The sequence below is a fragment of the Archocentrus centrarchus genome, chromosome 24, assembly GCF_007364275.1.
Source record: "Archocentrus centrarchus isolate MPI-CPG fArcCen1 chromosome 24, fArcCen1, whole genome shotgun sequence".
Lineage (NCBI taxonomy): Eukaryota > Metazoa > Chordata > Actinopteri > Cichliformes > Cichlidae > Archocentrus > Archocentrus centrarchus.
In genome coordinates, this window is record NC_044369.1 from 18,238,108 (window position 1) to 18,309,559 (window position 71,452).

General features: G+C 41.2%; 4 protein-coding genes across 6 annotated transcripts in view; 3 read left to right on the forward strand and 1 right to left on the reverse strand.

The window, feature by feature from the left end:
- ppp1r14c (protein phosphatase 1, regulatory (inhibitor) subunit 14C) overlaps positions 1-4,584 on the reverse strand; it is a 23,351-nt gene extending 18,767 nt beyond the window's left edge. The window contains exon 1 of the mRNA XM_030721778.1: positions 4,254-4,584. Within this exon, the coding sequence (XP_030577638.1) occupies positions 4,254-4,487 (234 nt within the window). The 5' untranslated portion in view covers positions 4,488-4,584. The remainder of the gene's footprint in view (positions 1-4,253) is intronic.
- A 1,093-nt stretch (positions 4,585-5,677) lies between these two features.
- iyd (iodotyrosine deiodinase) lies at positions 5,678-9,027 on the forward strand. The gene is made up of 5 exons (XM_030721768.1): positions 5,678-5,940; positions 7,052-7,255; positions 7,362-7,521; positions 7,706-7,862; positions 7,974-9,027. Exons 1-5 carry the CDS (start codon positions 5,742-5,744, stop codon positions 8,154-8,156), a joined length of 903 nt encoding a protein of 300 aa, XP_030577628.1. The 5' UTR covers positions 5,678-5,741; the 3' UTR covers positions 8,157-9,027.
- Positions 9,028-10,467: 1,440 nt separating this feature from the next.
- On the forward strand, positions 10,468-26,811 carry sec63 (SEC63 homolog, protein translocation regulator). 2 transcript variants are annotated; one of them, XM_030721744.1, is made up of 20 exons: positions 10,468-10,591; positions 11,294-11,393; positions 12,906-13,020; positions 13,196-13,308; positions 13,414-13,475; positions 14,719-14,777; positions 14,941-14,991; positions 15,086-15,194; positions 15,435-15,529; positions 16,693-16,825; positions 18,516-18,605; positions 18,735-18,880; positions 19,001-19,148; positions 20,621-20,703; positions 21,112-21,180; positions 21,297-21,452; positions 21,597-21,782; positions 21,940-22,140; positions 23,408-23,512; positions 24,426-26,811. In XM_030721744.1, exons 1-20 carry the CDS (start codon positions 10,468-10,470, stop codon positions 24,561-24,563), a joined length of 2,283 nt encoding a protein of 760 aa, XP_030577604.1. In that variant the 3' UTR covers positions 24,564-26,811. The 2 variants fall into 2 exon arrangements, with proteins under 2 accessions (XP_030577604.1, XP_030577606.1); XM_030721746.1 differs by having other exon boundaries at positions 23,408-23,428; positions 24,716-26,811.
- Positions 26,812-38,470: 11,659 nt separating this feature from the next.
- scml4 (Scm polycomb group protein like 4) lies at positions 38,471-48,412 on the forward strand. 2 transcript variants are annotated; one of them, XM_030721769.1, is made up of 6 exons: positions 38,471-38,647; positions 39,457-39,659; positions 41,777-41,906; positions 44,460-44,669; positions 46,168-46,313; positions 46,686-48,412. In XM_030721769.1, exons 2-6 carry the CDS (start codon positions 39,462-39,464, stop codon positions 46,809-46,811), a joined length of 810 nt encoding a protein of 269 aa, XP_030577629.1. In that variant the 5' UTR covers positions 38,471-38,647; positions 39,457-39,461; the 3' UTR covers positions 46,812-48,412. The 2 variants fall into 2 exon arrangements, with proteins under 2 accessions (XP_030577629.1, XP_030577630.1); XM_030721770.1 differs by having other exon boundaries at positions 44,463-44,669.
- Positions 48,413-71,452: the final 23,040 nt, after the last annotated feature.

Consider the following 71,452-nt stretch of genomic DNA (forward strand, 5'->3'; position numbering starts at 1 on the left):
TTACTGCACAAAAGATTTTCTATCTCCTCGTGCACTTATTTTTCCAAAGTCACAATAACTACGCTGTAAATGTAGAGGGTCTCACAGCTGTTGAGTACTTTGCTTCGAGTTTTATTAACGTCTATTATCGTTCACTCCATTCAGGTACACTGAATGGAGTGAACGACTTTATATTTTGCTTAATGGAGATGCACTTAGGTGAGGTGAGCAAGCACCTTATTTGTCTGCAAAGATGTTTTAATTAACAGGAAAGCAACACAATTAAGAAGTAAAAGCAGTGCCCTATTGATTTAATTTTGCATCAAGTTTTGGTTAATTTTCTTCTTCTTCTAAGAGGTTCACTGAATTTATGTGAATTTTATTTTGATGCATTTGTAAATTTGCAGGAATGTCGCACATGGATGTGAAAGCAGGGTCAGGTTTTCATGACAGTGCGATAAAAACATTTTTGTCACTAAAATCAATGAATAACTTTGACAAATAATTGTAATATCATGTTGGTCATAATCGTGCAGCCCCTTGGAAGGCTGTGAGATAGTGTTAGTGTCTTTATTTAAAGAGGTAGTGAGCAATATGCTGCAGCTTATTGAATTATAGGGTGAATTTACATGTATTCCCATTAAGACTTCAAGAGACAAAATGTTGTTTACTACCACTTGTAAATACAGTGCGGACCGGTATAGAGGAAAAGCAACACAAGCCATTTTCTTTGACACCACAAGGAGGTAATAATATAGTCAAGGCTTTCACTGTATTAAGAGCTGCAGTGGGAGCACTTAGGACCTTGGCTTTATAGCACCCCTTTCTCCCTCTCTCTATTTATTTGCCTCCTTGCTTTTTTCTGCTTTCTCTCGTCCCTGTCCTTTGAACACCAAAATGAACAGAGGCAACATGTCCCGAGAGAGCAGAGGGGAATCCATCTCTGACAGAACTCACCTTCTGTTATCCTCTCACCCCGAGAGAGAGAGAGGAGGGTGGAGAAAGACAGGGAGTAAGGCTGTGAGACAAAGCTAATTTAAGAGAAGAAAATACAAAGAAGAAAAAAATACCCTAAAAATTACTAATTTGATATTTTACTGTCTTGTTCACTTTAAGATTAAAGGTCGGTTTTGACATAAAGAGAAATAATTTGCCTTTTTACTTAGAAGTCCAATAATACAGCCACTAGCAACCTTAGCATGAAGACTAGAAAAGAACAGAAACTAGCTGTCAACAAACCAGCCTCTCTTTGCCTTCCAGCACCGCTAAACACACACCTTTTTAATTTAATCTATACAAAACCCAAGCATTCCCATGAATGCTTAAGTTTTTTTCTTTTATTTTTTCTTTTATTATTTAAACAAATGACATCTTAATATGTTAATTCCTGGAGGTGTTGGTAGCTGGATTTTGGACTTTGGACCAGGCTAGAGGACCAGATCATCACTTCTCAGCCTGGTTCTGTTGAGAAGTAGTGACGTTTGGACAGCAAAGGTTTCCTTTTCTTTCACTTTTACTCTGCACCTAAACCAGTTTTTACACACATTGAATTTCCTTACGTTATTGTGTGCTACGCAGTTTGTCTTCCAGTTATTCCAGTTATTAACAATTATTGAAAAACGAGTAAAATTCGCACCCACAAAATCCTGTTTTGTCTCTGTTAACCTTTTCTCCGGTCCATTACTTCTCAGTATTGCCACACAAGCACCCTGCCTACACACACACACACACACACACACACACACACACACACACACACACACACCTCTGCGATGCTTGCTAGTATCAGGTTTTCTTATGAAACTGATACAGTGGCTGACCTTTAAGCCTGGCCAGCGTGCTCAAATCAGTAGCCTCCCCTTCGATTTATCATGTGTGCACACACAAACACAAAATACACACTTTGGTCTTTCTTAGGTCCTATTCTGGAGGCGTTAACAGACATGAAGTGGGTGTGACTTCCTGCTGACAGTCATTTGAGTGAACATCAGCAGCAATGCAATAGGCTCCACAGGATCCACCTGCTTAAACACTGCTATTCACAAATGAACAGGCACGCACGTGGGTGAAGGAAAGCATCGAACAATGCAGCAAAGTGATAATGTGTCACAATAATGAACAATAATGATGGGTTGGTTTCATTTCATTAGCTCCTGTCCCATGAAATTCTAACAGCCCCCATGCCTTTCTAAAACTAGTCAGTATTCCAGCATCCAGCGTGACATCAGACTGGCAACAACACCAGCGAGCCAAGGGATTACCATGTGATATTATCCCATTTGCCGTGTGAAAGACATAATATGAGGAGGTGTCAGGCTGCTGGGAATATCTTTGCTGGGGGTGGGGGGGTGGGGGTGGAGAGTTGGGGGGAGGGGGAGGGGGGGGATCAACAAACATCAAATCTTTCAGACACCTCTGTGTAGACTGAGCACAACTGCTGATGACAGACCGATACATAGACAAGAACTGAGATGCCGTTGAAATTTAAACTAATCTGCTCTCAGGCAGACTCTTCAACTTGAGTGAGAAGAATTACAGCAGAACCATAAAAAAAGAAAGAAAAGAGGAGAAAGCTTGCAAACAAAATAACAGCTATATAAATCACACCCGGGCAGTTCAACATGCAGACGGCATGCGGGATGTCTATATGCCTTAAATATGGAGAAAGAAATACTGGCCTTACAGTGCTCTGTCAGCAGAAAAACAAACTACTGAAAAAAGACAGCGATGCTTGAGTGGTCACATTTATATCAGTGTCCTGGTATAATTTCAGCAAGTTTCCCTTCTGCACGCGCACGCGCGCACACACACACACACACACACACACACACACACACACACACACACACACACACACACGACTCAGTTTTACTGTTAGGGTCTACATGTTGCATAAATTAATTAATAACCATGTGCACATTAACAAATACAGCCATAACACATACTTAAGTTCACACCTATAATTTATGTTTAAGTAACATGAACCTCCTTTGTATGCTCCACGCTCACAGACCCCTGTTGAGTCTCTGATTGTCCGAGTCTGCGCGCATACGGTAAGGCCATGTATGTGTGCATGTTTGTGGAGACCTTCAGTTTGGAAGGGGGATCAGAGTCAGAGGAGGTGATTGGCTGCTAGCGAAAGTCACAGCATCAGCACGTCCTTAACCCACTGCCCTTCTTTTTTCTCTTCTTCCAACCCCTTCCCCCCACTGGCACTGTGTGGCAGAGTGTGGCTGCAGCCTTTCAAACACGTTCACTTACACATGACTTATGACTTATAGACCCCCTCTCTATCTGCACCCCTTTCATGTTCTCTCTCCACACACACGCGCACACACGCGCGCGCGCGCGCACACACACACACACACACAACCCCCGTGGCGCCCTCCTCTCTCTTCAAATGTTAAAGAATGCGACTTGAGGACGTGAGGGCGCAGAATTATCGGCCTGTCGATATCGTCCTTCACCCTGAAAGGTAAAAGTGGTTTTAAAAGGTCAGAAATTTGTTACACGACTTGTTTCCAGCACACGGCGTCTCCGCACGCAGCTCCGGAGAAAACTGAACTCTGCCCTAAACCACTGAGTTCTCGCTTTGGTGGATGGTGAGGTAAATACACTCGAGATGGATGTCTGTTACAGGGACTGATCTCTGAGTTTCTCGTTCGAGACACACTGAATAAGACAAAGCGCATCCTGTTCGTTAATGGCTCGGAGAAAGGCCAACGCGACTGGTGCGTAAAAAGCGCAACCGTGCGGTTTCTCTCGCGCTCCCCTACTCTCCCTTTCTCTGTCTCTCAGCCTCGTGGAGCCAGCCATCCCTGTTTCTCATTAACTACGGTGAAAATTGCATGGGACATAATACATCAGAACCACACAGCTTTGTATCGCTAAACCAGCTGGTATGAGTGTTGCAGAGGACAGAAAGACACAAATAAACATACGGAGACAGGCTATTTAGTGCAAAATGTTAGGGTCCAAATGAAATAAGGACGCACTTTATTCAGGTGCCCTTCTTGTAAATGCAGTGGGTTGGAGCACCTAAAATGACAGAGTAGTCGGGCTGCTGCAGCTCTGCCTAATCCATAATGTAACTGAAGACATACAGCAAGCGCAAAGTCAGCCAAACAGGATAAATGTATATATCATTGTCGGTTAAACATGTCTAAAGGTAACGAGGTTAGGTTTTGAATCACCCCAGCCTTCTCTGTGGTTTTGAATCGGTGACTACAGCGCACCACCAACCTTGTGCGGCTTTGGAGTTTTGCTCGACTTACCTCACAGTCATATAACTCGCTGAGCTGCTCGATGATCCACTCCTCCAGGACAAGTCTTTTCCGCAGCTCTTTCCTGTCGTACTTCACGGTCACTTTGCCCTGCTTCTTCTGGACCGGGTCGTCCCCATTGATGGGTCCGGACCCCACACAGCCCACTCCGGGTGCACCTTGGAAGAACACGCGGCTGCCGGCAGTGGGCAGAGGGGCACTGGTTTCGGTGCTGGCGGCCGACATAGCGGGATGTGGAGGCGTATTGTTAATAAATGTGTGGATGAGGGGGAGGACTGCGGTGCCGAGTGGGAATGTGTGCTGCACGGCAGAAGAGAGAATGGTGAGGAGCTTTTAAACAGCTGCTATTTAAAGCGCTGCGCCGGAGACAGACGAGAAGGCGGAGCGAACACTGCAAGAAATGGGAGACTGTCAAATAAGCCCATGACTGTAAAACAAACTGCCTATCCTGCTGTTGGTAAGGTGGCAGGGATGGGTGAAGAGCTGCAAAATCAGTTAGCAAATGTGACATTGGCTAGTTTTTTGTTTTGTTTTATAAATATACCTAAAATATTCATATTGGATGAAAATAATTTGGTTATTTTTTGCAGCGTACAAGCCGAAGCCCCTCAATGGTGCTTTATCCTTGCACCAGCGCACAACGGAGAGTTAGCGCATGCTGAGGGGCTTTCCTCTGCTGTACAATTATTTCTTTATTTTTATAATATATAAATGCTATTTGTACATTTGTGTGAAGAAGAAGTAGAAAGGGAACACTGAGTCCGGCATGGGAAAACTCTTGCGCCACCTGTTGGACATAGTGATATAATATAATATAATATAATATAATATAATATAATATAATATAATATAATATAATATAATATAATATAATATAATATAATATAATATAATATAATATAATATAGTATAATGTAATATAATATAATATAATATAGTATAATGTAATATAATGTAATATAATATAATATAACATAATATAATATAAATTATATTATATTATATTATATTACATTATACTATATAATATAATATAATATAATATAATATAATATAATATAATATAATATAATATAATATAATATAATATAATATAATATAATAAACTAATTTACAAAACCAGTAGAGGAGTGAACCTTCACTGTCCTTAGACTTGGATATGCAACAGACTGAAATCAGCACATGTGAAGTGGAATATTAACCTCACAGTGGTAGGACTTCACACTGACCTAAATCTCTCTTATGTTGGTCCTTATCTTGATGACCTAGTAGACAGCCTATGGTGCATCTGTGCTTTATTTCATTTTATAGCCGAGCCTGAAGCCAGTGGGCTATTTCTCAATAAGGCTGCTCTGACTCAGCCTATAGGCCCTCCCTGAATAACTGTAACAGTGTTTCACAATATCAAGTCTGTGTTCAGCTGAGGTAAGCTACACAAAGAGCGAGTGCCCTTGGCCTGTTCTCTGCACTCCAGCGATCATGGCACTCCTGTCCGTGTTCACGCCCTTTCTGGCGGTAGTTTTGTGCCTGGTGATAGGCTTTATGCTGGTGAAATCACGGGAAACGGAGACCTCATCCACGTCTCCAAGCAAAACTAAAGGGGGGACAAAAGGGGGGAAAAGGCCATGGGTGGACCAGGATTTACAGGATGATACAGACACCACAGCAAAAGACGGAGGTGAGATCTGACCTGAAGTGTTTTGTTTTCTATGGCTGAACTCTGTTTGTTTGCTTGGCTGGTTGCATTCCTTGGAGTCAGCTGCATACTGTTCCAAACGACCACAACTATTTACATGCAATATAAATTGAACATTGTTTAAAAAAGAATTTAGAATATAGTTTATAGATTAATAAAAATGTTTCTAAAAGGTTTTGGCAAAGGTTCTACATAATAAAAGGGACTTCTGAAAAAACATTTTTTTTGATTGGTTGTAGGCCTATTACATAACATTCCTCCCTTTTTTTAATGACACTCCACAACTTGGCAAAGCCAGCACTTAGTCCTAGCAGATAAGACCCTCTGAGGCTCTTTTAAACATTTTTGTTTCCTATTTTAATGCTATATTCACACTTATTAAATATAGAAAAAATGGCTTAAAATAATACTGATTTGCAGTGTACAGTGCTCTTTTATGATTGATCATGAAGGTGACAGTGTGCACAAATAAGTTACCTTTCATCTCTCTGGCACATTAGAGCCCTGTCTTTCACGGTGTAGTGTGCATGCCAGGCTGTTCCATTTGTATTTATTTTGGCCACTAGTTTTAAAGTTTAACCCCAGTTACCAAAAAAAATTGTAAAATTGTGTAAAATGTAAAAGGCAGCGTTTCTCAGATGGGCAGAGGTTCACCAATCTGCAAAAAACAGCATCTACAATTTGTGGAACAATTTCAGAATAATGTTATTTAATGTAAAACTGTGAACACTGAAAATCTCATGATCTACAGCACATGAGATTCAGAGAATCTGGAGAAATCTCTGTGTGCAAGGGACAAGGCGGAAAATCAGCATTGGAAGTCTGTGATATTCGGGCCTTTACCTGACACTGCATTAAAAGCTGCCATGATTCTGTCATGGAAATCCCAAGATCATGGGCTCAGGAACACTTCCAAAAAGCATTATCTGCATTATCTGTGAACACAGGTCACTGTGACATCCACAAATGCAGGTTAAAACTCAATAATGCAAAGGAGAAACTGTATTTGAATGTGATCCAGAAATACTGAAATACTTTTTTGGAATTTGGGTTGTATTTTACGGGCATCTCTCTCTGTCGGTCATCCTTTTAGATGATGATGATGGTGACTGGGGGGACAGCACTGAAGAGGAGAGCCTTGCACATGTGCCCTATTCACCACTGCGTTACCCTGAGGAGACAATGCTGCAGAGATCCGAGGAGTTTTACACTTTGATGAACCAGCGGAGGTCTGTCCGATTCATCAGCCCAGAGCCGGTCCCACGGGAAATCATCGATAATGTCATTCGCACTGCAGGCATGAAATGTCATCAAAACATAATCAATTAGGATTCACTGTAGGATGTTAGTTTTAGCTTGATTTTGAAGAGTTTTCTCTGTCTTTCTGTTCTTCCTGTGAGCAGGTACAGCACCTAGTGGAGCACATACAGAACCCTGGACGTTCGTCGTGGTGTCAGATCCAGATATGAAGCATCAGATTAGACTGATAGTGGAGGAGGAGGAGGAGATGAACTACCGCCAGAGGATGGGGGAAAAATGGGTCCAGGATTTGGCCAGATTGAGGTGAACATACTCTTACTGCAGGCAAACACACATTTCTGTCATTAGACTTGTTAAATGTACTAACTTGGATAACATTCAGTTCTCCACTCATTTTCAGTTATTATCTTCCAAAGTAAAATAACCTCATTGTCTAATTTGATAGGACGCTGCTTTTTTTTTTTTAACCACTTACCTCCTCTTGCAGAACAAACTGGATTAAGGAGTACTTGGATGTTGCTCCATATCTGATCCTCATCTTTAAACAAACCTATGGGATTCTACCAAATGGCAAGAAAAAGACACACTACTACAATGAAATCAGCGTGTCCATATCCTGTGGGATCCTTCTGGCAGCATTACAGGTCAAAACTGAAATCTTTTGAACCACTAAGGAATACAGTTTTTGTCTTTCCTGTGAAATCCAAAAATAAAGCACATGAATCTGACTGTTTCCTCTCCATCTGCTTTATCAGAACGTGGGTCTTGTTACAGTCACGTCGACGCCCCTCAACTGCGGCCCCAAGCTCAGGCCCCTTCTTAAACGCCCAGCAAATGAGAAGCTGCTGATGCTACTTCCTGTTGGTTATCCCGCCTCTGACGCTACTGTGCCTGACTTGAAACGCAAGCATCTGGATGATATTATGTTGCACATGTGAGAGAATCCGTTTGCAAAGAGCAAAATATTTTGTATTACTTCATCAAATTCTTTGCCCGTAGCTGAGAAATCAAGCAGACACGTGCCTGATATGACTTAGAAATGCTTTCACTGTAGAAAGAAGCAGAGAGTGAGGGCCCTTTAAAGCAGTCTTCAAGTGTGTAACTAATCAGATAGACAACCAAGAGTGGGTGACATTAATCATTTCATAGCCTTCAAAACAAATTACTAATTGACAAACCTAGCTCTTTTTTTTTATTTTGAAGGCAAAATAAGTCCAATTTTGGTGTATATCTAAATAAGAAAGGTATTCTTTCTGATTTTAATAACATAATTAAAGTCAGATTTAGTTTGAATATTCCTAGCGTGGCACTACTTGAAATCTATAGAGCTGATAATATGTGGATATTATATGTGACCACTGTGTGCCTCAACAGCTCGACAAGAAAGGGGAATGATTTGACATATCGCTTTTTAGCATATTTCAGTTATACAAAAATCAAATTGAATTGACATTACCCAAATACAGTATACAAATAAAATACTATCATTTACTTAAATTGTTTATAAGTGTTCTATTTGGGGTGGCTGTGGCTCATGAAGTTGAACGGGTCATCTACCAATGAAGATGACCTAAATAAAGACTTTGAGTGCTCGAGCAGAAAAATGCTATATGATCCATTTATTATTTAGTTGGAACAAATAGCTTACAATAAAGTGATATACTTCATTATTAGCTTCTGAGATCACTAGGACAGTGATCCCAGGAGCCAGCTGAGGTGGTTTGGGCATCTGACGAGGATGCCTCCTGGGTGCCTCTTGGGCAAAGTGTTCCGGGCATGTCCTTCTAGGAGGAGGCCCCGGAGCAGACCCAGGACAACCTGGAGAGATTATATTATCTCTGGCCTGAGAACGCCTTGGGGTCCCCCTCAGACGAGCTGGAGGAGGTGACTGGGGAGAGGGAGGTCTGGGCTTCTCTGCTTAGGCTGCTGACCCATGACCAGGCCCCGGATAAGCAGAAGAAAATGGATGGATGGATGGATGGATGGACTTTGTTATTATTATTATTAAATAACAGTATTTTTTTCATTCAAGTATAAATCAAGCAAATGAACCCAATATGTTTAAAATGTATGGAAATAACTGGCCCAATAAATAACTTGTTTTTAAAATAGCTTACATAGTAACTGGTGATCATTTCGTATATGGAAACTGTCACTGTGAAAACGTGCCCACCACTCTTCTCTATCTCTCTCTGTCCTCCACACCTCTCTGGGGTTCCACCAGGTTACTAGAGAACCTACAGTCTGATATGATGGAACCAAAGCAGTTGAAAGTCTTCTGTGTCCAGCCTTCTTCTTCTGATTTTAATCTCAGAGTTGATGCCTTTGGAATTGCTGCTCGTGAGCTTGATCTTTTTGTTTCAGATTACCAGACGAAAAGCTGAGGCTGTCTTCGACTGTCTTGCTTAACCCTAATACATTTAGTAAGTGATGTTTTGGTCCAAGGAGATCGTGACTTGTTACTGAGGCAGAGAGAGAGTTTCTGGATATTTACAGACTTTGCCACCAAAGGGACTGAATGATAAACTTTCACTCAGTGTAATGTTACAGTTTCTTTTTGAATGAAATGCTTCATCAAAAAAGAACGAGAATCATTATAATAAGTGTTCTACTGAAGGTAATACAGTCAATATCATTGATGCTTCTTAGAAAATTATTTAGTCGTTATATTTTGTACTATTAAGTAACGATTTAAATGTAACTCCAGCATAGTCTCTACATCGTTACGTAATTAAATAAAAAATGAAAAAAATCTAATGGCCTAGATCAAAATATTTCTCTAAGTGACACTCAAATACTGCTGTCCCTGGATTTTGGAATTGTGCTGAAATAATTCTCTGAAATTACTGAATCTGATCATGTAATCCTTCGGCTAAAGTCATGTCATATATGTGATGTTTGCAAAAAACAAAAACAAACAAAACAAAACAAACAAACAAACAAAAAACCGCATTTAAATATCTCGTGTTAAATACTTCGAACTGAATACTTCCAGCTCAGCTATCTCCTCCGCCACCTCTAGGGGTCAGTAAACACGCGGGAAAGGTAGGTAAAAAAAAAAAACTAACAGAAGAAGAAGGCAAACCACACTGCGCAGGCGTACACCACGTACACTGATGCACCCATACCACCGAGCGCTCTTGCCTGGGCTGTGGCTAGGTAGCTAACGGTCTGTCAGGTATCACACATTGGGCTTGAAGGGGGAAGCGCAGCGGTGGAGAAGAAGGGCGACCCAAGCGCCGCTACGAAATGGCCGGGCAACAGTTCCAGTACGATGACAGCGGCAATACCTTTTTCTATTTCCTAACGTCCTTCGTCGGACTTATTGTGATCCCGGCCACATATTACCTCTGGCCCCGGGATCAAAATGCTGGTAAGGCCTGATGTGTGGCTCAGGGCTAACTGAGCTAACTAACTAACATGAGCTAGTGTAACGTGAAGTCTTTTGGCGGTAGTTTGGCTTGTAGATGACTACCCAGTTGTCCTTTTGTTCGCCTGCATTTGGATCTCCCTTCAGAAGCAACCCAGTGAAACAGGCGCTTGGAAACAGGAGCTAACAGTACAGCTACAACACCAAAAGCCAGCGTCAATCTTGGCAGGCGCTTAAGTTCGCCTTTGCACCTTTATTGACTCCCCTCCTCCTCCTCCTCCTCCTCCTTCTCCTTGATAGCTTCTTATCAGCGCATTATCTTAGTACGTTTTTTTTGTTTGTCAACAGTGTGTATCAAGTGCAAGCTATTATGTAACTTATGGTCTCAAACTTCATGCAGCTGGTCTGTTGGGAGTAGCTGAGTGGCAGGTCACCGGTTATCATGGTGACAGCAGATATTTTATTATGATTTTAAGTTAGATTAATTAACTCTCAGCCATTAAACTCATTAAATCTTAATTTTTCCACCTTCTACAAAAAGGATAAAGTAATACAAATTTCGAGCTGATTGAAGCAAACATCATCAAACCCTCTTCGTGCCACAAGATTTCACTCTGTCTAGTCAGTTAAGCGTCAGTCATCTTATGTGAATTGTTGTGGTGTTATTATGCATCCTCACTGCGACTGTGTTTCCTCTTTTCTCAGAACAACTCCGTCTGAAGAGCCTGCGGAGGGTGCACGGCAGATGTCTGTGGTATCGGCTCAGGCTGATGAAGTCGCAGCAGAGCATCGTTCCAACACTAAAGTGAGTCTGCTGAGTTGGATTTGGGTTTGTACTTTTAGCAGCTTGCCTCGCACACAGTTTTCTTGTTGATTGGAGTATTTCCTCGGCTTTCCTTTCCCAGGAATATATCTGGAGGTAACATCTATGAAAGATGATCTCTCATTTATTGCTGGCTTGAGACTACTTTAGCTGATTGCTCTCCTGAATTATTCATTGTTTTCAGTTATGTATGGGACTTTTGTTATGTGTTTCTCTTAAGCTGGTTGCAGTTTTAATTTGATTACTTTCATGGAAATATCTTTATCACAGAGAAGATTCGTAGATGTAGTGAAAGAGGACATGCAGAGGGTTGGTGTGACAGAGGAGGATGCTAAGGATGGGGGTAAGATGGAGGCAGATGAGCTGCCTTGGTGACCCTCAAAGGGACCAGCTGAAAGAAAATGACGATGTGCATATAATTATGCTGACTTATATTTGGACAGGACTTCCTGGGCTGTATAATAACAAGCTTGTGTGCTTTGTTGTTTGCCTTCTTGTTGAATGTCACATCACTGCTTTTGTTTGGGAGGGACTTGCCCAAGCTGATAACACTGTGAATGCTCAGTCATCATCTCAGCACTGTACTTGTTTCTGACAGCATAAAGATTCACTCTGTGTGTTCCCAGCTGGACAGAGAGAATATGTTGCGGTGCATGTTTGGCTTGTGTGTGTGTGTGTGCTTGTGTGTGCTTGCTTTGATGAATTTTTGGCACAAGTCCAGCTTGTGTTGGTTACATGTGATGTGTGCTGTGGCTGTAAATATTTAGCGTTCTTGCTTAACATTTATCTTAACATCGTCCTGGTTATTCTCAATGCTGTTTATTCACTCTGAGCAGTTTAACAGCTTTTTACGCCCACTTACTCCTCTCTTGCTCCATCACTAGACCCACATCCTGTGTTTACACTCAGTATTTAACAACCGGCATTTATAATCCTTCCCTTGAATGGCTGCTCTTGGTACAGAAGCCGGTGGAAGCACACAGCATGTTTACTGAGCTAGAAGAAAGTCATAGTGATCGTCTCAGCCTTCCTCTCAAAATCTCCGTATCTGTTTCCCTCTTACAACTGTATCATAGCGATAGTGTTTATTATAGGAATCCATCATGTATTTTTCTAGTTGAGCAACTCAAACAACTCTGGCTAGTGAGCTGTTGTCAAGGCAACAGATGCTGCAGAGCAGGCCACAGGTTTTTTTTTTTTGCCATTGTCATGGAAACAAGTTCAACTTTGATGCATAAATACTAAACAACAACAGTGGCAGAGCCTGGCATGTCCTTCTGTTTGTCTGTGTTTTTTTTTTGTTTTTTTTTTCCCAGTGTTTCCTATTAAGATTTAATGTTTGTGGTTTGTAATGGTAAAGGTCATTTCAATTGCAGGATTATATTATTGTGATTATAGTCATTGCAAGAATCTCAGAAAATGACACATGCCTTATACGGGCTCTACAGCGCAGATGTTTATTCGTGTTCCCTGTTTGTGTGTTAACATTTTCAGGAAAGCAGCCTTGTTATTTGGGTGGCTTGTGTTCCTGCTGCTAGCCTACAAGGTGTCCAAGCTGGACAGGGAGTACCAGGAGTATAATCCATATGAAATCCTCAACTTGGAACCGGTAAACACACACATTACAAACAGTTACATCTTTTATTTTATTGTATTAGAGACACCTCTTATTTCTAATCAAAACGTATGTTTCTGGACTTCTGGGACTTTTCAGTATACTTTAAATTATGGCTGATTGTCTCTGTTATCTACAGTATATGTGATGTGGTGCATTTATGTTTCAGGGTGCATCGCTGACAGAAATTAAGAAGCAGTATCGTGTACTGTCACTCAAGTATCACCCTGACAAAGGGGGCGATGAGGCCACATTCATGAGAATTGCCAAAGCCTACGCTGCGTAAGTGACATTTTGGTTTTGACTTTATTCCTCCCTGCAAAAAGGGTAATCAGCTTCTTCTAGTCCAGCATTTTGGGATGATTAATTAATCTGCTTTTTCTGTAGTCTGACCAATGAACAGTCACGGCTGAACTGGGACCTGTATGGAAACCCAGATGGTCCAGGAGGTATGTAAAGCTAATCTCATGTACACCTGCTTAATGCACTGCTGCACCTTCCCTGCTAATGTTAGTGAAACAGTTTCTTGTTAACTGGTAGTAAATAATTTGAAACAGATTGTATGAAACAATAAAATGCACACACACACACACACACACACACACACACACACACACACACACACACACACACACACACACACACACACACACACACACACACACACACACTCTCTGTGTCTGTGGGGCTCTATAACGCACATTTACTGAGTATAAAATTAGCACATATTTGGATTTTCCAGCTTCTTGAAATGTAATTGTTTAAACTCAGATTATTAAATATGTACATTTCAAGCAGTGTAATAGTTTTACATAAATTACTTTGTTTGTGACTAGAAACAAAGCCAATTTAAAAATGGTATGTTCATCAGAATCTGTTTGAGGCTGCTTGCCTCTGATATGGAGCAGAATCTGTAAGCAAAGGAAGTTTTTAGTACTGTAAGTTTTCTGGTTTGTGTTTGTAGTTTGCTTGTAGTTAAAGTTCTACTGACCTTGTTGACACTTTTGAGCAGGCATCGGTTGCATGCAGGCGAACAGAGTAGAGAGCAAAGAGATTGCGTGCACTCTTTTAACAGTCGTGCCATCTGACAACAATTTAGCTTTTTAAAAATCTGCATTGACTGGCGCGTGGAACAGGAAGTCTTAAGTCTTGATATCGTTGTCTGTTATTTAGACATTCTGGCTACACCTGTAGCCCCAGAAAAGTAAAGCGTTGCCTCCAGAGACATCAGACTACCTGATGGCTTCCCAAACTGCCTTCAGTGAAGATAAATTTTCAACATGGTAGACTAAGATCGTGTTTAGATTATCAACCGTCCCAACAGTTCTGCAAACTTCTTGTTCAGATGCTGAACACCCAAATCATTTCCACACCGCAGTCGTCTTCACCTACCGCTGCACCTCAGAGATGAGTAGCGCGCCCTGTGAGCATCACTCTCATTGTGTCACAACCAGCCGTGCCTTTGCTAGGTTCAGTAGAGTAGAAAAGTTGGAATGGGCTGATCCATGATATGATGTTCTTTTCACTGAAAATATTAAGATCATCAACAATATAACATCATTAGATAGCCCACCCTTACAAGTAATGTGCATTTCCTATGCTATACAGAGGAGTGCTTTCAGGATTGCCTCCAGAATGTAAAAGAGGAAGTTTCCTGTTTTAGTTATTGCCTCTCATGTCTCCCTTTTCTAGCAACCAGCTTTGGTATTGCCCTGCCTGCCTGGATTGTTGACCAGAAGAACTCAATGCTGGTATTGTCCATTATTTCATTGTAGCTTTTACCCTTAAACTTTTTTTTTATAGCAGTGAGCCACTGTATTCCAAAGAACCACATTGTAATCAAAAGCCACTATATGGACAGTTGTAGATCAAATTCTTAGACTTGTGAAGATCTTCTTTATTTTCATTTTGTAGGTGCTGTTGGTTTATGGACTTGCCTTTATGGTCATCCTTCCAGTTGTTGTGGTAAATTTTCACCATTATTTCAAGTAGAAATGAAAGGCATATCTTTTTATAATCTGGATTCATCATACTGTTTGTTTTTCCCTTTGTACTTTAGGGGACGTGGTGGTACCGCTCAATCCGATACAGTGGAGACCAGATCCTCATAAACACCACTCAACTCTTCATGCATTTTATGTGCAAGACACCGAACATGAACATGAAACGTGAGTTTCTGGTTCATGTACTGCAGCGTTCCACAGAGTAGCACATGGTTTAGTTTACTTGGCAAAGGTTATGTGGTTGATGTGATTTGGAGATGGTTAGCAAGTGCAGTCACTTCAGTCTTAAAGGTACAGATGCTTTTTTTTTAGTTATGATTAATATAAAGGTGTGTTGTATCTGTATACAACTGGAGTTCCTCATTGCATTAACGAATTCTGTTTTTGACTGACTGCGACCTCCAGGGTTAATCATGGTGTTGACGGCAGCACTTGAATTTGACCCTCGCAACAACAAAGAGGCCACCATACGACCCACAGACAACGTTGAAGTGCCGCAGGTAAAACAGCAGAGTGCTTCTGTGGAAGAAGCTTCATCAGAGAAGAAACTTCGTTTGAGGGAGATGTTATGTCCAGATATTGTTTTTCTTTTTATGTGTAAGATAAAATATGATCACACTAAAAGCCCAAATCTGTCACTCAGACACCTACTCTCTCTTCTCTTCATTTTTTAACGGCTTTTTCGGCCTCTTTGAGGGACAATGATGATAATTTGATCTCTGGCTAATTTTTTGGGTTAAAAACAGGAAGTGATGCTAAAAGCTCCGGTCACTTTTTATTAATTTATTTCCATTGCTGATGCAACAGCTTTACAGGAGCCTTCAGGAAATGCTAGAGCAGACGAACTCCTGAAATGGGCTAACTTATGCTTGAGTCACACTTGGGAAAACAGTGATTGGAGATCAAAGTATGACAAAAATCATTGACCATGGCTGCTTTGAAGATGGGTACCAGGCCTGATGACTTTTGTACATCAGGATGGCAAATAAGACTGAATCAGTGTGCTCTCGGTTTGCAATTGAGTGCAGTCAAGTCGGTAGTTACATGTAGCGATTAATTGGGATAAGCTGGCAAAAATGGCAAATCTGTTGCCGTCTACATACAAGGAAATTTACATTAAACAGAAATTAATATTAATACATTCAGAGTCCAGTCAGACCCTCATAGATTTGAAACAGAAATTCAGAAATGTAACTGCAAATTGACAGAAGTACTCAGCACCCTCGCTTTTACACAGGCATGTAACCAGAACACAACCAGCTGAGCTGAATCCTTTATTACGAAGAGACACATCACAGACTAGTTCTGCTCTTTGGTGTAGACGGACTCAGATTGGTTACAATGTGTTGGCAACCTGTCTGCGTTTACAAGATGGACCAATTGTTTGCAGACCTTTGCCAGTCGCAGTCAGTGCAAATGAGACTGATTATTTGGAGACAGGTTGCCTCGTACCAGGTGACCTGTGTGATTGAAGGCTGTCAAAAGGCTGAGGTTTTTGCACTGTCAACCTCTGAGCAACCAGCTGGTCACCACAACCACTTCCTAACAGTTGCTCAGTCTTTAGTCTAGTGTGACTGAGCCAAATAGCAACGTTAAGGTTTGATAATATTCTGAAGAGTACAGTACAGGATATTATAACGACTTTCTCCCAACTGTCCTGCAGTTGATCCGTGAATTAGGAAATATCAACGTGAAGAAGAAGGAGCCTCCATTTTACTATCCCTACAGTTTGAAGGCCAGGGTCTTGGTGCTAGCTCACTTGGCTCGCATGGAGGTGTCTGAGGAATTGGAGGAAGGTAGGACACATGCTCTATGATACTGAATTAAATTTTATACAATTAGTATTTGTATTTGTCAAATTATTTCATTAAAATGTTTCTGTAACGCAAAGAAGGTCTGACTGTTGAACTTCGTTTACAGTATACCCTCAGCAGTGCAGACATAAACAAATACAAAAGCTTGTGTATTCAAAATGAAATGTTCTGACTTGACAACTTAATCTCCAACAGTCTGTGCAGCCACTGCATTTCCCATTTCTGGAACTCGACAGACAGTTTCTGCCTTTTACGGAGATACGCATCGTGTTAGATACAAATGCAAATATAGATGACATCAGGGAAAGCATATAATTCTATATTAATTTTTGGGGGGGGGTGAAGAAGCTTCATTTATCAGCCCCCATAAACCTTTTGAACAATTGTGCCAGATTGTCTTGAAATTTTTTTTTTTTTTAAGAATACTTTATTTTACTTTTTCAAAAATAATATTACACTTATAACAGAACAATATCAACTCAGGGACAATCTCGATATCTTTTGAGTAATAAAGCAAATCTAAAATAAAAAGACAAAAAGATAAATTAATTAATTAAAAAAAATAAGATAACGTGTTAATAATGAATGAACATAACAAAAAAGGTGGGGGGTTAATTTTTTTAATTCAAATTAATTATTTTATCAGATCAAAGTGAAATTACTTATTGATTGAATTGTATTCTTTTTTTTTTTTTTTTAATTTTCAGTTTTTATTGAAATGATTTTCCAAACAAGTGTACATCCAAAACATTTACACATTTTTTTTTTTCAACACCAACCATGAAGAGTTGTGCACACATTTCGTACATATCTTGTACAAAACTACTTTACTGTCCTCTATATTACACATCCTATCCCAACACTTCCAAAACAAAAATAGGTTCTCTTGTCCATACTCTCCTCCCAATCTTCTCACTGAGTATTACCTACATCCAAACTATTTACACTCTGTAGCACTATAAGGGTTCCCCCAAACCCAAACTATTATTCACCAAAATCTGATCTCAGCAGTGATATATAATCCAACCAATCTTTCCAATAATTTGTAAATTTGCCATATTCTAATCTAATGTAAAAATTCAGCCTTTCCATCATATAAATATTATGCGTTACATCAACCCAATCTTCCCATTTAGGAACTTCTGTCTTCAGCCAGTTCCTAGTGATGGCTTTTTTACCAGCTGCCAACATAATGAATTGGTATTCTTGATGGGTGTCCTGTGTGTAAGAAAAAGATTAGAATCAAGTTTAACAGCATTTATACGTTTTCTGCATCAAATGAATACACACGTTTGTATGGCAGCTCGACACCGCTCGCTAAACCATTAATCTGGCTTCGTCGTACAGCCCTCTGGGCAGAGGGCATTTAGATACTTGGCTAGCACAATGAACTCATGACCAGTTGTTATCTTTTAATTTATTGGGATAACATCCTACACAGCAAAATCCTTGTCACAGACAAACTTTAATCTTAGTTATAAAATGTGTAGTATTGCATTTAATTGAGTGCAGTCACACTTTAATGTTCAGTATTTAAAAAATGTGGTGCATAATAATTATTTAAGAAGTTTCCAATTTGAAAACTCATTTAATAAGCATGACTCAGATCATAAAGTTTTGTGGGTTTTTTTATATATATATATATTCAGAACATGTTGTGTTTCTTTTCCAGATCAGAGGTTTGTGGTGAAGAAGACTCCAGCGCTCCTCCAGGAGATGATCAATGTGGGCTGTCAGCTTATTTTCATGGCCAACAGCAGAGGTTTGCATACATAATACTACACATTATGACAGATCATTGATTACCGTTATTAATATTATTTTATTTGCACTGGTACTTAATGATCCCTCTGTATGCTTTTCATAAATGCTAATGCACGGCTCTCCTCAGGTTTCAATGCTCCTCGCCTCGTGACAATAGAGAACTGTATGAAACTGACCCAGATGATAGCTCAGGGCCTGAAGGAGTCAAAGTCACCGCTGCTGCAGCTGCCTCATTTTGAAGAGGAGCACCTCCGGTACTGCATTTCTAAGAAGGTATCTCACAAGAGTTTGCATGTGCACACATATTGTGTGCAATATAATGTGAGATAAAGATGCTTTATGGTCAGCAGGTCATGTAGTCTCTCACTGCTATCCTCCTCCTCCCTTCTTTAGTATAAGGTGCGAACCCTCCAGGACCTGGTGAGTTTGAAGGACTCTGACAGACGAAACATGCTGCGTTTTCTTGGGGAGGAGACGTACGACGAGGTCATGGCTGTGCTGGGCAGCTTCCCTCACATCACCATGGATATCAAACTACAGGGTCAGTCCTGAAAGACATACTTTGTTTGGCCATAGCATAGATCTGTGGCAGGGTCATCTGCTGTTTTTAAATGGACTATTTTCTGGCCATTAGTGTTATGTATCCAGCTATGTTGTTTAATATGAGGTGCCCAGTTTTGGATATATTGGCTGTACATATGGAACTAGATACTACTTGCTCAAAGAGCCAAGAAATATGCCCCTCTTTTCAGAACTCATGACACAGCTATTGTACCAGGGGGGAAAAAAAAAAAATCAGTAAACTTTGTTGTGAGAAGCTTTATTGGATTGTGATCTGGTGACTGTGGAGGCCATCCGAGACTATTGACATGTTCAAGAAATCAGTTTGAGATGATTTGAGCTTTGTGATGCATTATCTGTGTTACAAATGGCATGTTATCTTGCTGGACGCAGCGGTCTGAAGATGCGTACACTGTGATCGTAGTGAGCAACAATACCCAGTTGTTCTGTAATTTATGCAGGGTTCAGTTGGTATTAAGGGGCCCAAAGCGTGCCAAGAAAATATCCCCCACCAATACATCACCACTCCTCATACAAGTGACTGATTTCTGTCACAGCAGAAATTGAGGCTCATGAAACCAGGTCCAATTTTGACAACAGAAGATTGACAGCTGAAATGTAGCCTCAGTTCCTGTTTTTGGATAACAGGAGTGGTACCTGATGTGGTCTTCTGCTGCTTTATCTGCTTTAAGGTTCGATGTGTTGTGCATTCAGAGAGGCTCTTCTGCATGCCTTGGTTGTATTAAGTGATTGAGTTACTCTTACCTTTCTGTCACCTCTAAGCAGTCTGGCCTTTTTCTTCTGACCTCTGACATCAACAAGGCATTTTCTCCCAGAGAACTGCAGCTCAGTGGATATTTTCTCTTTTTAAAACCTTTCTCTGTAAACCCTTGAGATGGCTGTATGGGAAAATTGTAGATCAGCAGTTCCTGAAATACTCAGACCAGCTCATCTGACACCAACAGCGTCACTTAGTAAATCATGTTTCTTCCCAACTCTGATGCTCAGTTTGACCATACATGCTCAGATCCATTGAGTTGGCTCAATGGCTGATTAGATTTTTCTTTTGGCTGATTAAAGTTTTCTTTTACATCACGTGGATGGCTGGGTGCATGTGTGTTGCTTACCTGGAGAACACCTGGCACCAGGATGCACAATGGGAAGAAGGCCAACACAGTAACAGGCAGGTGGCCATAATGTTACGCCTGATCAGTGTATTTTCTGATTTAATGCTTCTAAAGCTGATATTTACAAAACTGGCACCAAAACAATGTAGATGATGGTCAAAAGGCTGGTGGTTGTTTTTGTATGGCTCAGTGTTGTAAGCCTGGTGTGGCTAAACTGCTGATCAGTTGCAGTTTTAATCATTAAAAGGAATTTGAGACAGACGTGTGTACATTTGTATTTGTCTGTGTTTAACATTTAGACATTAAAATTTCTTTGTCTTTGCAGTCCTTGACGATGAAGACAGTAGTAACATCACAGCAGGCTCAATCGTCACAGTAACCGTCACATTAACCAGGAAACGGATGGCGGTAAGAAATGTTTCCGTGTGATTCAACACCACCATATTTGACACAGTAGTACAGGGGTATTCAACTCCAGGCCTCGTGGCCCAGTGTCCTGCAGGTTTTAGATGTGTCCCTGATCCAACACACCTGAATCAAGTGGCTGAATTCCCTCCTCAGTATGCAGTCAAGTTCTCCAGAGTCCTGATAATGACTTCTATATTTTACTCAGGTGTGTTGAAGCAGAGACACATCTAAAACCGGCAGGACACCGGCCCTCGAGGCCTGGAGTTTAATACCCCTGCAGTAGTAAGTTACTAGAAAGCAGCTTCTGCTGCCTTGCACATGCACTTCTGTGGATGACCATTAGAGTGCACTGTTGACTGTATGCATGACTGGAAAACATCAGTTAATTCTGCCTATTGGTGTGTGTAGGACATGTTTGAACAAGAACAGGAGTCACTGCCATGTCAAGGAGATGAAACTGCCACTACAGAAGAAGCAGTAAGATCACACACTCATGATCAGTTTGTTTGGGCCACATATGGCCATGTTAAAAGTTCAATGGTTTAAAGAATCTTGTCATGGTCACTTTATCTTTTTTTTTTTTTTGTCTAAAGCAAGGAGACACAAGTAAAACCAAAACCAAAGTGTGGCAGAACAAGAATAAAGGGGCTAAGAAGACAGCCAAGTCTAAGAAAAAAAAGTTAACCAAGAAGAAGGCCACTCCTGCTCCTGCCAAAAACAAGCAGGCCAATGGCAGTGTGGCAGGAAATGTAAGCATCCACTCACTTACCTCACTTACACCTGAATTAAACTAATGCTAACGTGCACGTATTCTCAGATGATTATAAAATCAGCGGCGCTTTCAACATAACCTATCGTTTTTTGTTTTTGTTTTTTTTATCTTGGTGTCGCAGGAAGTTGCAGCAACAACGACGACAGCAGCAGCTGCGGCAGCAAAGGAGGAAGAGGACGATGCATCAGACAAAGGCAGCGAATCAGATGAGGGTGAAGCCAACAAGGATTCCCCCAGCGAAAGAGACGAAGACAGCGACAAACAGAGCGACACAGAAGTCGATGAGATGGGCGGTGACGATGAGGAGGTAAGAGAACTTTAAATGGGTGCATACGTCATTATTAAGATTTAGGAGTAGGAGGCATCTCACTTAGAAGACTACAGAGTTAAGGTCCAGCTGATAAACTGAAGGAAAACACTGCCTGTATCAAAGCTAACGTCCTCTTTTCATACCTGCCTGTCAGGAGTGGGAGGCGTTGCAACAAAGCATCCAGCGGCGAGAGCGGGCCCTGCTAGAAACCAAGTCAAAGGTGACGCACCCAGTTTACAGTCTCTACTTCCCAGAGGAGAAGCAGGAGTGGTGGTGGCTCTACATCGCTGACCGCCGAGAGCATACCCTCGTCTCCATGCCCTGCCATGTGTGCACACTAAAAGACACAGAAGAGGTGAGGCTGCAGCACTAACTATTTACTGGCACGGGACGTGAGCTTATGCCTGTGGGGGGGTGACTCTTGGGAGAAGTTTTGACTCATCTTTTCAAAGAAATTATTTCATATTGTGACCTCTTGATGGATCATTTACCCTTAATAGATCATCAAAATTATTATTTTTGCTTCAGTTATATATATATGCTATTGGCACATGCATCATTGTACAGTCAGTTCTGCGTGTTTATATTAAAATACTTTGTAAATATCATGTGGATTACACAATAATCCATATGAGGTAGAAAGGTCTTAATAAGTTAGTGTGTTCCTGTTTCTTGTGCCACCTTGCACATGCCGTTGCTAGGCAACCCTTTGCACTTGTGCCACTTGTCATTATTTCCTCAGAGTTGTGTGTGTGTGTGTGTGTGCGTGTCTGTTTGTTTTGCACAATTTGCACCTCTGATCATGGTGTTCTGCAGCAACAGCACAGACTGATGGTAAGAAGGGAAAAGCTTGACAAGGCCATTTTAAATGTGCATGACCAGCTAACCCCCCCCCCGCACTCAAGGACTGTAATGAGAGGTGTCGCAGGTCACTGTCAAGAAATCAATTAGTCTGTCACTTCAACAGTTCCTTCTGTTGTTTCGCACTGTGTAACTGTTAATATGCTGTGCTTTCATCTCTGGCCGGGACAGTTAATAGCGGCTATGATCACAGCTCATTCTGTGTTGACACGCTGAATAATAATTAGCTTCATTGTGCTCATAATGGGCTGTTTTCCATATGTAATTGCACAACATAGTAATCACAGCCTGAGGCAATGTTGGGCTAATATTTACAGTTGGACCTCATCATCATGCTGTGGTTTATTTGTAATTACCTACCACGCTGTGGCCCTCTGCTGCTAGATGATTGTGCATCATCGGTGACAGCAGACTGTGGAAGTTTATAATATTCAGAGTGTTTGTCCTTTACCTCCTTTGGGATTAGTGCATTAGTGGTTTCTATGGAGACAGAAACTGGTTGTCTTTGTTTATATGGAGGCGATTGTATTTTTGCATCAGTCGCTGCAGTTCAGCCGCGATGCATAATTGGTACATGAAACAACCACCCAGCTATATAACTGCACCTTGAATGCTTCTGTGATTAGATTTGGGGTGAAAAAAGGGATTTTAATCTCTCTCTGACCCGATTAATTCAAGAAACATGAAATTAACATATTTATTTGTGTGTGTGTGTGTGTGTGTGTGTGTGTGTGTGTGTCCTTCCATGTGTTGTTTTCCAGGTGGAGCTCAAGTTTTCAGCCCCCTCCAAAACGGGCAACTACCAATATTCTGTTATCCTTCGCTCTGATTCCTACCTGGGACTGGACCAGATCAAACCACTCAAGGTGTGTGTTTGTGTGTTTGAATGGGAGAGGGGGGGGGGCTTCCACTGGCTTGCTGAGCCAATCAGTTTAAATTGTCTTGGATATGATGGGTTTTCGTTACCAAAGTGGCTGGAATAATAAACCCACCAGCTGCAACCAAATGTAGCTAAGCTCGCTGAACAATGGTATTGATTGCTGCCAAGATGTTAGGAAGGAGGGTATTGGCTGCTAGCCAGAAGCAGCATGAGTTGCATTGTTATAGGCCGAGCACTTTGAGTGCACTTAAGGTTTGATGTTTCTCCTGTCAGTAAAGAATTTATTTATTTCACAGCTAATCACCTTTAACTTGAAATGTATCTTTAAAAAAGCAGTGTTATTCAGTGTTGTTCTTTTTGAAGCGGGTATGTGACTGCTGTTTTAATTCAGGGAGCATGTTGTGTTTGCAGTGAAAAAGTCACGTCACACAGACATACTGTATATGGCTGTAAATTACAGCTTGAAACAAAAAAGGAAAAAGATTAATATGTGCTATTTCATCACAGTTAAAGAGGATAAATGTTAAAAAAAAAATGATGCGTTACAGTCAGCAGAGGTGTGGCACAATGTATGGGCCAAACACAAAATAAATAAATAAAATAGCACACAGGTGAGAGAAACACTTCTAGCATGATACATAATTAGTATCAAACACGAAACATAACAAATGTTAGGGAACTCTGTTTATGTGTAGGTATTTGAGTCCTTACTAAGATAATATAACAATGCAGCTTGTTGTCAGCAGGGAATTGTCCTAAATAAAGCAAGGCAGATTCAGTTTATTATCAGCCTCATAATAAATAATAATGTTAATGATTTATGCAAATAATGCACATAGACTTGAAAGTGTAAACTGCAAAACATCCTTGTGTTAAAACAAGTCCTTGTGTTTCCTTAGTTGGAGGTCCACGAGGCCAAGGCCATGTTGGACAACCACCCGCAGTGGGACATCCCCGACACAGAGGAGGAAGACGAGGAGCAGGAGGACAGCGACGGCATCGAGGAGAGCGAAGATGACGACGAGGACAACGACTGAGCGTGCGCACGCACTCGGTCCTCTCCCCCTTCCCCTCCCATGGACTTGGCCACACATTCACTGCTGACCCCACTCAAGTCAGAAAGCAGTCAGTGAGGAGCAGCAAAGCCACAAACACTCACAGTCACCAGGGACAGTTTATACATACAGAGCCCTCCTCCATTTAACCTTTACAGAATCATGGACGGTGACCCGAACCCCACCAACCCTGAAATTCTCTTTTCTACAGAGACTTGTTTGTTCACTTTCCGCTGCTGGTGGAAGAGAATTCTGTGAATACTAACAGGCCTGTTTTGTGTGAATGGGTGTGGGTGTGAGTGCAAGTGCGTGTATGGTATGTAACCTTGTGTGTCTTTGTACACGTATGAGAGATGGATACACTGTGGACTGGAGGACCTATTATTATTATTATTATTATTATTATTATATGGGCTCTTTTCTTCTTTTCTTGACAGGGAGTGGGGATGTATAACCGCCAATTCCATTTGCAAAATTAAAAACACTGATCTCCATATGGAAATCATTTTCAACACACTTGCTCCTGTTTTTAATATCACTTGGCGCCAATGTTTTCCACAGCAGTGATACTTTCTATTGTACGTTTATACCACAGAAGTGCAAGCTTTAGTCCTCCTTGCTGGGGATCACAACCAAGTCAGCCATTGGGATATTTACTTACTTCCACTGTTATACCAGCCATTGATTTGTCTGTACTTATTCATATGTTTGACATATGTTTCTACAGATGGATTCTGATCTGATCTGTTGTTCCCCTGTGATTCACTTTAAAATGTATTTTTCCAAAAGAGACAGTGGTTGGTTGAAAGCAGGTGGAGCTTGAGTGGAAATGTGACCTCCAATGTAACTGGGAGAAATGGGGAAGAAATGTGCAGTGTTAGGATTTGTTTGAATGAGTCCTCTAATTAAACTAAAGGTGTGTCTTCAGTCTTTTATGGGGCTAAGAAACACACACACATATGTGACTTCCCTATCCATCCTTTTTTTGTTTGTTTTTTTTTTTAAACAGTTGTGGCACATTCCAGTGTGAACTCCTTGTCTGAAAAAGGCCTTATGAATACAACAAATAGTGCAACATACAAGCCCTTGGGTGCTATGCACCAGTGAATCCTGAGAGAGCAGAAAGAAAACTTTTTTTGTGTAACAATCTAGTGTTTTTTTTTTTTTTTTTTTTGTCTTTCCATAATTACCTGTAGCTCATAAGTCTTGGGATACATATCACCGATCTTGCCATCACAACGCCTCCTATTAAGTACAGTTACTTTGTAGTTCTTTGTGCATTGTGAGTGTAAAAGTGAGTATGATATCCTTGTTAGGCGCACACAGCACTCATCTGAGAACTCCCTCGAACAAAAAGCTGTTAAACTTGTAGTGTAAGACTGGGCTTCTTCTGGCGAGCACCTTTTTTCTTCAGCAGAACTGGTTTAGTTGTGCAATTGCTGCCATTTGCGATGGAGCGTTTTCCCACCAAACCTGGAAGGTTTTAATTTTTCTGTCTGATGCACACAAAGCAGCTCAGGCTCCCATTTTCATTACAGTGTTTTATTTTTTTAAATCTGTAGTTAAAATTAATTTAACACATAAATGTATGTCTTGTTTTGTTCGAATCTAACGTTGATTTTTACATGTGTTAGACTTTGGGAGGAAAAAAAAAAACAGCTTCCTTGAGTAGCACTGTGGGCTCTCACTGTATGTTGACAACTTGGCAGTTTCAGTTTATAAAAGTAATGTGTAATCTATCACCATAAATATCCATGCAACGCTTAATTGTTTTGGGGGGTTTTTTTTAAATATTTTTTTTCCGTTACAGTGCTTACTCGTGTGTCATGTTCGTGCGGGAGAGAGAAAAGTGTAAGCATGCTCTCCTAGCACCACATACACACAATCTCACATGCACAAACTATACTCATCTGTAGTTGTGTTCAGAGCAGGTGTATGCTAACAGGTAATATTATAATCTGCATATTTATCACTCTACAATAGAATGTAGCATCAGTGATTTACGCTGTGTGTGTGTGTGTGTATGGGGGGGGGACTGCAGCAAGGTTAAATATACCATCTCACCCATGACAGACCTTATCCAGGCAACTGGCCGGCAGGTTGCCTCAGTTTGGACAAATGATCACCCAATGACTATCTGCCACTTTTGTTTACAAAGGAACTGTCATTGTAAATGGAAAAATATATTATTTGTATTTAAAAATCATTTCAAATAAAAACTTTTAAATGAGATGGTTCCTACTGGTTTATCATGTAAGGAAAACAGTTTCTTGCCATATGAGATCTCATGGTATTTTGTTGATGTTATAAAGAAATCTGTTAAAACTGCTTTCATTCATGAGCCCTGCAAACTTGCAATATTTATGAGCTGGCCTTAAAGGCCTGCCCTGTTTGTTGCAGTGAGATCACTTGCCTTCGTGTATGATTGTATGTACATCATTGTTGATCACCAGTATGGCTTGGCTCCTAATTGTATAGGGGACAAAACGTGCTCGACCTGCGGGTGGTTTTTGTCTTCTACCAGGGGCCTGGGAGCTTGAGGATCCTGCGCGCTATCTTAGCTGTTCCCAGGACTGCGCTCCTCTGGACAGAGAGCTCAGATGTTGTTCCTGGAGTCTGCTGGAGCCATTCTCCCAGTTTGGGGGTCACTGCCTGGGTGATTACCACATAGACCACTGTTACCTTCACCTTCCACATCCTCTCTAGCTCTTCTCTCAACCCGTGGTAATTCTCGAGCTTCCTGTGTTCCTTCTTGCCATCACTTGGTATTGGAACATCTATCACCTCGGCTTTTTTCCTCTGCTTGTCCACCACTACTCTGTCCGGTTAGTTAGGCATCACTAGTTTGTCTGTTTGCATCAGGAAGTCCCACAGGATCTTAACTCTGTCATTCTTGAGCACCTTCGGGGGGCGTGTCCCATTTTGACCTCAGGACTTCCAGGCCATATTGGGCACAGATGTTCCTGTATACTATGCCAGCCACTTGGTTATGGTGCTCCATGTTTGCCCTGCCTGCTAGCATCTTGCACCCTGCTGTTATGTGCTGGATTGTCTCGGGGGCATGTGTGGATCATGTCGGGGCCTGGTGCTGTCCCTCTTCACATCTGAGCCTCTTTCTTGGATGTCTGCCACTGTGATGGTTGCTGTATCCTGTTTAGGGAAGTTGTGGTGGTCTGGTCTTAGATCCACTAACCACTGAGCTGTTGTGTGTTGAATCCTTCTCCTAAGTGTAGGACTTTAAACTTAGGGACTAACTGATTCACAAAAGATAACATTTCTCTTTATTTGCTTCTGTACTTATATTGGTGTTAATCTCTATTTTTATTAATTTAGTTATTCAGTAATTAATTTATTATTCATCTATTTTTGTTAAATTTTTCTTTACAAAAACATAAAATTGTGTAACTTATTGCAACAGCAGTCCACCCAAGAGTTCACTGTATAGCTGCAGTCTTGATTTATGGGTTAGTTTGGTCTTGTATTTTTTTTAATGATGGAGCAGCCAGAAAGTAAAAATTATGACCACTTTGTCCAATATTCTCATTTGCATAATGACATGAATATGCATAAGACAATATACAAAACATGTGGGTGATACTATTGTATTCATGATACAATAACAAAAAAAAAAACAAACAAAAAAAAAAAAATATATATATATATATATATATATATATATATATATATATATGAATATATTTATGTAAAAATGAAATTTAAAATTAAAATAAACCCAAATGAATTCAAAAGTTAATTAAAACTAAAATACATGTAACTGAATAAGGACTTGATTTATTTTTATTACTAATTTATTGTATTAATTTGTTTGAATTTTTCGGCAGTTTCGGTCCTCTATAGATTCACGTCTCCATTTTCAGTGTGTGCCACTTGTTTCTGGAAATGTCACTAATTTCTTTCATATCACAAGAGCGCAGTAAGACAGAGGATGGGCACGGAATGACTCCAGCCGGTACCCTGTGTCTGCGTCCTGTTGTGGGGGTGGGGTGGGGCGCACCAACGGCTCCTCTGGGTTCCTCGTCTGAGGAACAGGTGGGAATTTTGCATTTTGCAAATTTGGGGTGAGCTTTCTGCGATAACAGAATGATTTGGGTGATATCATTACTAGATCTCAATATGTAGCCAAGTGTAACGACTTTGTGGGAAATTTATGGTTATATTAACATAATACAAACGGAAGCAGCCCTATGAATATTTCAACGTAACGAGGCACACAAATTGTTAATTCATTTACTCCAATTTAGATCCATTTTCGTTGTTTTGTCTGGACTCATCTCACACCCCTGCAGTCCATGCCCACCAAGGAGTGTTTTTGTGTTGTCAAAGGGGGGCTGAGCCTCTTTCAGTTTGAGTGCTGCTACTTTATTTTCGGCGCTATCTCTCCCTCTCCCCTTAACCCGTGGAGGTAAATGCAATAGGCTGCAGCTTTGAGGCCAGATAGGAAAATTACCCACACCAGCAGCTCCTGCCAACGATTCAGTCACACTTTTCCCCTCAACTTGCGCCCAACAGGACGTTTCAACTCCTGTCTTTAAAACCAGCGGACAGCGTTTCGGGAAGGTGAAGGCTGCGGCTCTGATTCCACGCTCTGAACCAGCCCGCTGCGCTCGCTCGCTTCCCTGCCGCATCTGCAGGGGTGGAACCCGGACTCGTCCGGAGCGAGAACCCCCTCCTCTGGTGTTTGCGCTGCATCTGATGCCCCACGTACGGGCTCTACAGTGTGCGCTCAGCCAGCCTGCTGTGGAGAAATTGATTCCTGCTGATGAATCGACCGCGTCGAGATAGGTAAAGACCATCCCATATCCTGAAATGCCTGGACTCAGAGCGTATAAATGCACAAATATTAATTAAATTACTGTAACCTACCAGGTCAAAATACACTCATACTAGGGCAACAGATCACCTAATTATATTAAAGCTTGTATTATCTATTACAGGATGTCATGCTCCCTGTTGATTATCTTTGTATTAACAAGATAATGATAAATTATATTAAATTACATACCCACTTTGACATCTGTATGTGATATTGTAAGAAGGACTTCTGTCATGGTAATTATTTTCCCATGATGCATCACAAAGGTTGATTACAGTGAGGTGTGTGCCCCCTCATTACCTCATGTGGCCACTTTGTAGAGAAACTGTTTAGTTGCACGGCCAGTGTATGGAAACACTCTTCCATGGGCCCCTGTTCATGGTACACACTGAATATGCTGGCAGTCAACTGTCTTCCCCTTCATCAGCCAAAGGAAAGACTGAGTTTCGGCTTGAGTGGCGTTACTGATGCCACAGGAAGACTGGAAAGAAAGCACACAGTAAAGAACGCTTTACCTCTGCTTTCATACTGGCAGGAACATCTTGGAGTTTGTTTTTGGGTTTGAAGCCAAGCCAGCTCGTTCCAAATATGCCCACTGAAAATAAAAATGTAATAAGTGGTTGCTTCACTTAGAGAAGCAAAGCCTAAAGATTTTTTTTTTTTGTGCTGTTCCCTTTCATAAACACACTGACCCTGAGCAAAATTAAAAAAAAATATTGTATAGTGGTGGGTGGTGAAATCAGAGAAACCAAGGCCTGCGATCAGTGACAGAAAGTGTAATCAAAGGCATCATTGTAGCAAATCTCCACTTATTTTTAAAGAGTAGTTAGTATTTTAATAGAGTACAGAAGGACATTAAACTTGCAGTTTTGTTTGAGAAAGCTTTTTCTAATAAAGAAAAGAATGGAAATGGACACATTATTGGTTCTTTAACAGCAAACACACAAGCACACACAGCACGGTTTAGATGAAGGTCAGTGTTAACAATGAGAAAGCAGCTGCACTGCTGAAAGCAGCTTGCTGGATTTTTTTTTTTTTTTTTTTAATTTTGCCTAAAATTCCACTTTGGCCACCAAAAATGTTCTCAAAGCTGTGCCCGAAGGTGCTGCGGCAGACATGAGGTGCAGTTCTGCTGATGCCAAATTCGATGATAGGCAAAGCTGAAAAAAAAAAAGGTTACATTTTAATTGCATTTTCAAACAAAAATGCTCCAAAATACATCACTTTAACATTTTCTAACAGACCAAACGATTATTAATAATAATAACCCAGTTATTTTATTCATACCAGCACTTTTTGGCAAGAGCCACGTGCAAATGCAGATACCTTCCTTAAAATTGCACTCTATTAATTTACACATTCCACATTCTACTTTTGAATATTAAGGCTTTCTGTTTGGCAGAAACACCTGAAACAATAATGTATACTACTGTCATTGGGAATTATTTTCAAAACTGATATAATCTTAGACCTTTTGTGTATCTACATTTTGTCATTCCCTGCATGAAAGACCAGTAATTATAGTCTCTTCAACTTTGACCTATTAAGTAACCTATTTGTGCATGCCTTACTGTGTACATTTTGGTCTGATGTGGTATTTGCAGAGCAAATGTAACACTGGGACAGGATGTGATGCTCATAAAGTACATACAGCGTGTTTCACCATTAGGTGTGTGAGCAAAGCCGCACTCTTTAATTGGAAAGGACTTTTATTTAAGCCTTTCTGCTGCTTTCTCCATTAGTGTCTTCCTCAGCTTATGTGAACGAAAACAGCTGTGTGTGTGTGTGTGTGTGTGTGTGTGTGTGTGTGTGTGTGAGAGAGCAGGTGGGTGTATGATTGAAAAAAAAAAAAAACTAAACCCAGCAGCTACACTCCTGGCGAAGCTCCAAACCACAATGTTTAATAGAGTGACAAAGTAAAGCAGCCTGCTGCTCTTATGGGACCCAGATCCGATAGACAGAAACAGAAGCATTCCCCTGCATGTGAGTCTGTGAGTGTGTGTGTGTGCGTGTGTGTGTGTGAGTGTGTGTGTGTGTGATAACTGATGTTTCAGATTTTTCTGTAAATGTATATTTTTGAGGTTCAGGGCAGACTTTTTCATCTTCACCCTGAATGTGACAGTCTGACACTGAAGAGTGTTTTATCTGCACCCCCCCCCCCCCCCCCCCCGCCCGTTTTCCTATATTTCCCCTTTGTTTTTTTTTCTAAAAAACATTCAAATATCTGGAACTTGTTTTACATTTTTTCCTCCTCCCTCTCTCTCGTGCCAAGTTTTTATCTCGCCTCCCCCTGTAACTGCCAGCCTCTCACTTCTCTTTTTATTTACTCTCATTTCCACTCTTGCTCAGTCTAAACTGTTTCAAGCACTATTAAATGAATTTTGTTCAGATGTCATAGTACAGAGGAAGGAATCCCGATGACTTTAGAGAGCCACTAAACCCATCTTCCAGTGCCTCATCTAATTTGTTTTTCTTTGTTTATGTTCTCATCAAAAGTGTTTGACAGATACTGAAGCTGTATTAGCAAGAGCACTTGTACAAACACAGACGGCGTATCCTAATGACTTCGCTGCTTCCCTCCCTTCTTCTTACGGGGGTTGACATTTATTGTTTGGAGTGAGATATCTTGCTGTGATAGAAATGAAAATCTTCTTCTCAAAGGTGCCATCGTTGGCTCAGATTTGACTTTGTCCTCTATTTTTAGTAAAAAGCTGAAAAAAGAATGACAAGCCCATCATCCTCACCTGTACTTTGTGTTCAGTGCTTATTAGCAAATTGAAGCCCGCTATAATAGGATGTGCTAAACCTTATACTTCAGCATGTCAAGATGATTGTCGCATGAAGTCCTGTGCCTGACTATAACCTGACTATAACATGTCTGTCATTATAGATATTACAGAGGAAATGAGGGAAACATTTAAATGTAGGGAAGAAAAGAGTTTCACACGGACTTCACACAAAAATCTTTTTTTTTACTGATGCACCTTATCTTGTTTTGTTTGTCTCTGAAGGAAATTATTTTCCTCTCTGTCCTCTCCTCCCTGTTGAATCACTTGAGGATGACGATGAAGATTAATTACAATTTGTTTATTTAGCAAATGCAGTCACCTTGTAATATCTGATTCTAATTTAAATACGTTAATTTTGTCACCAGGCTTAGGATATGTATGACACTGTGACACTCCCTTCGTCTGTGTCAAATTGTATTTGCTGATAATCCACAGAGTTTGCAGTGACAAAGTCTTCATATGAGCATAAGCTGCATATAATTAATATATTTTTTGTGATTACACAGAATGCTTTAGAATGCTTGCTAAATCTCCACTGGTGGAAATCCAAATTTAGCCTTCAGGAAGGCGAAAGCAGCTAAAAATTGCAAGGATTATTTCATCTAAGCCTGACAGCGATAAATAAAACCAGGCCCTCTGGAAACTGTAAATAGTAATTAACAAACAACACAGAGAAAACAAGATCTGCTCGCAGCGTGGGGCTGATAATGTGAGCATTTCTGTTAAGTCTAAAAGTTCTCAGCTTCCCTCTTTCCCCTCATTCGCTTTTGTTCCATCCACTACAAAGAAGACTAAAGCCAAGTTAGTTCACATTAATCAGTAAATCCAGCACCCCGGAGGCCGAATTGCATTCACTTTACAGCACAAAAGACATATTGTTCCAGATACTTTTATCATTAGCTAAGCCATATTCTCCCATTAACTTCCAGTTTATTCCTTTGACCTCTGAGCGTGCACCACTATAATTACTCAACCAGCATCCCAATCAATTTCTGTGCTTCTCCTGCTCTCCCTGTCTGTTTTTTTCTTACTCTTTCAGTTTGCCTGCTTTTTTCCCATTTCCACACTAATTTTTGGGTTTAAAGGTCTGAAATTAATTTGCAGAAGACTTGATTAAAACAGAATAATGAAAAACTAAGCGTATCAGCCACTTGTACAAATTGTTTTTTTTTTTTTTTTCAAAGATAAATACATTTGTATGAAATTATTTTTGAGCATTTCCTTTCTGCCCTTCCAGTGTGATGTATTTTGCCCTTACATGGTGGACTTTGAGGGCATGAGACTGCGAGGAGGGCGGGACCTTGACCCTGACTCACACTTGGAGCTGGCCCCTTCTCCGCGCCCTGTCACCTGGCTGCCCGGTGTCCTCAGCAAAGGTGTACGTCTGCGCCTGCGTCTAGAACGACGTGACCACAGGGGGCGCAGCTGTTGGCATCTGGTTGACTTGGATGCAGAGTCAGAACCAGCTGTGCAGAGTTTGAAGAGCCAGGACACTGACACTTGCACACAAAGTACGAGTTGATTCTATACATGCTTCCCTTAGGCAGTATATTATATATAAGCAGTATATTAGAAGGCATTACATAAATTTTCATTGCCATGCAGATGATATCTATCCATGAAGCCAGATGACACACACCAATTAGGAATGTCTTAAAGACTTAAAGACCTGGATGACCTCTACTTTCCTGTTTTTAATTCAGATAACACTGAGGTCACTGCACTCAGCTCTACAAATCTTAGAAACATGGATTGCATTTATTACTTTTACACTGGGCTACTGTAATTCATTACTATCAGGTTGTTCCAAAAACTTCCTGAAAAGCCTTCAGCTGATCCAAAATGTTGCAGCAAGAGAAGGGACAGGGACTAGAAAGAGAGAGCATATTTCTCCCATATTGGCTTCTGTTCATTGGCTCCCTGTTAAATCCAGAATTGAATCCTTCCCCTCCCATACAAGGTCATTAATAATCTTAATTCTATGAGGTCTTTTATCTTAAAGACCTCATAGTACTGTGATAGTACCATATCATCCCAATAGAGCACTTCACCCTCAGCCTGCAGTCTTACTTGTGGTTCCTAGGGTATTTGAAAGTAGAATGGGAGGCAGAGCCTTCAGCTTTCACGCCCTTGTTCTGTGTAGCCAGCTCCCAGTTTGGATTTGGGAGACAGACATCCTCTCTATCTTTAAGATTAGGCTTAAAACTTTCTTTTTTGTAAACCCTAGAGATGGTTGTGGTTTCTGAAATAGACAGACCAGCCTGTCTGGCACCACCAATCACGCCACGCTCAGATCAGTGTTTATTTCGTTAACGAAATAGTTTCGCCATAATTTTCGTCGACGAAGCTTTTTTAAAAGACGAAAACGAGATGATAACTAAATAAAAACTACCTAAAATGATAAAAACGATAACGAAATTAATTGACACTTTCGTAACGAGACGAAAATGTTTAGCTGGGACGAAATCCAATCAGAACTTATTTAATTTTGTGACAGGGCGGGACAAGTTAGGAAAACATCCAATCAAACGCACAATTGCACAAATTTGCTCTAAACCCGGGAAGACCAAACAAGCCTGCGATTTGTCTTTACTTCCGATAGAAGTTATGTAAACACTGTCAGCAGGGAGAGAGAGCAGAGCTGATGTATGGACACATTTGTCCTTTGACGCTGAGACAAATAAAACGATGTGTAAACCATGTGGGGCGACTATCTCGGGTAAAAACACGACAAATCTTAAACATCTGCAAACCAGTCACCCAGATCTCCATGCAAAGGTAAGTATTTTAATGTCGTGCAGGGTAAAGCGTTTTTCCCAGTTTAGCGTTTGTGTTTAGAGGAAATCTCCACACCGCGGTGGATTAGCTTTTCCTAATCTTAGTCCTGAACACTGCCCTGTACCTTTCAGAGCGTGTCCTGCTGTAAAACGCTCGTATTACCTCAGTAAGGTGGTGTTAATGATCAGGTGTGTGGGAAGCAGTTGAAATGTTAATGCTAATATTATTAATAATATTGCATAACTTTAAAAAAATGTTTAATTTTGTGTAAGTGTGTATAATGACTAATTCAAGGGAACTGAAGAAAAAGCATTTACATTTTACACCCTTTTATATTTTAGTCGACTAAATCAACCGTAGATTTAGTCGACTATATTCTTACGATAATTTCGTCGACTAAAACTAGACTAAAACTATTCAGATGACTAAATTATGACTAAAACTAAATCAAAATTTGCTGTCAAAATTAACACTGGTTCAGATGCACTTAAATCATCTTTCTTACCCATTGTGATGTACTGTTTGAGGCTGGCTTGACCTTAATCTTGATCTTGACCTACATGCTGAAAGGCACTGAATTACTACCATGTGATTTGCTGATTAAATATTTGCAGTAACAAACAGGTGAAAAGGTGTACCTAATAAAGTGGATGGTGAGTGTATATGGAAGATCAATACGGTCAATAAATAAGTGGGGGGGGGGGGGTATTAAAATTCTAACAATACAGCAAAAATAATGTGAAAACTCAGATATTATTCATAAAATGCAGAACAGATTAGAAATGCATTTTTTGATCTTTGCACAATGAAGCAGAAACGAAGCAGAACTGCATTTGAAAAAGTTTGGAAAAATGCATACAGTAGGAAGGAAAATGGAAAGGCATTACTAAATAAAATAAAGTCCATATATTTCATATTTTATGAATAACTGAATAGCTACAATTATTTTTGAGGCATTTAATGACATATTAATTAATTTATGGGGTCATGGCAGCTTAGGTCATCCATAAACCACAGCTACCTGTGAAGCCTTATTTTAAACATCGGACCTGCACATAGATGTGTGTGTACAGGTGTGAGTCTGAGTCTGTGGAAGAGCACTTTCAAGTAGTCCTGGATGTGATTTATCAAATTGTCATTTTCTTTCCCTCCTTTAACCCATAGCTGGTGAAAAGAGCAACCCCCCCCCCCCCCCCTTTTTTTTTTCTTCCTGAAGTGTGCTGTGTAGTTAGAGGGCTCAGCGGAGATAAGGAGGGGCAGTGTGCTTGTGTGAGACAGAGTGGGAGAGCTCGCCTATTTAATACACACATTGTTGTTTATGCTTTTATTTATTCCCACCTTATCACATGACGCTAGAGCAGAATCCGATTTCACCGTCTGTTACCATGGTGACGCCCTGCCTGAGCTGTAAATAAATTCAAAGGGGGGTGGGGGGGTGTTATATTGTTACATTGATTAGAACACACACACACACACACACTAATCTATTCTGCTGCCAAGCAAGGGTATGTTGTCTAAATGCAGTTATTATATGCATGCATTTAGGTGTGTTTGTGAGAGAGTGTGTGTGTTTGTGCACATATGTGTATGTGTGACTGTTTAGACACACATACTGATTAGACTGTTTGTTTATATGTGTGTAGGTGTGCAGTTTAGTGAGGCATTACTATAACTCACTTTATTGCAGTATCCCCTCTGCGTAAGTGAAAGCAGATACGAGCCTGCATCCCCTGAAGCCAGTGATTATGTTATGTTAATCATTGCTGATCGCTGCTGCATGACTGTGTCTGTAACACTGGACTCCAACAGCTTTCAGACGCCTCCCTCTAATGTTTGACTTCCGATATCCCTAAGCAGGAAAATAAAGTCATATGTAGGGGTTCACTGAGTGCGTAATTGCTTTATTAGCCATAAACAAATTAGGCTGGGACCCCAAATGTGTTGGGGTTTTTTTTTTTTTTTTTTTTGGGGGGGGGGGGGGGGGGGGTCCCCATGCAATGGTGGAAGTCCTTTTGCTTGCCTGCAAAAACTGGCACTGTCTCATATTGACTCAGTGAGTGTTAATGGGCTCCCCCACCTCATATCCAATTCTTTTTTAAGTAAAAGATGATTATCTGTTCTGTCTCAGTCTGTAATGTGATGCGCTGTAATGAGACAGGACTGATTGAGGAGGGACATCAGGATTAATCTCACAGCCTAATTACTTTTTTGATTTATGGCTCTCAGTTCTGCACACGCAGGCCTCCTACCATTACAGTTAGCGGATGTGAATGTGTTCAGTGTTACAGAGCATTTGTCCTGACCTTGCTGTTTATTGTAGTTTTTTTTTTTATTATTGCACATGGCCTTCACCTAATGAAACCACTCGGTTTGTCTGGCCCATCATATTCAGTGTTCAAACAGCCTGTGAGCGATCGCTTTACAGCCGACTCTTGACAAATCTCTTTACACGCTCACAGAGGCCACGGATGTGGGCAAGGGTGCGCCAGGGTTTGATCCTCCTTTTTGAAAGGTTAACCTGATTTTGATTGAGTGTTAAAACCCCACAAATACGGCTTTGAATGGGAACCAGCATTACAACTGGGGCGTAACTAATCGATATGCAGTGAGGGGAAAAGCCTGAACTGTACACCTGTAACCTTTAAGAGCAAATAAGCACTCCTGAGCCTGCTTTTTTTTAAATTCTTTTTTACTTTTCAAAGCACAGACAGCCACGCCTTTGGCTGGTCTTTTTACTTTCCATATTTGTTTGTCTTTTTCATTATAGATAACACAAAAACTGCATTACCTTAGCTGACACAGAAGCAAAAGAAGACTCTAAATGAAAGGAAGAGAGTGATTTTTGACAGCAGTGTGATCTTTTATCACAACCCAACGGGCTGCGGGGCTTCTGCTGTAACCGTTTGATGTTTACAGGAAAATTGATCTCTTTACCTTAAAGCCAGTCTGCATAGGAAACCTTCACGGATTCAAGAATAATTGGGAAAATGTAAGATATTCCAGTATTTGGTCTGCGCTCTTTAAGAAAACATGCTTCCTGTGCAGAAATTTCTTCAAAAAATGAGCACACATTACTGTGTGTAACCTATACGCTTGTAGCACAAAACAGTGCACAGCTTGAATCCCTTGTCGCCTGCTCTAAGCCTTTTTTTTTTTTTTTTTTTTGAAGAACCCTGAGATGCAGCAAGTGTAATTACATTACTGTCCCACACAGACACACACACACACACACACACACAGACACACACACACACACACACACACACACACACACACACACACACACACACACACACACACAGACACACACACACACACACACACACAGACAACGCTTTGAGCTCAGCACGTCTGCCGGCTGCCGCGGGATGTTAGAGGCGTGTTGCTATGGTGACTGAAAGGGGACACACAGGAAGGGGGTTAGGGTAGAAGAGATGGGGAGGAGGGGGTTGTGTCAGAGATTGAGGAAGAGAGAGAGAGAGAGAGAGAGAGAGGCACGCGGAGTTGCCGGTGTCTTGACAGTCAGTGTGTGGCAGCGGAGAACAGTAGTGGCAGACTGCTGGAGCAAGCAAGATCTATCAGAGAGAGGGGGGGGGGACATCCACAAATCTGCCGCTGAGGTGAGGCATCACAGAGACGGCAATTAGCAGACAGCTGCGTGCATGGTAAGTAACGCGCAGAAGGATTTGCGGTCATTTTGAAGCTTTTTCTGTGTGAGGGGAGGAAAAAAGAGAGAAAGAGGATGGAAGGCATCATACATATTCACGTGGTCTGTCTGCCTCTGTTCCTGTTTTTTCGCTTTCTGCACTGGCAAATACTTTGTTGACTGTTGTGTGTCTGCGCTGGAGTCAAGTTACATCAGTGTGTTATTTAGCCTTACAGAAATGAAAGAATAAATATGACCAGCTAATGGGTGGAACACCTCTGAGAAGCGTAGCACAGCACTTCATATTCAAAAGCAAAGTCAGTTAAAGGATTGCGTTGCAGGAATGGGAAAAAAAAAATGGATTGACTGATTGAGGTAGACTCAGTGTGGATGAATGGCACTGAATCAAACACTTGAAAGTACTGCTCTGTGTGTGTGTGTGTGTTTGTGTGTGTGTGTGCGCGCACGCGCGCGTGTGTGTGACAGTGCACTTCATTGATTGTTTTATATTGTGTGTGGGTGTTGTGGGTTTCATTTCCTCTGTTTGTGTGTCTGTGTGCTTGTGGGGCTTTGTCTCTCTCTCTCTCTTAGTGCAGTAATGATATTTATTGCAATCTTTGCAGCTGGAGGGGGGAGGGGTAGAGGGAAGTACAAAGCTTTATGTGGCTTTGTTTCTACTACTTCCTATATTTTCGGGGGGGGGGTTATAAGTGAGTCTCACATGTGCCTCTGAGTTTCCACCGTGATTTGCAGCTGAGCAGCGCTGCACGCTTTTAAAGCCGCCATTTCCTGCTTTCACTTTAGGTTTAATAATCTCTCATCTCTCAGGTCTGATGAGCACCTTGTCCGCCAGCTCGGAGATGCAGACTTCCACTCTCGACCCCCAGTTCATAGCGGGGCCTCAAGGTAAGGTGCCTGGCAGGAAGAGAGGACGCCCTCCTGTCCGTAAGCTGGAGTTCCAGAGTCACTATGTTGAAACTCTGTCGCCCCTTAAGGTCCCGAAGAAAAGAGGCAGGAAACCTGGCTTTAAGGTCAGTCGTTTAATTTTCAGTTTAATCATGTGAATGGCCATTTCTTTGACATAAGAATTAAACAGTGTCTACAGAGCAGCACAGCTGTCTTTGTTGATGCAGGATATGGTCATATACAGCTCTGAGTGTAGGTCATCTGTGTTTTGACACTGCTCAGTTACTGTTTTTACCTTGTGGTTATATGTGCAAACCACATCCCTCACAACAAGAGAAAAATGCTTTTATTGCATTTTTTTGCTTGGCGTGCTCCTTAGTAGGCAACCTGTCGAGTCTTCCTGTAAACAAACAAAGTTTTCGTGTTGTCATGTGGTGTTTCCATTTCTTTGCATGCCTAAAGCATTTTCTTCCTTTTAAGATATACACAGAACCTAGTTTTCCATCTTTCTTTCTTTTTTCCTTTTTTCTTTTGCTCATATGTTTACATGTTTGATTGCTTGCTGCTGTTATCACAAGTCTTGAGCCGCCACTCATTTCTTTAAAATTTGCTACCAACATATAAAGCTATTAGCTGAATACTTGGTGCATCTTGGCATGGTACACAGTATGTCCTTTGAGGAATTTGAGGAAACTGGACAAGTGGAGGGCAAAGGAAGCAGCGGCAGGCCCAAAAAACTATCTATAGCAGCTGAACAGCATCTGAAAGTCATGTCCTTAAGAAATAGGAAAAAATCCAGCAAAGACCTGACACAGGACCAGAGAGATGCATCTGGCTCTTGAGTTCATACATCTACTGCTCACTAAGGTCTCATTAGAAATGGTCTTTGTGAAAGGGCGGCTGCCAAGGAGCCATTCTTAAGGAAGGGAAACAGAAAGAAAAGGCTGAGTTATGCCTGCTGCCACTAGTGGCAGCAGGTCTGATGGAGAGATTAATCCAAATATCTTGATTTTCAGCATGACAATGATCCCAAAACACACTGCCAATGCAGTAAAAGCATACCTGGACAGAAAAAACACACAGTGGAATACTATCAGTCATGGACTGGCCTCCCCAGAGCCCAGACCTCAACATTATTGAAGCAGTGTGGGATCATCTTGACAGAGAACAGAACAAAAAGCAGCCAACATCCAAAGAAGAGCTTTGAATGTCCTTCCAGAAGCCTGGAGAACTATTCCTGAAGACTAGTTAAAGACATGACAAGAAAGCTGCCTCAGAGAGTTCAGGCTGGGTTGAAGAATAAAGGTGGTCACACCAAATATTGATGCTCAAGCTTGCTAGAATAGTACAAACTCTGTTTTTGCCTTATATACTATATTTCCATGTATGTTTGCACAAATTTCAATAAATCGCTGCACCTAGTTCTCCTTTTCCTGGCTCAAGACTTTTGTGCGGTGCTGTATATTGTAGTGTACGAATCACTGGCATAGCTTAAAACTCTTAGTATAAATGGTCGTCTCATGCACATCCTAACAGTACTGCATGAGATTCAAATCAGTGACGGGTTCAACAAAGCATTACTACATGGTACCACTGATAAGAAAATAATAGTATAGCATGAACTAGTTAGAGTTTCTCTTAATGTGTTGTTACTATCACTCATACTGGTCCTGAGTTAAAATTTAGGTATTGTTTGTAGTGGTATAAATATTTGCATTAGCAATATTACAGGTAGATTACTGAGAGATTATGGTTCGATATTTGTAGCAGAATTAATTATCTAATTATTGGTGAAATTTATGTAATTAGTGGTACAGTAAGTGCAATGCTTGCTTTATTCCTACAGTCTAGTGAAAGCCACTGCAGGCTTTACATCTTAGGTGTATTGATATGACCACCCCATGCTCATGAATAACATCTTGAGGGAATTTATTAAAATTTTGCATAAACATTGACCATGCATAAAAATCAAATTTGGTCAAGTCAAAGTTCAAGTTCACTGTTACCTCAAAAAACGTGCCATAAACTGAGAGTTTCCATTCAATTAAAAAAAAATTGAAAAAGGATAAAATGATGAAGTGATATTTTATATATATATATATATATATATATATATATATATATAAAAAGAGATCATTTGGTTTCTTGAACATAACAGCTAAGAAATTTGTATTCACCTGTGTTGTTTTTAAGCATTCAGGACCTCTCTAATTAGTGAGTGCATGTGTATGTGCTCCTATAGTTGAAGCCCAGAATGGTGATGTCCCCTCTAGCCAACTCTCCTCCCAGCAGCACACCAGAGCCAGAGATGGGCTCCATCCCACAGGACGCTGCTATCGTCCCCCATTCGGCCACCCCACAGGTCCTGACAGGTAACAAGACACAAAGACACACACAGCGATCTAACCTTTCTCAGCTTTTCTGTAAAGTAGCCTGGTCATTAATGATAACCATATAGTAGAGAAACAGGAAAACCAGAAGCAAAATGCTGTTATAGAAGCAAGAGGTTAATGGAGGTTATATTTAAAAGCATTTTATTAGTCATGAGACCTGGTGAAGATAAATAGAAAATAGGTGGTTTTAATAATTTGATTCTCATTATGCACTTAATGGTTGAGGTGGCGGTGTGACTTTGTGCCCTCCCTTCTTCTCTCTTTTTTTTGTTTGATTCTCTTATTATGTTCCATCCCCCCATGTTTCCCTGCTCTGACTTTGACTTTAATTCAGGGCTATAATAACATGCTTCTGTCTGCCTTTCAGAGTGATGTCTCTCTTTTTTGTTCTCTAAATACACCAATGACTGGTTGTCTTGTTTCCCTGCAAAACAGTCTCTAGTTTATGTCTTATGTTACTGCATACCACAAGTATCTGTGGATTAATTGTGCATGTTTACATCCTTTAAGATAAAGAGTGCACACATTCAAACACAGCCCAGTCACACATTTTGTTTTCCCTTTCAGTCTTCCAAGCCTTCTTCCCTTTCTTGCTTAAGCTCTGAAGAAAATAAGATCAAATTATTTTATAGAAAAACAAAATTCATACAACCATCTTTTCTTTCTTTCTTTCAAATCTTTCCCACCCTGAAGATTTCTCCTGCTCTGAAAAAAAGCAAATATTTAAAGGCTGCCTTAAGTGTGTTTGAGGTTGGAGGGGGAATCTCATGTGTCAAGGACCAGCAGTTTGCTCTTTGTTCGTGCAAATCATGAAAAGTGTTTGATGTCAGACTGTAGACGTACAGAAGGAGCGCACATGCGCATATGCAGGCAGACAAAAATCAGTGTGATCCCTGTGGTGCCACCCAGACAGACATGGAAACGTTTTTTTTCTCCAGTGGGATGGAAAAGCATTTCAGGAGAGTCCAGGAGAGACTCAATTTGCTATATTTATTTTTTAACTTGTAGTATGTGGTGCTGTCATATTTGATATGTTGCATGATGCAAAGCTCAAAGAAGGCTTTTTAGCAGTTGCAGTAAACTCTTACTCTTACAGATATACAGTAGCAGAGACCATTTTTATATTTGATGCCTTCAGATTTGCATATGCTGATCTTAATCATAATTGATTTGTCAGAACGCAATAGCAATACATTTAACCTACAGTAGTTTAGTAGCATATTTCCATGTTATACATCTGTCATTAGGAAAATCTGTATCTTCCTGGCTGTGACTTAACTAGCGAGCATTTACATTACTGACAAGCTGAAAAACTGACACAAAGGGGGCAGACTCTGAGGAATCACTGACTATCTTTCATCTGTTTCAGATCCATATAGTTAAGGGCCGCAGGGGCTTTAATGCAGCTTACCTAAAGATGAGCTTGCATTTATTATACCGTTCTCTCTTTATTATTCTAGTCTTTGTAAAGGAAGCTGTTTAATATTCCAACCCAAAGGCTTCATGGCCTGAAAGCAAAATAAAATATTTTTCCGACTCATTGGAAATTTCATATGGCTATCCAAAGTACAGTCCTCCTGATTTTTGTATCTATTGCCCAGTTTGAACACTATAGCCACACGAGCTGCTTTTTAGCTCCGCTGGCGAGCTGACCTGATACTGGACCGGCCGGCGTCCATCCATCCGTCAACTGTTTACTAAATTTGCTACTCCTCTGGCATTTATATTTGAAATCTAAAACTAGGCACAAATGCTTTTTTGGGTAAGGCGCTACAAAATAGGGGAGACACATTTTCTATGTTTTAAATATTTAAAAATAAATTATTGAAATTTTCCAGAAATACTGTACATCGATGTTCACCTTTAATCCCTACTCCTCCCTTATTCCTAGTCCGACACCTTTGAAAATTGGCATGAGTATTCATTAAGCAAAGGTCTGCAGAATGATCCAGATAGATTTTCAATTTTTTTGTTCTTTTTGCTCTTTTTTTTTTTTTTATAAATTTTCTAATACTTTCTAATAATACAGAAATACTGTACACATCGTCTTATTCTTCTCAAAGTTGTCTTGAATATTCATTGGGCAATGAATGAAAGTACTGAAAAGGCAAAAGAATTTTGTTTTTTTTGCCTTTTCACAAATTTTCAAAATTAAAAATAAAATACTGTAATTAAAAACAGTTATTGTCAATCGCAACTCCTGCCTTATTTAGATGTTAGATTCAACTCATTGTCACTGTGCACACAAGGCACACAATGAAATGATCGTTCCAGATCACTCATCTAGAGACAAGCATCTGCGGTCATGTAGCCAGAGACAGGCACTACCGTTAGGCAATGTGGTTTAAGTGTCTTGCCCAATGACACAATGCAGTGCAAGGACAGGGGCTCGAACCAGCAACCTACCGGCTGCAAGGCGAGCGCCTACCGACTGCACCACTGCCACAAGTTTTTTTTTTCTTTCCAAAATCCCCAACATTTTCTACTTGGGTTTGGCTTTAAAGATGCCACTTCCTGTACTTCCTTCCCCAGCAGAGACGCCATTGGCTGATGATTTTATATGTGACCCACCGGTGGACTCGAGGCGCTATGCTATAGATCCCAGTGACTCTGCATTCAGCGTCACATCACAGTATCAGACTAAGCAGTCCTACAGTTACCGTGGCAGCAGTTGCTCTACTACAGCAGGCATGTGCAGACAAGCGTCAAGCCCAGGAAGTCATCAGGAAGGAAACAGAAATGGTGAGGCTATATATTATTTTCAGATGCACTTCTATACAGATTACCTGCACCATCAGTATTGGTTTATACATATAACTTTCTCTTATACACATCTTTAAAGATGGCCAGATCACGAATCATCCATCAGTTCTTTGCATTTATTTTTTTCAGATGCATTACTTTAACATGTGTCGCCATCTTTAGTTGTGTTACTATAATAAAAGCATCTGTGCTATAGGTGGTTTGAGATTGGTGATCTCATATAGTTTCATCATAGATCTGCCCAAGTTAAAGCCCAGTCAGTCAGGTGTCCTGAGCTTTTAGTGTGAGAAACTCTGGACTTATTTACCTTGAATATAATTCTGACAAGGCATAAGTAGCAATGCACTATATTACCAAAAGTATTCACTCGCTCATCTAAATCATTGCATTGTGCCAAATGTAAAGTTTGGTGGAGGGGGGGATTATAGTGTGGGGTTGTTTTTCAGGAGTTGGGCTCAGTCCCTTAGTTCCAGTGAAAGGAGCATACCAAATAATTTTGGACAATTTCATGCTCCCAACTTTGTGGGAACAGTTTGGGGATGGCCACTTCCTGCTACAACATGATTGCGTACTAGTGCACAAAGCAAAGTCCATAAAAACATGGATGAGCAAGTTTGATGTGGAAGAACTTGACTGGCCTGCACAGAGAACCTGATAGAACACCTTTGGGATGAATTAGAGCCAGACTTTCTCATCCAACATCATGTCTGACTTCACAAATGTGCTTCTGGAAGAATGATCAAAAATTCCCATAAACACACTCCTAAACATTGTGGAAAGACTTACCAGAAGAGCTGAAGCTGTTATAGCTGCAACGGGTGGGCCAACATCACATTAAACCCTCTGGATTAAGAATGGGATTTCACTCAAGTTTATATGCGTGTGAAGGCAGACGAGCGAATACTTTTGTCAATATATTGTACATGGTAACATGGCCTAAATTCAGTGTGATTGCAGGGTAACCTTATGGTGACAGGAATATTCCAGTTACCACTAAAAACTGTAAAGTATCATTTTTAGCTCGGCTGTTTTGAAGAAAAAGTCGAGGTGTTGTCACAGCCTTGGCGTCAGCGTCGTCTGTTCCACAAAAACTTTAACGTTGGCCATAACTTGAGAACAGTGTGATCTAGAACGTTCAAAATCACACCACAGATGCATAAACTAAAAATCTCGGATGAGTTCAAATCTTGGTGACCTTGACCTAAAGGTAAAGGTCAGAGGTCAAGTTTTCTGAAAATCTTATGAATGCTTTAACTCTAGAGGATGTGACTCTAGGTTGTTCAAATTCACTCCATTGAGGCATACTGTTCAAGCTAGACCCATTAAACTTCACTGACTTTACTATAACAGCACTTTGACTAGTCTGAGTCTATAAACTATGTGCTAAGGTCTTTTCAGAGGACATTACAAGACTGTTAACTTTTTGTTCCTATTTGAGTGTAAAAATTCACTCTCCCTGTCCTCTTGTGCTCCCTAGCCTACAGCCCGATGTCAGACCCTGGAGAGTGCAAGCGTCCTGTTGGTAAGGACCCTTCCAGCTGGGGTGTAGAGGATGTGGTTTGGTTCATTAAAGATGCTGATCCCCAAGCTCTGGGACCCCATGCTGAAGCATTCAGGAAGCACGTAAGTCCGGATCACTTAATACTGTGGTTTGTACTATAACTTAAATACTACATGCATGCACTGGGGCATTAGGCAGACCGCCTCGTGCAAGAGGTAGGTTATGTGTTCTATTTAAAAAAAAATCTGTTATATGACAGTTGTAGCTCAATTTATCCATCACCCAGTGCCCCGTGGTCCTGAATGTAAATGAGCAGCGATGGAAACTACATGAATATTATTAAAGAATTTTTAAAGCACAGGGAGGTCTATCCCCAAGCCTTTTAAATAAGTCACTGTGCTGCCTCCATTTCTCACTCAAGACTGGGATGGAATATTTAAAGCAACCTGAAATTTTTTTTTGTTACTTTACAACTTTATCTTCCTGTATTTCAGGAAATAGATGGAGATGCCCTACTGCTACTGAAAAGTGAGATGATGATGAAGTATCTGGGATTGAAGCTGGGACCAGCGCTCAAACTGTGTTACCACATCGACAGGCTCAAACAGAGTCGGCTGTGAAGTGACGCGGAGGAGCCGATCACCTCATTAACTTTTAAGAGCAATGAATCAGCGCTGATTCTCTAAACCTTTCTAAATCATCAGCAATACATCGTGAACATTTGATCCAAATCTATGCTGGCTTTTACTACATTTACACCGCACTTGTGTCCATACAAGTTAGGGCTTTTAACAGCTGACACAGTTATTTCACTTTTGTCTTTGTTTACTTTATACCTGAACTGCTTTAGAATGTAAATAATTTGGTGCCAAACAGATGGCAGCTACGGTATATTGAAATACTACTTGTAATAAGAGTTTCTGAGCTTCGCCAGCGTTAATTTTGCGCAGATCACAATCGCTGGACGCTGTATTATATCTTAACAAACTTCTAGGGTGCTTTACCTCAATATCACATTTAAACTTTACAAAGTCTTGCTGCTGGACTTTTAAGGTAGTCCCTTTTATTCTCACTTGGTCAGTTTACCCAGGTTGAAGTTGTTGACATGAACTGTAACTAATAACTGAACTCAAACTCTTCACTAAGCTGATTTGGAAGTGCGTTCCAAGATCATCTAAAACAATACAGCACTGTTACTGAGCCATTTGGGGGCGCATCTCTCAAGCCTCTCTGAACTTTAAATACGTATGAGTTGGCCAAGCAAAATGGCTTATATGCTAGACTGTCACTGACTTGACATGCAATGTGAAATATGTGATAAAGCTCATATTTGAGAAAAGTAAAAAAGAAAGAAAGAAGCGATTTGTTAACACGGAACATTTTGGCCACAAACCACACCACAGCTCGAGCGGATTTTTCACCAATCGTAGATGCCTGCAGTCGCACAGCGCTCATAATGACAGGAAGGAAAGAAGGCTTTGAAGAAGTGTTTTTTTTTCCCCCCACTTGGGGTTGCAAAGTAGCATGAGACAGAGCAAATTTGATCAAACTCACATGACTAGGTGCTCATCGGAACAGTTACTACCACTGCAGTCACTACACTTTACAATATTTCTACTCACAAACTTCACCTCTGTGACTTCCTTCAGGTTACTTTCTTCTCATACGATACCTCTTCAGTCACTTTGAATACAAATGCGTTTGAGTCATAATGAAGCAGTATTTCATCCTTGAACTGTAAAAACTGAAACTGCTCTATGGAAAATGTCTTTGAGCATTAACATTTTTTTTTTAAACATCAGGATCAGGGCTGTGCAGCCACCAAATACAGTTTTGTTATATAACGTTGTACAAAAAGCAGTCATACACACGTCTGTCAAACTTGGTTAAACAGTTTTTTTTTTTTTTTTTTTTTATGTGTACAGTATTTACTTTCATCTTTTTCTTTAATGCTTTAAATTTGTTTGTACACCGCAGACTGATTCGGATGTGTGTATTTTATGAGTTTTACTTACCAGTTTCACTTTATTAAAGTTGATTTTAAAGGTGTGCAAAAAAATGAACACAAATGTGTAGCACATGAGCGTTTTTAACAAACGGAAGAATCTCTGGATGTTGTCCATTTTTGAGTTAGTGGCCTATGTTAAATAAATTTTGATGTTCTTTACTGTTTGATACTTACTTCACACACACAAAAAAAATAAACTTGGTTTAATTTTAATCCTGTCTTTGATTTAATTGGATGATGTACCATTACTCAACATAAAGGGTGAAAGTAAGACAGACGAGACCGGCTGTATCATAGTCAGAAATTCAGAATGCGTGTATAGGAAATGAATACAGTGACAGTAATAATGCCATCACTCTATTTCATTGAATTTCTTCTTTTTCTGGGCAGACTAATTGGTCTAGAACTATAAATGTACAAAAGTTTACAAAAAGCACAATCACAGGATGATTTACTATATTGTCATATGTCTATATGGATGAAAGTACTGAACCCCCGACATATTACACCTTGGCTCAGCCATGGAAACCCACGCCATGCAGTTTGTGTTGCACCATTTTTGTGTTGGTAGCAAAGGAGGTTTGAAACTCACAACAGAGCATTGGTGACTTTTATACACAGTGCACCTCAGCACTCGGTGACCCCGCTCTGTAACTTTATGTGGTCTGCCACGTGGTTTGTCTGAGTAGCTGTGGTTCCTACACACTTCCATTTTACAATAATGCATATTGTTGTGTGTACAGAACTGCACTCTGCTAATCAAATTATCATGTTCACATGTGGCGGGAAGGCCTCTGGGACTAGATGCACTGGTGCGGCAGATTTTTATCCCACAGTATCATAAAACTATTAAAGTATCAAATTGCCTATTAGTATATGGAGTAAAACTTTTGACCATGATTATAGGCCTACAACAGAATGATGATTCCATCCAGATTTGCAGATAGTTTCTTAGCATATGCCAAAATATTACACAAAAAAGGTGCCATATTTTTATATTAAGGGTTCATTTGAGTTGGGTTTTAAATGTTGATATGGAAGGACATGATGAAGTGGACATAAAAACTGAAAAACCAAACAGCTAAGTATATCAGTGGCTAAAACCATCACAAAGGGTCCAATTCATAAAGCTCTGTGACAGCGAAAGATACCTCTGCACTAATAAGCCACTTTATTAGGTACACCTTGCTAGTACCAGCTTTTGCCTTCAGAACTGCCCTAATTCTTCATGGCCTAGATTCGGCAAGGTGCTGACAACATTCCTGATAGCGTTACACAGTTGCTGCAGATTTGTCAGCATCCATGATGCAAAACTCCCATTCTACCACATCCCAGAGGTGCTTTATTGGATTGAGATATGGCGACTGCAGAGGACATTGGAGTATTTGAGCATTTGAACTCATTGTCATGTTAAAGAAACCAGGCTGAGATGATTTGAGCTTTGTGACATGACCCTACCATCTGAATGTCACAGCAGAAACTGAGACTCAGACATTTTTCCAGTCTTCTGTTGTCCAATTTTGGTGAGCCCATATGAACTGTATCCTCAGTTTCCTGTTCTTAGCTGTGAGAGGAGTGGTCTTCTGGCCATTCTCCTCTGACCTCTAGCATCAACAGGGCATTTTCAACCAGAGAACTGCTGCTCACTGGATATCTCCTGTATCAGACCTTTCCCTGTAAACCCTTGTGTAGGAAAATCCCAGTAGATCAGTAGATCAGCAGTTTCTTAAATACTCAGACCAACAACCATGTCACTTCTTCTGCTACACACTTCCGTGCAGTAGGTGGCACCTCTAAGCCAGTCAACTAATCTCCAGTAAACCTAGAAGAAGAAGAAGAACGTCCGCAGGAATACAAGCGGTTCACTTCCTGTATTAATATTTTCACGCTTCCATAAATGTGTTCGTCTGTCAGCCAGAGGTGAACATGGCAGAGGTCTCGGAGAGGACACTACAAGTCGCTGTTGTGGTTTCCTTCGCTGCCGGCTTCTTTGCGGGGTGGCAGGCTAACAGAATGAGGAGAAGGTTTCTGGACTGGAGGAAAAAACGACTCCAGGACAAGCTGTCAGAAACACAGAAGAAGCTGGATTTGGCTTGAATGGTAATGTCATCGCTGATCTTTCTTTTTAGTGAGTCTGTAACTGAATTAGAGGAACAAATCGTAGATATCGATTAGTAAGTCCTTGAGTGGACAGAATGAATGTTTATTCTTGGTTTGGATAACTTAAGTTCGCTATATAATTCATTTGTATCCATTCATGTTCATTTAGTTCAATGTGTAAAATTAGCTCTGTCTTCTCTCATTTTCTTTTCTTTTTTTTTTAAATATACTTTTTCATGTCAGGTGTGGGGCTGTCTGCGGTGTAAAGCTGTTATCCTGGGTGGGTGTGCTACACCATGTCTGTGACTGTGGGAAGGAGATCTCAAGATGACGCACCTGTGTGCTGCACTACCTGCATTTGTCTGCCACACCTTGCAATTTAACCAGCTCCATGGAAGTGGAAGCAGCAGCATTTTCTCTGCTAACAGACAGTATGCGAGGAGTTGTGGACCTGGCGCCAGTGGTCTTCTGTTCCAGTGTTTCATCTCTGTATTTTTGTCAAATCAGGTCAAATAAATGTTTCTTCTTTTCTATGTTGAAAGCCATTATTCCACACTGATGTTTCACATGTCAGGACTTCTGATAATGTGGCAATATATATATCATGGAAGTTCGCACTACGCTTTTTAAAGGTGACCCGAACACTATTACAACTAAAGGGGATTATCATGTGCTCCTGGAAGTGTACGTTCCCAATAAAAGGAAAAATCCACCCACCCACTGTTGCCTTCAGCCCAGTGAAATTTAACTGTTTTTTTTTTTTTAGAAAAAGTCAGTTTAATACGTGAGTGACTGCGCCATCTGCTGGACGAAAGACGAAAATCACCTCAGTGTTTTTGAATTTTAGTTCACATTGCCCACAACTCATCGAAGGGGCTCAAAGGAAAGAGGTTAAAATATAGTACTATGCAAAAGTCTTTAGATTTTGCTAAGAAAATGGGAAAAGGGTACAGCAATTTACTGGCAAAAACAGTTTGTACAATTCTAATGAGTTTGAAAGTTTTCTTGTCAAAATCTGCTGTCACTCTTCTGTGTTCATAATTCCATCAGTTTTGACAAGATCTCCAACACCACTGGCTTAAATGCAGCTGCAGTCAATGCCAGGGGTTCAGCCGTATTTTACACATGGCTGCAAACACTCACTGTCGTACCTCTCTCTTGACTTCCTCCGACAATTTGAACCAAAAATTTCAAATCACTCCACAAGACCTGTTTCTACTGATTTTTCAGTCCAGTTCTTGTGTAAATTAGCACGCTCCTGCTTTTTTTCCCTGTTTCCCTTGCCACCCTTCCACTGAGAACATTTCTGATGAGCTTTCAGTGGACAGTCGATGGGTCAACTGACGGACCAGATGCCTCTCTCAGGTCATGTGTCTTAAGGACACAACTTTCAGGTACTGTGCATCTGCTGTAGATAGTTTTTTAGGCCTGCCACTTCTTTTTTTTCCTTCTCCTCCACTTATCCAATTTCCTCATTTTTTAAGGACACACTGCAGACAGTTCTGAAATACGCCCAGTTTTCAGGTAATAGCTTTTTGGGAATCACCTCGTTGGTGCAAAAATACAATTTTATGCCTGTCAGACTGTGTTATCTTTGCCATTTTTCATAGATTCAACAAAAAAAAAATGGCAACAAATGATGTGCTTTTGCAACAGGCTGCTAGAGACAAAGTGCTTAAAGATACAATTTCAAATTGGTTCTTTGCTAAATTGTATGTTATGTGTAGACACAACAATGGTTCGTCCCTTTAGTTAGGTGCCTTTTTTATGATTGAATGATTCATAGCTCAATGTTAAGTAGCTTAACAAACACAAAAATATTCCTCTGAAAATGGTCAGGTTCAACAATGGGACTGAAAATGAAAATGAGTGAAAAAGCAGCCAATGTCCAAAGAAAAAAGACCTTCAGAAAACCTGGAGAAAATATTACTCAAGAGCACTGGCTGCTCGGAAGCAAAAGATAACATCACGAGGGTTGGCTCAAGAGTTTTTCACAGTACTGCAGCTATGATTTATTTGAAAATAATTAAGGGCTGGCAAACAGTGAGTAAGTGGCGCCATTAAATACACTGCTCAAAAAAATAAAGGGAACACTTAAACAACATAATATAACTCCAAGTAAATCAAACTTCTGTGAAATCAAACTGTCCACTTAGGAAGCAACACTGATTGACAATCAAGTTCACATGCCGTTGTGCAAGTGGAATAGACAACAGGCCGTAGGAGATCAACAACCCAGCAGCAGGAACGCTACCTCCGCCTTTGTGCAAGGAGGAACAGGAGGAGCACTGCCAGAGCCCTGCAAAATGACCTCCAGCAGGCCACAAATGTGCATGTGTCTGCACAAACGGTTAGAAACCGACTCCATGAGGATGGTATGAAGGCCTGACGTCCACAGATGGGGGTTGTGCTCACAGCCCAACACCATGCAGGACGCTTGGCATTTGCCAGAGAACACCAGGATTGGCAAATTCGCCACTGGCACCCTGTGCTCTTCACAGATGAAAGCAGGTTCACACTGAGCACATGTGACAGATGTGACAGAGTCTGGAGATGCCATGGAGAGCGCTCTGCTGCCTGCAACATCCTTCAGCATGACCGGTTTGGCAGTGGGTCAGTAATGGTGTGGGTTCTTTGGAGGGCCGCTCAGCCCTCCATGTGCTCGCCAGAGGTAGCATGACTGCCATTAGGTACCGAGATGAGATCCTCAGACCCCTTGTGCAACCATATGCTGGTGCGGTTGTCCCTGGGTTCCTCCAAATGCAGGACAGTGCTAGACCTTGTGTGGCTGGAGTGTGTCAGCAGTTCCTGCAAGACGAAGGCATTGAAGCTATGGACTGGCCTGCCCGTTCCCCAGACCTGAATCCAATTGGGCACATCTGGGACATCATGTCTCGCTCCATCCACCAACGTCACGTTGCACCACAGACTGTCCAGGAGTTGGCGGATGCTTTAGTCCAGGTCTGGGAGGAGATCCCTCAGAAGACCATCCACCACCTCATCAGGCATTGTAGGGAGGCCATACAGGCACGTGGAGGCCACACACAATACTGAGCCTCTCTGACTTGTTTTAAGGACATTACATCAAAGTTGGATCAGCCTGTAGTGTGTTTTTCCGCTTTAATTTTGTGTGTGACTCCAAATCCAGGCCTCCGTTGGTCAATAAATTTGATTTCCATTGATGATTTTTGTGTGATTTTGTTGTCAGCACATTCAACTTTGTACAGAACAAAGTATTCAATGAGAGTATTTCATTCAGATCCAGGATGTGTTATTTGAGTGTTCCCTTTATTTTTTTTTTGAGCAGTGTATGATGCTAAAAAAACTAAATGCTGCTAGTCTAGCCTTAACTGTGGGGGACACTTAAATCAGGAACCTCCATTACTTCTTTTGTTTACTTTGACATTAACATTAGTTAACTTAGCCAGCAGAACAGCCTAGCAGTTTTGGGGGGTGTCAGATTATTTATGACATAATAGTGATGAACACTGGTGAAAGCAGCCCCCTAAATATTTTTGCCTAGGGCCCCACCAGACTCAAGAATCACTAGTGCTCATATATCTACACAATGCAAGCACTGCTTTGATTTTACTGACTAATTTTGTAATGGAAACGTTTTTTTCTTGCTCTGCGATTTCTTTCCTTTTATTTGATGCTAGTCGTGTATCCATAGATCACTCATAGAAAAGATGCAGGAGTCCAGGGTTTTTCCTGGATAGAGGAATCAAAATCGACTTGAATTTAAATAGTAGTTCCTAGTTCAATGGATCATGTGAAGCACTTTAGACTACAAGCCTTTACCCTGTACGCTTTAAGGGATTTATCTAGCTTGCATCCATGGCTTTGATAGAAATCTAAAGGGAAATACAGAACTGGGAACAATACCAATGTCTATGCTTTATGGTTCTATATCACAGTTACTAAAACTAGTTATCCAAAACTATGAACATTAATGAGACATTATGATTTATAGGCCTAAATTAGACACAATTTGTCATTTTTTACAATTGTGATGTCAACCTATTGTGCTCAAGTGTCCCTGAATGCATGAAAACTGGAGCCAGTAAAACCAACTCCAGCCTGGTAAACACGAGTATCCTCAAAAAGAAGAAAAAAAAAATTAACAAATAAATAATTATTTCTAAATACACATTTCCATCCTGGATGTTTACTTGATGTTCCTTTCATTGGCCTGAAGTTGTGCACCCTCACAGCTTATCTATAGGTGGTGCTAGTGATCTTTGATGGTTCACCCTTACAAATCAAGTTTTTGCCTGCAGCATTCCAGTCACTGGCTCTGAAATTAGATCTTGTGAGCAGATCTCTCTTTTTCATCATCACCAGTCTAGCGGGCCTATTACTATGTCTCAACAAGCTTTTGGCAAGACTTTAAAAAGTCCTTTTTTCCTGAAGCACTTCATCAGTGGCTTGATGAGAAAGAAGGTGGAGGGGATACTGAAGGGGGATCAGGAGAGGTTAAGCTGACAGATAAATGTTTTTTAAAAAGTGTTCTTTGAGCTTCAACTCTTCGATGCAGAATTTGGATGTGTTGGTTTATTTATCTGTCTTATACAGGGCTGAGGAAAAAGTGAAAAACATCAAAATGCTTTTGAATCTGTCAGTGCTCAGGATAAATTTCTTCGATGAGGACATTTTAAGCGATTCATGTTAACAGGGGTATAATTAATCGTAATTTCTAAGGTTGGCTTTTAATTAACTTAATTGCTTTAATTTACACTCTAACTCCAAATGTAAGGTTTGGGTCATATTCTATTATGTTAATGTGAAGCTTTTAAATTAAGTTGTGTGAAACTATTAAAACTTTCTGTAGAAATTATTATTATTTTAATTAGACCTGAACATATAAATGTCAATAAAAAACAGACTGCAATGATTTGAAAATCTCATAAACCCATATTTCATTCACAGTAGAACATAGAAAACATATCTGTCCATATATATATATATATATATATATATATATATATATGCTCTAAAACAACCTGTATGCACCTTTTAGCGTTGATGGTGCCTTTCCAGATGTTCAGGTGGCCAAGTCAATAGGTGCTGATACAGTCCCAGGCCATCAGAGATGCAGGCTTTTAAGTGCTGATAACAAAGCAGATGGTCCCTCTCCATGTTTTACAAAAATAATTGGAAATTTTCTTTAATCTGATCACAGAACAGTTTTCCACTTTGCCTCAGTCCACTATAAGTGAGCTTAGGCCCAGAGAAGATGGCAACATTTCTGGATCATGTTCACCTGTGGCTTCTTCTTTGCATGATAGAGCTTTAACTGCATCTGTGGACGGCACCGTGAACTGTGCTCACAGACAGTGATTTCTGGAAGTGTCCCTGAATTCATGCTATGATTTCCATGAAGGAATCATGTCTGTTTTTAATGCCTGAGGGCCCAGCAATCACAGATATCCTATACTGATTTTTGGCCTTGTCCCTTGTGCACAGAGATTCCTCCAGATTCCCCGAATCTTCTGATGATATTAGGTGCTGCAGATGATGAGATATTTCAGTGTTTTCTGACCTGTTGCTACTGAACCTAATTAGTAGCCAAATGTTCCTCCAGCTGTTTCTTTTTAGTACCACTTGTGTTTCCTGCCTGTTGTGTCCCTGTCCTGACTTTCTGGAGATGTGTTGCTGCCATCAAATTCAAAATCATCTAATATTTTTTTAAATGGTACATTTCTCAGTTCAAACACTTGATTCTGTTCTGTTGTGAATAAAATATGGCTTTATGAGGTTTGCAAATCACTGCATTCTGTTAAATTTACATTTTACACAGCTTTCCAGCATTTTTGGAACTGGGGTTGTAAATACATGAAATACACAGCTGACTGTGGCTGAATTAAGTGATCTAGTTGGATAACACAGTCATTGCCTTTACAAATACACACTGTTTTGTTTTAGTTTGACTGACTTTCAATTTATGTTCACTGAATGCTAGAGCCTTGTTGTTAAGGGGACAAAAGAGAGATGACAAGTTAGCAGGAATTAAAAAGTGTGAGACACTGTAATGACAAATGGAGAGGAAAATGAGTGTCATGGGAGAAGAAGTGTGTGGCAGTATTATTTCTTTATTTCTTTTTTTTTGGGGGGGGGGGGGGGGGGGGGTATTCTACAGAGGGTGTTATTGGCTCTCTTTGTCTAATGGTGTGGCTAAATTGTGATGAATAGCTTTCTGGAGTGTAGTGTGTGTGTGTGTGTGTGTGTGTGTGTCTGTCTGTCTGTGTAGACGGTGACTGTGTATTCCTTGTTTATTCTGTAGCGAGCTGTGCGTGACTGTGTGCAGCAGCAGTGCTGGCGTGTATAGTAGGGAAGTATTTTCAGAGAAGACCAGAGGGTTTAGTGAGCAGAGGAGATGAAGAAGTACGAAGTGAGAAAAAGGGACTGAATGAATTCACACTGACCGCTATGATTGATTTTATTTTCCTAATTGGCAGGTAGCCCTTACAGCCTATATCCTTCGTCCATATAGGGTGCGCTCACTGAGTGTCATGTTTAATAAGCTTCCTGATTGGCTTTCTGGTTGTGTGATTGTGCCCTCTGGCTATCAGGAGACTGCAAAACAAGGAGAGGAGAAGAGAGGGAAAAATAAAAAAGAAGACCAAAAAATGTGGACGGGTAAAAGAAATAATAAACGGCCTCCTTTGTGGTGCATTTAGAAAAAAAGCCGAGTCTACAGCCGTGCCAGAGCAGCTGCACTTATGTCACATTTGTGTCATGTGGGAGGAAAGGTAATGAGGAGAAAGACTTGTTTACAGCTTGTGGACTTTAGCGTGACGGCACCTGCCAGTCTTCTTGTGTCTTCTGCTTCTCACCCATCACTGGAGATTTATTCAATAAGCAGCGACAGAACAAGGCAAAAAGACACAAAGCGTTAGCCACATTTCTTCAGAGCTCGCAATATGAAAAAAAGTGCAATAATCTTTTTTAAAAATAATGCTATTTTTCAATGTAGCACATTTATTTATTAGATGTCAGAGTTTAACAGCCTTCAGCAACAGACTATGCCATTACTGTTTAGGTAAAAGTAGATAAGTCTATTCTTTAAGCTCAGTGTTTGTCAGTGCTGACATTTAGCACTTCTAACCTTTGCCAAGTTAACTGACCAATTCAGCATGAGTAATTAAAATGATAGAACATTTTTAAAAATCCATTTTCACCCTTTAAGCTGATGAGTGCTACAAAACCTGAAACGTTTTCATTCATTTATTATCTCATCTTCACCTTTACAACTGTCACATGTTTAAAGGTCTTCCACAGAATGAAATGCTGTAAGAAATTTTCTGTGTGTGTGTGTTCTTTTTTTCTTTCATTCATCGTGGGCAAAAAGGTGTGCATTTGGATGCAAATGAACAGAAAAAAACAAAACACCCTTTTTCATATATATATATATATATATATATATTTTTTAAAAAGCTCATAAAAATATAAATGCTGCATGAGCACATACAAACGCGAACAAACACCTGAGCTGCCAGGCTTTGCCGAGCTTTAATCCAATACACCTCACACACCAGTGAGTGTTTGCATGTTTATGAATGACTAGGGCCATGTCTCAGATAAATACTCACGCTGTGCGTTGGATGCTGCAAAGATTTCCATTTAAATTGTGATGCGATTATGTCTCACTTTATTTGATCAAGGCTTATTTGGTAACATGCTCTCCAGAAGGCTTTTATGTAAAGGGAGATAGCGGCAGTATCTCCATCCTGTTTGACAGGAGAGAAATGACTGTGCGCAGGGAGATTTCATACATCACATTCTGCAAATGCCTTAAGAGTTTAAGCCATAAAAACAAATTGCCACTAATATATTTATTTATCTCAGATATCAAGTACAGTACTGTCCCCCCCACCACATTTGTAGTTTTTTTCTTTCTTTTCACAGGCTTTGTGAACTGTAACTAATGTCTTTATCCACATAAAGATAGCTTTTATAAATAATAATAATCGAATATTATGCTGCATTTATTTGGTGTTTTGGTCCAAATTTGCTTACATTTTTCAGCATTTTGCTCATTCATTATGAGTGCCTCCATGTCACTCATTTAGCAAGACCCTGAATGAAGTGCAATCATGGAGTCAGTAGAAATCTTTTTTAATATATGAAACACTTTTGCAACACTAATACAGTCTTTCATGATTGAATAAGTAGCCAATAAAAACAACAGTTGGATTTATGATAAATAAAACTGGTGTATGTCCTTCTCTAGCACAGCACTTGTTTTTTATGTCAACAATTTGTAAGGACGTTATTAAAAATAGCTCGTTATTGTGTATTCAGATGAAGAAAACTGAATATTTCACCTTGTAACTGCTTTGCAGATGAACCATTTATTTATTTGGCACTGTACTCCAGCAGCTGCACAGATATTAACTGTAAAACTAGTTAGCACTGACCTTGTTTGGCAGTGTGTTTGTTGTGTTTGTGTGCCAGCTCAGCGTCTTGTCTCTGTTTGTGTAGATGCCACAGCATTGCCAGCACTGAGGGAACTTGTGTCTATTAATGTCTTTCTGTGTGCACATCATGACTGTGATGTGTATGTGTGGCACCTGGGTGTAGATAGAGGTAGAGAAATAGATGCCCCCCCATTTAATTTTTACTCTATAAAAAGGACACATTTGCTTGGGACAAATACTATTGCTCTTTTTGTTACTGTCAAATCATCTAAATGTGTGTTTTGGGTTGATATGTAGTTCCGCCAGCAGGGGGTGCTTGGTGCCTAACGCATTAGCAGCTGACGGCCAGAAGAAGAAGGCTAGTCAGTTGTAATGGCAGACTTTACAGCGAGTGCGCTCCGAGAGTAAACCTTTCTCTGTATTTCCACAGGTAAGCTGGTTGTAAACAACACTTAAATGATAGACAACAGTAGCAATAGATCATAAATGCCCAGTAGTGTCAAAGAGATCGAGCTAAAGAGTAGATCTTAAGGTTTGTGTCTGGTAGGATCAAATCGCCACACTGTTATTGTAGAATGGCGGATGCGCGTCCGTGGCGACCGCGGCGATTAATCAGACGAGTGTTTGTTTGTGAAAGCTAAAATGATGAGAGTAAACTGTCAAAGGAAGCAGATGTCTAGCACAGAAGCACGAGTGGCTGGCGAAGAGTATATTGGACAGAGTGAGTGTGTCAGGATAATGAGATGACATCAGAGCTAAGTGTAGAGCTAAGCTAAAGCACCAAGTGGGGGCTGTGTAGTAGTACAGACCCAGTTACTGAGTCGTGATTAAAGTCTATGGACTCTATATGCTTGTTATGTGTTTTAAAGCAAGGATTTATATTTTGTTTGTGTTTGCTAAAGTTTAACATGCCTGAAGTTTGTTTTAAGAAGAGTTAATACAATATAACAGTGTGTTTTGAGTTCTTAAAATAATTTGTTTATTATGTGAATTTATAAAGTTATGTGTAAAACTGTGGCTACAGATACACCAGTATGGTGATCAGAGAGACTGTCCAGAAGTAATATGGTTTGTGTTTAACAGTATTACTGTAACATGTTATGCATAAGAAGCTGACAGCAGAAGAAGAAGGCTAGTCAGTTGTAATGGCAGACTTTACAGCGAGTGCGCTCCGAGAGTAAACCTTTCTCTGTATTTCCACAGTGTCTGGAAAAAAAATAAATATGTTGCACGGGATCTGACTAGGCCCATCATTTCCGTCTGTGCTACATATTTTGGCGAGCCAGCCAGGAGGTGGCGCTAGTGAGTCACAACACCACCAGCCGCCCCTCCTTCCCAAGAGACGAACCTCCCTCAATCAGTCAAAGATGGAAAAGGTGCAACCTCTGCGAGACCAAGTGAGTGCAGCTTTGTGGCAGCTGGAGAGAGAGCCTCTCGTGGACGTCTGCAGGCGATTGAAATGTTCCGGCTTAGACAGCGGAGGCCTTCCCAGCCAAACCAAGAGGACACTCATCAAGATGGCAGAAGGCGTGTTTGATGAGATTGAGGAAGCTCAAGAAGTGGATGAAGTGGAACAGTTCTACACAGACATAGCCACATACATCCAGAGTTTAAGTGGAAATGAGTGTCAGTCATCTGAGAAACCCCTATCAGAGGAGTCTGTGCCAAAGAAAGACCCTGAGAATGTCAGGTTGTGCGCCACTCCACTGAAGACTACAGATTCTCCACCCAAAACCCAGCCAGAGCCAACACGAACTCTGCAAGAGGTAACCTTGAGGAGGGAGTTTAAAATCTGTGGGCAGATTGGAGAGCAGGGACAGAGGGATAAATTATCCTATCTCAGCTTAGTCCGCCAAATTGAAATGGGGGTTGAGAGAGGACACTCAGAGGCTGAAGTAGTTGAAGCAGTAATCAGGGCTATTACCCCAGGAATGCCTCTAAGAGATATGCTGGAGATAAAGCGTGGGCTGACCCTCAGTAAAATGCTCACTATATTAAAGGGTCACTACAAGGTAGACAGTCCCACAGAACTTTACCATCAGCTCCTCAACATCTCCCAAGAGCCCAGAGAAACTGCCCTAAATTTTGTATTTCGTGCCATTGAGCTAAAAGATAAACTGTTATGGAAGGTAGCAAACGAAGAGACTGATGAACTGTACAGCAGAGCCACCATCCAGCGCAAGTTTCTACGTTCTATTGAAACCGGGTTGCTCAGTGATTCAATAAAGTATCAGTTACTTCCTCTTCTTCACAACATAAGCATAACAGATGAAGAACTGATAGAGAGAGTCAACGAAGCTTCAAAGTTGGAAGGTGAAAGACTTGAGAAACGTAAAAGGTCAACTGCAGCCAAGATTCCCAAGGTGCAAGAGCTCCAAACAGAATGCCAGGTCACTCCGACGTCCACTCAGAGCTCCACCGTGTCCAAAGATTCTCTTACTGCAGTGGCTGTGAAGACAGTTAAAGGGAAAGAGACTAAGTCGGACAGCCCGAACACACAGCAGATTATAGAAGAGCTGCGCAAAGAAATGAAACAGATGTTTGCGGCTGCTCTGGAAACCAGTTCACGCCCTATGCAACCAAAACAGCGAGAGAGAGGCTGTAGAAAGTGCAGAGAAGAAGGAAAAGGAGAAAACTGTTCGCACTGTTTCAAATGTGGGCGAGAGGGCCACTACTCTCGTGGATGCCGAACACCAAGACAGCCGTCGGGAAACGGAGAGGGACTGCTGAGATGGGACCATCAGTAGTCCAAAACCACGTGTCCCAAAACAAACAGTCGAGACCAGCACCAGCCCCGAAGGAGACACCTAGTGCCTCATCAGCAGTAACTGAAGTTCACTACCTTCCCCCCCGACGTCAGTCACGTTTGGTGAGTCTGGTAGGAAGAAGATGCATGGTGAACTGTTTCATGGACAATCATTCAGTCAAAGCATTGTGGGATACAGGTGCACAGTCCAGCATAGTGAATGACACCTGGCGGCGAAACAATCTTCCCCACACAGTTATTCGGCCCATTTCAGAACTGTTAGAGGATGAGACGCTGACAGTTTTTGCCGCTAATGACACGCCCATCCCCTACATTGGCTGGATAGAAGTCAATTTCAGACTAGATAATGACTCTTCCCAAGTAAATAATCTACAAGTCCCGATATTAGTATCAAGTGACCCAGCTGTAGCCAGTGACCCCATCATTGGCTATAATGTTATAGAGGCTATTGTCAACAAGAAAGATGGAAGTACAAAAGATGGAAGGAAACAGCTTGCACACAAAGTGAGTAAAGCCTTTGAAATAACTGTGAAAACGGCACACAACATGGTCAAGCTGGTACAGAACAGCAGCAAAGATTCAGAGACTGGTGTGGTATGTACAGGAGTCAAGAGAGTGCCCTTACCAGCTAACCAAGTCACAGTAGTCTACCTGCGGGCACATGTTAGTCCACAAGCCAGAGGTCAACACATGCTCTTCTCACCAGATATGCCAGACCCACCACCCGAGGGCATAATTTATCATGAGGTACTTCTACAAATCCCAGAGAGAAAAGTGCCATATGTGCCCATCCCAGTGACTAACACAACAAGCCACACCACCTACTTGGAGAGCCGTAAGGTGATTGGACACCTCGAGCCAGTTAAGACAGTCTATGCAGCAACCGTGGAGACAAAGGTAAATGAACTGACACAAGAACCCAAAAGCAGTGCAGCGCTCAAGTCACCTGAGCCAGAGAACGTGTATGGAAACAGGCCAGAGTCATGGGACCCACCTGTTGATCTCCAGCACCTAAGTCCAGGTCAGCAGGCAGCGGTAAGAGAGGTGCTGAGAGAGGAATGTGAGGCTTTTGCATTTGATAGCGATGATGTGGGCCAGATACCATCTCTGAGGATGCACATCACCCTCCATGATCCAAGCCCAGTGCAAAAGACCTACATGTCTGTCCCAAAGCCCCTGCACAAAGAGGTGAAGGAGTATTTGCAAGACCTGCTTAACAAAGGCTGGATCACACCATCACGATCCCCCTACTCATCACCTGTGGTGTGTGTCCGGAAAAAGGATGGTAGTCTCCGCCTCTGCTGTGACTTCAGAGAGCTCAATCGCAAGTCAGTTCCAGACCGCCACCCGATACCCAGGATTCAGGACATGTTGGATGTGCTGGGTGGGAGCTCATGGTTCTCAGTTTTGGACCAAGGAAAGGCGTACCACCAGGGTTTCCTGGATGAGGAAAGCCGCCCGTTGACAGCCTTCATCACACCCTGGGGGCTTTATGAATGGGTGCGCATCCCTTTTGGGCTGAGCTCCGCACCTGCAGAGTTCCAGAGGAGCATGGAACATTGTTTGGCTGGCCTCAGAGACACTATCTGCCTCCCATACCTGGACGACAATCTTGTGCACAGCGATAGTTTCGAGAACCACCTAGAGCACATCCGCCTTGTCCTCCAGCGGTACAAGGAGCATGGTGTTAAGTTGACCCCGAAGAAGTGTGAACTGTTTAAGTCAAGTGTAAAGTTTCTGGGTCGGTTGGTAACAGGAGAAGGCTATACCATGGACCCAGCGGAGTTGGCTCCAGTAAGGGCTCTAAAGGAGAAGACACCTGCCACTGTTGGAGAAGTACGTCAGATGCTTGGTTTTCTGTCTTATTATAGACCCTTCATCCCCAACTTCTCTCGTGTGGCCCAGCCACTGTACAGCCTGCTTAGTCCGCCAGCCCCTGAAACCAACTCTACAGCCTCACCAGCAGATAAGCACAAAGGAGGAGAGAAGAAAAATAGAGGCCACTTACCTTCACGCACACCTGTCCAGTGGACCAGCTCCCACCAGGAAATACTGAGTCAGCTTGTAGACGCTCTTACACGGCCTCCTGTCCTCGGATACCCTGATTTCACCCAGCCCTTCGTGTTACACTGTGATGCTTCACAAGTTGGTTTGGGTGCTGTGTTATACCAGCGACAGGAAGGAAAAATGAGAGTGATAGGCTATGGCTCCCGCACCCTAAGTCCAGCAGAGAAAAAGTACCACCTGCACTCTGGCAAATTGGAGTTTTTGGCGCTGAAGTGGGCCATTTGTGAACGTTTCCGGGATTACTTGTATCATGCCCCATCCTTTGTGGTATACACAGACAACAACCCGCTGACGTATGTGCTCACTACTGCAAAACTCAATGCCACAGGCCACAGATGGGTTGCAGAGTTGGCTGATTATAACTTCACCATACGTTATCGTCCAGGCAAGACCAACACCGATGCAGATGGGCTGTCGCGGATGCCGCTGGACATAGACGACTACATGAGTCACTGCACAGTGGAGGTCAGTCAAGAAGTATTAAGTGCATCCATAGAAGTGGTGGCAATAGAAAAGAACGACCCCTGCCAAGGCATTGGAGTCGTCCAGGCCAGTGCTCTTGAGCTGGTAAAAGACCAGAACAGCAATCAGCCTTTTACCCCAGAACAGATCCGCAGAGCACAACAGGAAGATGAAGTCCTGGCAAGAGTCCTCTGGTACAAGTCCCAGAACCAAAGACCGAGGAGAATTGAGGTGAAAGCAGAACCACCTGCTGTAGCTACACTACTTAAGCAGTGGTTAAAGCTTCAGGTAGACCGAGATGGCATTCTGCGCCGGTATACTTCTCGTCGAGAGCAGTTGCTGATCCCCAAATCTTATCGTCCATTGGTCTTTAAGGAACTGCACCAAGAGATGGGCCACTTAGGAGTGGAAAGGACATTAGACCTCATTCGAGAAAGGTTCTACTGGCCTCAGATGAGTAAAGACGTGGAACACTTTGTCACCAAAGAATGCGAATGCCTCAAGAAGAAGAAGCCGAGTAAGCAGACCCGTGCACCTCTGACACCGATCCATACTACCTACCCATTCCAGCTTGTGTCTATAGACTTCCTGCACCTGGAAAAGTGCAAGAACGGATATGAGTACATATTGGTCATCATGGATCACTTCACGAGGTTTGCCCAGGCTTATGCTACAAAGAACAAGGCAGCTAAAACAGTCGCTGACAAGCTCTTCAACGACTTTGCGCTCAAGTTTGGTTTCCCAACCAAATTGCATCACGACTTGGGCAAAGAGTTTGACAACAAGCTGATGGCAAGGTTAAAGGAACTGTCTGGCATCCAGGGCTCACACACGACACCCTACCATCCACAGGGTAACGGTCAAGTGGAAAGATTCAACCGAACCCTATTGTCCATGCTACGTACCCTGGAGGACAAGGAAAAAGATGATTGGAAAGAGTCGCTAGCGAAAGTTGTACATGCGTACAATTGTACAAAGAGCGAGGCAACAGGCTACGCACCCTATCACCTGATCTTCGGACGTTCACCACGCTTGCCCATTGATCTGCTGTTTAGTCTAAAGAAGGATGAAAGTCATCTTGATTATGATGACTATGTGGACTGCTGGAAGAAGAGAATGCAGGAGGCATATGCAATTGCTGCCAGGACTGCTAATAAAGAGGCAGCTCGAGGAAAGGCCTATTATGACAAGAAAGTTCAAGGGAGAGATCTTCAACCCGGTGATAGAGTGCTCCTCCGGAACCTCACTCCTAGGGGTGGCCCAGGGAAGATCCAGTCCTACTGGGAGAACCACGTCTACAAAGTGAAGGAGAGGAAAGCTGATGACAATCCTGTCTACCAGATCAGTCCTGAAAACGGTAAAGGAAGAGATAAGGTAGTGCACAGGAACCTCCTGCTCCTGTGTGACTTCCTTCCCCTTGAAACAACGCCAGCGAAGACTGTTCATCTGCAGAGAGACTCTCAGACTGTTACAAGGAGAAGGTCACCACCAGCACATGGACCACAGCAGCAGCCAGAGGACAGCGACACTTCAGATGACGACTACAGTGGTACCTATCAGGGGTACCTCAGACCCGCTCCAGGGAGAACACAGAGGCACACTTCACTAAACCTCTTGGTGGAACCCTTCCAGCCTCAACGAAGTCATCAGGAAACAGCAGAGTTGCCACCGCAGAGTGACAAGGATGTATCCCTGCAGGTCGGAGTCCCTCAACAAAGTCGTCAGGAAGCAGAGGAGTTGCCACTGCAGAGTGACAAGGATGCATCCATGCAGATCGGAGTCCCTGAACCTGACCTTGACAGGTTGGGGAGTGGTGAGTCAGAGACAGATGTTCCAGCTGGAGTTGGAGGTGAGACAGAGACTGTAAGACAGCGGCCTCACCGATCAAGACAACAGCCAACGATGCTGAGTTATGACACGTTAGGTCAGCCGACTTTGGTTCAAAGACACTGTAAGATAATTAAGACTCAGGCTATTGAGACAAGGGCCTTTTGGAGACCCTGGGCTGTTGGACTGTGTTAAAGACACTATTGACTTTGTGATTTGAACTGAAATGTCAGGAGACATTTAATTTTGTGGGGGAGAGTGTGGCACCTGGGTGTAGATAGAGGTAGAGAAATAGATGCCCCCCCATTTAATTTTTACTCTATAAAAAGGACACATTTGCTTGGGACAAATACTATTGCTCTTTTTGTTACTGTCAAATCATCTAAATGTGTGTTTTGGGTTGATATGTAGTTCCGCCAGCAGGGGGTGCTTGGTGCCTAACGCATTAGCAGCTGACGGCCAGAAGAAGAAGGCTAGTCAGTTGTAATGGCAGACTTTACAGCGAGTGCGCTCCGAGAGTAAACCTTTCTCTGTATTTCCACAGGTAAGCTGGTTGTAAACAACACTTAAATGATAGACAACAGTAGCAATAGATCATAAATGCCCAGTAGTGTCAAAGAGATCGAGCTAAAGAGTAGATCTTAAGGTTTGTGTCTGGTAGGATCAAATCGCCACACTGTTATTGTAGAATGGCGGATGCGCGTCCGTGGCGACCGCGGCGATTAATCAGACGAGTGTTTGTTTGTGAAAGCTAAAATGATGAGAGTAAACTGTCAAAGGAAGCAGATGTCTAGCACAGAAGCACGAGGGGCTGGCGAAGAGTATATTGGACAGAGTGAGTGTGTCAGGATAATGAGATGACATCAGAGCTAAGTGTAGAGCTAAGCTAAAGCACCAAGTGGGGGCTGTGTAGTAGTACAGACCCAGTTACTGAGTCGTGATTAAAGTCTATGGACTCTATATGCTTGTTATGTGTTTTAAAGCAAGGATTTATATTTTGTTTGTGTTTGCTAAAGTTTAACATGCCTGAAGTTTGTTTTAAGAAGAGTTAATACAATATAACAGTGTGTTTTGAGTTCTTAAAATAATTTGTTTATTATGTGAATTTATAAAGTTATGTGTAAAACTGTGGCTACAGATACACCAGTATGGTGATCAGAGAGACTGTCCAGAAGTAATATGGTTTGTGTTTAACAGTATTACTGTAACATGTTATGCATAAGAAGCTGACAGCAGAAGAAGAAGGCTAGTCAGTTGTAATGGCAGACTTTACAGCGAGTGCGCTCCGAGAGTAAACCTTTCTCTGTATTTCCACAGTGTCTGGAAAAAAAATAAATATGTTGCACGGGATCTGACTAGGCCCATCATTTCCGTCTGTGCTACATATGCTTATAGTCATAACTATAAATTAATGCTGCCACTGTCTCAAGTGGCTCCACAGTAGCAGTGGTTTATGCATTTGCATGGTGAGCGAATGTTTGCTAGTTCAAGTCCAGCCGGGGGCACAAATCGCCTCTGGGGTTGAGTCAGGAAGCGCATCCAGTTTAAAATTCTGTCAAATCAAGCATGCGGGGCGCCTTGCTTTGGCAGCCCCTCGTGACAAGGGGGCAGCTGAAAGCAGTTTTATCTGAAAACTTAATCTAATAAACAGATTCTTAAAATCCAAGAGCTGAGGAACACCACACACACACGTCAGGCCCCTGAAGGTTCTTATCTATAACATATACTATGATGTCATCCTGTTGCCTAGCAATCACCAACCAATGGGCTAAAATGACCCATTTTTAGCATTCATGCATCTATTAGACCTTTTAAAAGCATGGTATCATTTTAATTTCTTGACAAAAAGATCTAATTTAGCAAATATTGAATGCAGTCATTTTTCATATTTCCAGATTGTGGTGTTTACAGTATCATTGTTGCATTATGTCATTTTACCCATTAACTTATGGAATCAGATTTACTGTATTTATCAATTGTAGCATGGGTATTTATGCTAGTGTAAAAAGTAATAATAACAACAATAATAATAATAACTTACATTTAACATACTAATTCTACTGGCCACTGCAGGGCAGCATAATAACCTGTAAAACACAGTGTGGACATGTTTAAAAAATCATGAAGTTAATACCTTGAAAAAGATTTGGTTTAATTAACGCATCAGGCTAAGACAAAAAAAGAATTTGAAATTTAGTTGCAAGTATGACCATCTGATGAAAGACCAGTATTCCCTTTCTGGCCTCTGCCATAGGCTGTAAATGAAAGATAACAGCAGCATTGTAATGAAGCTTAGGCGTAAGTTCATTAAGGAAGATCTGTTTTCACTCCTCTGTCTGTTTTCCTGGATATTTGGCTGCTAGTTTATTCTTCACATCACTTCTGCTTTTCCATGCAGTCAAACTCAAAGCTGACGTCATTGCTCTAGTCCATTTATCTTTCTGCCCGCATACTTCAAGCCAATCAGTCACTTTGCATACTTTAAATCTCACTGCTTACCTGTCATTCTTCCTTGCAGATTCAGTTGTGCAACCCACCTCCTCCCCCTCTTTATCCATCCATCTTTTTCATCACCACCACCAGCGTCTAGACTCCGGGGAATCCTGCCCTAATTCCTGTCATCGCTGGGATTCCGTTCTGATTTGATGGGCCATCAGAGTCTAACCGCCAAATAGATTAATTGAATTCTGTATATCAATAAATGTTCAACTTTTCCAAATGATCTCTCCTTACTGAAATACCACCTGCTGGCTTGTGGACTACCCTGAAACAGATCCTACTTTACAATTTTTTCTATTCTAAATGAAACTGTATTTATAAAATGCTTTCCATGGTTTATGTTTTCTTTCATTCTTCAGTCCAAACTTTGTTCCTTTCGTAACCTCAACCAAGTAGATCTACTGTCTAAACTAAACCAAAGAGCAAGTGAAAATGAAAACACGTTGTTTTAGATGGCAGGAAGGCAGGATGGTGGGAAGAGACAACAGGTATTGTTAGAGGTCTGGTTGTTTGAAATGAATCCTAGCAGTATCTATTTGTTTTCCTGTCAACCCACTGTTGACAGGAAAGTGTAGTTGAAATGGAAAGAGTGAAGTGGTCGTGGCACTCAAGGGTTAGACCTTCATTTCCCACTAGAAGTGCCCATATTAAATGGATGCACTCAAGATGCTCTAGTAAAAGCATTAAATGAATGACGGATGTTTTATTAAACTGTATATGGACTTGGTTCGAGTTGTCCGCCCATTCGCAGCCTCTCAGCTTTCTGTTTCAGTTCTGAATAAACTTGAACAATTTGGACACACTTGGACGGTTACTTGTTTACGCTTTAAAAAAAAAAAAAACCTCCATCTCTCCAACAATTATTTTACGTTTGTTTCAGAACGGCATTAGCGACAGCTAAACTAAATGAAAAAGCAGAGTATGAACCATATATTTTGTTCTATAAATTGATGAACCACAGTCGCCAACTGTTTTAGCTTGAGCATGCAAATCTTAGACTGCTCAATTCAATATGAACCCAGTCTATTGTTAATGACTCGGATCAGGGCTATATTTCACTCTGAGAGCAAACGTATTCATCTATGAAAGCCATTAGGCGCTGCATTCTTAAAATGATAGCAGGAAAAATACAGGTAAGATACAAATGCCAATGAAGGACACAATGTTTTGAGGCTGACTTCATGAAAAGCCGTGTCAATACAAACAGAGAGCATGACTTAGTTTGCTGAGCTGCTTCCACTCCAAGGCACCTGTTCTTCACTCCTGGGGTGTCAAATAATGCTGTTTTGTCAAAGCCGCTGGCCTGTCTCAGTTTTGTGCAGAGCATGACACAACAGTTTATGGCGTTGCTGAAACAGGTATGCCACTCTCAACCTGCTATTTTTTCATCATGCACGTTTACTGTTGTTAACACTGCAACTCCCATAGGCGGTCACTGTGACCACCATATATATATATATATATGTGTGTGTGTGTGTGTGTGTGTGTGTGTGTGTGTGTGTGTGTGTGTGTGTGTATGTGTGTGTGTGTGCAGTAAATAAATATAATTTATAATCAAAAAAAAAAAATCAAAGAATACATGGATCTGTGAGGTTACCAATGAACTAAAGGAACATCAATGCATGTCTGTGTAGATTCTCATCCAGATCAAATTTTTATTGATTACAAAAACATGATCAAACCACTGTCTCCTGATGACATCTGAGAACACTGCGTTATTTGACGATGAGAATATGTCAGTCCATAAATGATACTTTATGGAACAATCCCTAAAATAATGGCAAACTAACTATACACGCAAGTCTGTTGTGTGGACAGCTTGACAACAGCAGGTACTGTCCTTATGTACCCACAGCTGGCCAGAGACAGCGCGTCATCCAACTGCGGTTTAATTGAAATTAATGTGGTAGGATCTAAACACACTGATGCTCCCAGAGGAGAATGCATCACTTTTAATGTATTCAGTTTTCATTTTTGTGTCACATAACACATTTTTACACATCTGACAAAGACTCCTTTTTTGGGACTCAGACAGTAACCTCGGTTCAGCGACTGTCGGCCTGAAAAATTAGCCTTATAATGTGGCAAAGTGCATATGCAAGTGTGAAAGCTGGTGTTTCAGTATTGAGCGGGCACACACACACACACACACACACACACACACACACACACACACACACACACACACAGCTTCAAAAAGGCCAATGCACAAAGTCAGCTTGTCGGTGGAAACTGCTTATTCCAGCTGATGGAGTGTATAATTCCAGCACTGGAATAATAATGATGGTATTGTAATTCAGATGGATAGCAAAGAAATTAGATTCTGGGGCTTTTTGCATATTGTCATTATTGAGTTCTGCACTATTTTCTTCGTGAAAGTGAAATGAATTGAGAGATGGGATGGGTTTACATGTCTAACTTACTGATGCGACCCACAAGTCTCACCTTGCAGCAATTTGCGGCTCTGAAATGAATCTAAAGTGCATCGTAATTGTGTTCTAAAATGAAACAGTAACACACATGCAGATTTATGTACATGCACACTCTCAGAGTGAGCCTGTTGGTGTGCACCATGAGAATACATGGCTGCTATCATATTAAACAACGCGGCAATTACAATGAGAACAAACAGCATTTCTATCCAGCATTTCTCATAATGCCACTTCAGAGCGCCCTAATTGTACTTCGCTTTCCCAAGAAAATAATCGTCACTTTTGCTTTGCTTCATCCAAAGAGCTGAATTTCTCAGTCTCTTCAGCACTCAGAACTGTCAAGTGTCTTTAAACACTGAAAGTCTAAGCATCATCTAAAGCCCAAAAAGAGAAGAATTATTCTCTTTTGCACTTCCTTTTTCTTTCACTCGAGGCTGTGGGATGGCCTGTGGCGAGGGTTTAGCTAAAAGAGAGCTTCCCAGCATGGATCAATAAAGTTTTGTGTTATGATTATATTACTTAAGGAAGCCTGCTTCCCTTTTTATTTTTATGGCGGAAGAGGGAAGGAGACAGAAGGAAATGTTCCTGTCAATAATTCATCTCTTCTTTAAAGGAGCAAAAAGGATTCTTGTGGTTAAGGTGTTTATTAACCATAACATTCTCAGGGCACATTTAGTAT

Excerpts from the sequence above, each read along its gene's own strand:
- iyd (XM_030721768.1), top strand. The coding sequence starts at position 5,742 with ATGGCACTCCTGTCCGTGTTCACGCCCTTTCTGGCGGTAGTTTTGTGC. Across the intron at positions 7,522-7,705 it reads CAGGATTTGGCCAGATTGAG|AACAAACTGGATTAAGGAGT; the intron begins GTGAACATACTC and ends CTCCTCTTGCAG. Across the intron at positions 7,863-7,973 it reads TCCTTCTGGCAGCATTACAG|AACGTGGGTCTTGTTACAGT; the intron begins GTCAAAACTGAA and ends CTGCTTTATCAG.
- sec63 (XM_030721744.1), top strand. The coding sequence starts at position 10,468 with ATGGCCGGGCAACAGTTCCAGTACGATGACAGCGGCAATACCTTTTTC. Across the intron at positions 11,394-12,905 it reads AGCATCGTTCCAACACTAAA|GAAAGCAGCCTTGTTATTTG; the intron begins GTGAGTCTGCTG and ends TAACATTTTCAG. Across the intron at positions 22,141-23,407 it reads CACTAAAAGACACAGAAGAG|GTGGAGCTCAAGTTTTCAGC; the intron begins GTGAGGCTGCAG and ends GTTGTTTTCCAG.
- scml4 (XM_030721769.1), top strand. The coding sequence starts at position 39,462 with ATGAGCACCTTGTCCGCCAGCTCGGAGATGCAGACTTCCACTCTCGAC. Across the intron at positions 44,670-46,167 it reads TCAGGAAGGAAACAGAAATG|CCTACAGCCCGATGTCAGAC; the intron begins GTGAGGCTATAT and ends TGTGCTCCCTAG. Across the intron at positions 46,314-46,685 it reads CTGAAGCATTCAGGAAGCAC|GAAATAGATGGAGATGCCCT; the intron begins GTAAGTCCGGAT and ends CCTGTATTTCAG.